General features: G+C 46.7%; 1 protein-coding gene across 1 annotated transcript; it reads left to right on the forward strand.

The window, feature by feature from the left end:
* Positions 1 to 11,496: 11,496 nt before the first annotated feature.
* On the forward strand, positions 11,497 to 52,770 carry LOC119462532 (thiol S-methyltransferase METTL7B-like). Its single transcript, XM_037723874.1, has 3 exons — positions 11,497 to 11,712; positions 43,008 to 43,157; positions 52,537 to 52,770. The coding sequence occupies exons 1-3, from the start codon at positions 11,497 to 11,499 to the stop codon at positions 52,768 to 52,770; spliced, it is 600 nt and encodes a 199-aa protein (XP_037579802.1).
* The last annotated feature ends 19,319 nt before the right edge of the window (positions 52,771 to 72,089 follow it).

Genomic DNA, 72,089 nt, shown 5'->3' on the forward strand with positions numbered 1-72,089 from the left:
AATGACAGCGAGCTCGTTGCACAATTGCATAAGGGGTAAGTGCCACAAGTGCTGGAAAACAAGGAATAAAAAGTTGCAGAGAAAGCAGCCAACCTAAGCCATTATTGACATAGGTGGCCTCGCTATTCAGAGTGATTGTACTGCGCAATCTGCCATGACAAGAAGGAAGGAATACCACGAAGGTCTGAAACACATTACAATGGAAGAGGGGTGTTTAGAGACGGCAGCTCATATGGTGTTTCGTATCAAGATGTCATGCTTTAGACATGAGAGCTTCTCGGATGATTGCATGGAGCTGGAGACGCAAACTTAAGGTGACGTTTATTCGCAGAATCATTCTGTAAAGTAATTGCGCGGCGCAGTTTTATCTACCTGACATATTGCATATATCTCATTTTACATATTTCTCGTTATAAGAAAAACCAACAGTTATTGAACGCCCAGCAAGGTGAATATTTCTGGTTAAACTTCTTCGGTGTAAAATGTAAGTGAAGTTCTAACGATATGCTTGAGGACAACGTCGTAGACATTTGCACTTTGTTATAATGCATGACAGTTACAGCTGCGCTCGGTCGTACCGGGTCCGAAGTCGAAGTTGGGCTTGTAGCTCGTCAGGTTCCGACCACCGGGGCTGAGGCCTAGGTAAGCGTACACCACGGATGTGCACTGGGCAGTGGGGATGTCTCGAGGAAGGAACCGCCATGGCCGTTCGTCAACCCTGTTGTCGTACACGCACCACAGTGGCTTGACCCGCTCTTAGTGGATGAAAGAAACGCGAAAAACGCATGTACAGCATAACAAAATGCATGACAAACGTCTGAGGCAGTGTTCTACCGTAGATAACTGCCTGCTGCTCAAGGCAATGAAAAAAGCTTATTCTGGTGCCGTATTGTGTCCTCCGATAGCGATTGAACAATAACTTGTTATTAAGTATGCTCTGACAGGATCAACTTCTCAGGTTCCAGCAATTTTTTTTAATCGGTCACAACATGAAACCCAGTTGGCCGTCTTCATTTACGATCTATATGTGAACAACGACCGTAGTAGTCAGACTGACGCAATGTTAGACTATGATAAAACACTATATAAAATATCTGACCGACGTTTTTTTTTTCGGAAACTTTAAGTTCAATTTTGACCCTATTATTTTTCGATTGATTAGAACAATTTCTTACTCATGGCTTCTAGTCCTTGCTAATTAACGAGTCTTTCCCTACTAGTGCAAACAACAGGGGTCCTACATGGATCACTAGTCGGCCCTCTCTTCTTTCTAGGATATATATTAGACTTACCTTTGATCGTTGCTTCCTCAGTCCGTATGTTTGCTGATCTTTGCGTACTTTATCCATCTACCAATAGCTAGCACATCCCATCAAATAACTCTTCAAGAGTAGTGTGATGACTGGTTGATAACTATTAGCCTTAATAAATGCAAACTTGTGCTAGACGCAGTGTTTACCTCCTCAGTTTTTTTTAACAATACACAACATGCACGTGAATACCGTACAGTTATTTAGGTATCTTTGCATCACTATAACAGACAACCTCGCTCGGAACTCCCAAATACCCGCCGTGGTAGGGTAGTGCCTTTGGCGTTGCGTTGCTAAACCCGAAAGCGCGGGATCGAATCCTGGCCGCGGCGGCCGCATTTCGATTTGGGCGAAATACAAAACGGCTCGTGTGTTGGGTGCATGCTGCAGAACCCTTGGTGGTCAAAATTATTCCGGTTCCCGTCACTATCAAATCAAATCAGTTTATTTTCATCTCAAGGATGACGGCAGGCTCGAGATAAATGTGACATTAGTCACTTGAGGGGAACCCGAGCCTCCCTGATACATGGAAAGCATTGAGGACAGACGAACAAAATTCATTCATAGTAAGAAAGGGTTAATATTTTACAAGTTGTAATACACATACATTCATCACGAACTGAAAATACAGATACACAGATTACGGTTAAATTACACAATACAATACATGAAGACAAATTACAATATACACTGAAAGTTTAGTTAGTGATAAATAATATTGCGTTGATTTCATGATAAAAGTGCTTCCCTAATAACACGTGTGCCACATTCTTCAATTTTTATCCTTTTTTGAATTAATTTGTTTAAGAAAACAGGAACAGTGAAGCGAAGCATTGGTCGGCCAAAGTGTGTTCTGCAGAATGGAATGATCCAGTGTTGGTGACGTGTTGGGTATGGGATAATGTATGGTTCTAGTTGAAAAATATCCAAAAAAGTGCGATTGCTATTGAGCAGGGATTTTTTATATCTTATTGCTAGGTAATACTCGTAAAGCTGATGAATTGGAATAATGTTAAACCATTTAAATAATTCACCCGTGTGCGCATAATAGTCAACATTAGCAATGTGCCTAATCGCTTTTTTCTGTAGTTTGTATAGTCTATTAATGTTCGTTGCTGTTGTACTTCCCCATACCAAAAAACAATAACTGACATGCGATAAAAACAAGCTGGTATAAAGTGTTATCTTAACGCACGCGGCGTGCCTCATAATCATATTGTGGCTCCACGCTGTTTAAGCGCGCAGCAGCACTGGCCTCGCGTGCTTATTGTTATACACAAGGCTCGGTGACACCAGACAACGAATACAGGCAGCGATAACGTTCGAGAAACTTCCGATACAGAAAGGCGCACGTTGCGCTGAGCGATGACTTTAGACAGTAGAGTGTTTTAGCTGAGCGCTTGCTGTCCGCTCCGCTGAGACCAGCATATGCTAGCAAATGCCACACAACCGCTTAACGGGAACGCTATTGCACTTGCGCACAACGCTCATACCGGCAGCGGCACGAAGAGCGCATCCCTCGCTCCGCTACAATGCCGACTGAGCGGAGCGTGACAGCGTGTCTACTTGGCCTCGTCATCGTTTTGCAGCTGAGTTGATAGCGCGTCGCTCGCGTCTCGGAAAGACGCGCTTATCACATGCGAAATCTACACAGTTCCCTGCAGTGTCTCGGAGCGTGAAATCTGAGAGGAGCGGAGCGTAAGCGGCGCTCTGCTAAAGCTGTCTAGTTTTAGCAGATCGCTGCTTACGCTCCGCTCCGCTCAGATTTCACGCTGAGAGATACTGCAGGGAACTGCGTAGATTTCGCATTTGATAAGCGCGTCTTGCCGAGACGCGAGCGACGCGCTATCATCTCGGCTGCAAAACGACGAAGAGGCCAAGTAGACACGCTGTCACGCTCCGCTCAGTCGGCTTGATATGAGCGTTGGGCGCAAGTGCAATAGCGTTCCCGCTAAGCGGTTGTTTGAAAAAAAAATTATGGGGTTTTACGTGCCAAAAGCAGTTCTGATTATGATGCACGCCGTAGTAGGGGACTCCTGAAATTTGGACCACATGGGGTTCTTTAACTTGCACCCAAATCTAAATACACGGGTGTTTTCGCATTTCGCCCCCATCGGAAAGCGGCCGCCGTGGAAGCGGTTGTTTGGCATTTGCTAGCATATGCCGGTCTGAGCGGAGCGGACAGCAAGCGCTCAGCTAAAACACTCCACTGCAGGGAACTGCATAGATTTCGCATCAGATAAGCGCGTCTTGCCGAGACGCGAGCGACGCGCTATCAACTGGGCTGCAAAAAGACAAAGAGGTCAAGTAGACACGCTGTCACGCTCCGCTCAGTCGACTTTGTAAGCGGAGCGAGAGATGCATTCTTAGTTCCGCTGCCGGCATGATCGTTGTGCGCATGCGCGCTAGCGTTCCCTATCAGCGGTTGTGTGGCATTTGCTAGCATATGCCGGTCTGAGCCGCGCGGACAGTAAATGCTCAGCTAAAACACTCCATTGTAACAGAAATTGGCTCTTCAAGTACGTTCACGGAAAACAAACAGTTTACAGTTGTGTAAATATTTGTTCCACCTATCCAAAACGAATTTTTAACGGCGGCTACCCCTAAATAATTAAAAATTAAAGTCAGCACGTCATGAGCGTAAACCGTCTGCAGGATTTTTTTTTTTTTGCTTGGTTGCCACGCGGCATAACGTGCGTATGAAACTAAATATAAGCATGCAGGCCCGTTTCATAGAGATACTGCAATAGTGACTTGTAAAATGTGTTGGGTCTAATCTATCTTTCGTAGCATTCAGCTTGAACACTCTTCAATTGCACACCTTTAAAGGGACACTAAAGGCAAATATTAAGTCAGCCTGTAATTCTAAAATACGATCACAGAAACCTCCAAACGGTTGTTTCGTGTAAACAAAAGACTTATTTTATGAGAACATTGCGTCTGAAGCGTCCATGTAGCTCTAACGCCATTCGAATCGCCCGCCCTCCCGAGCGAGGAGTGGTGACGTCATGGTCTCATAGTGACGTTGTGTCGGCGGACAGCATAGAGTTTCTAAATAATATATATAGTAATATGAAACTCTATGGCGGACAGTAAAACGCCGCCCGCAGACGGCGCTACGGCTTTTCTGCGGAAAACGCAGATGTGCGGCCAAAAACAGAGCCAAGACAGAGCCGACGGCAGTGCGAAAGCGGAAGGAAAAGCGTGCGCCGAATTGTAACTACGATGATTCTCGACGCTCGTCGCAATGGACTTTGTTGACGACGCTAACAACGGCACATTGGCTCGCGATGCTGGGCTCGATTTCAGCGACTTAAGGTCCGATAAGCGTGACACACTGCTGAGGACTCGCGCTCCCGGTGTCGTTGCGTACAACGATGGCGGCCTCGACCCCGGCTTTTCCGAGTGCGAAAGCTGCGAGGACTTAAGCAATGCGACGTCGGGCGACGAAGCTGGTCACCGTCTGGACGTGCCGTCACGTGGACCGTTCGGGCATCCTGCGACATCACATGGAAGTGGCAGTCTCTGCTGCTTGCAACTTCAAGTAAGAGTTTAGCGAGCCAGTAACACCAGCGCAGCACTACGCGATAACGGAACTACTGAAACTCGAAAGCGCGCGGCTCAGAGTCGATAGAAAACGAAACCCATACACCACCCATGTCGTTATCAAGGGTAACGCCAAAAAGTTATTTTTTCCTCAAATCTAATACAAGTAGAGAAGTATAATTTTCCTCCGTCTTACAATCCAACAAAATGATCTTTTTAATCCAAGTGGTTGAGTACTACTGACCTAATCTTTTGAGGAGTGCCTTCGTCATCGGGTAAGTATCTGAATGTCCCTGGGGAGTCTCATCGTTTGCTGCACTTACCTCAATTTCTCGATTACTGAAGCTCTTTTCGCAATTATATTGATGCTTTAGACGTTCTAGAGCATTATTCTGTCACTTTAGCTTGACTTTTTATTTCCTTTTAGTGTTCCTCTAAGCAGACTTTCAGATGAGCAGTGCATACCACGATCCCCTTTGTTGTGTGCGAAACGAGGAAAAAATGCTGTCTTTCAGAAAGCACACTTACTAATGTAATAACCAGCAGACCGCCTAGATTTAGAACGAGGGTGCCTCCCGCAGCTTTTTCTTTCTTTTTTGTATTGAGGAAACAAGGTAATTTCTACTAGGTAAATGCCACTGACCTTCCAAGATGCCTGGCCACACACCGAACTTGGACGACGTAGCGGCGGACAAGTGCGAAGACACCCAAACCACAAAAGCTACAAATGCAGTACATGTCCCTTGGTAAGCCGATCTGGTCATCCACATTGTCGAACAGCGTCTCCGGGAGTGCACAACCGGAGAACGCGCAGCGCAAATGGTGATGATGACCGTCAAATCTTTGGCACACACCCACTAGTGGGGATTTGCCAAGAGTCGGGCAGACTTCACAAATGTGTTAAGTGGGGAAATTTATGAATCCATAATTTTGATAAATAAATAAAAATGACTAAAATCCAAGACGATTCAGTAAACAGTCATTATAGTGGAACACAGAAAAAGAAAGAAATTGTGTATATATAAATATATATGTTTAAAAGTGAGGAATAAGGCAAGAATAAAATGACTAATACGAATAACAATGAAAAGCACGGCACCCGCACCGGCACCCGTTACGTTCTTCGTCGCAAAACATGGGTCTTCACATCTCGGACTTAACGTCATCTGTGGTATTGGGCCAACCACACCGGTATCACAACAGGTGCGTGATGTGAAGCAGAACCACCGAACATAGAAAATAGAGATATAGTATGCTGGATGGACGCAATCGAAAGGAAGTGAGGCCACAAAACTTACTTTGTGAACCAGACGAAGACCAAAGGTTTTGCTGCACGCTGACAAACATGATAATAAACTACGTTTAATAGGTGTCACAATCACTGCAGGGTAATAATAAATGCAATAAACCAAGCGGCGTCGCACTGTTGGAGTTCAGGATACCATCGAGGCAGCTGAATGTTATGTTTTATGCCAAACACGTGTTTTAGAAGTTTTTTTTTCGTATTGGTTGAATCGTCTCCAACGCTGACGACCATATGCTCAGCTATACATCCGGTGGAACTTAAACAACATCATCATTATCCTCAGCCTATAGTTATGTCCACTGCAGGACGAAGGCCTCTCCCTGCGATCTCCAATTACCCCTATCTTGCGCTAGCTGATTGCAACTTGCGCCTGCAAATTTCCTAACTTCATCACCCCACCTATTTTTCTGCCGTCCTCGACTGCGCTTTCCTTCTATTAGCATCCATTCTGTAACTCTAATGGTCCACCGGTTATCCATCCTATGCATTAAATGGCCTGCCCAGCTCCATTTCATTCTCCTAATGTCAATTAGAATATCGGCTATCCCGATTTGCTCTCTAATCCACACCGCTTTCTTCCTGTCTCTTAGCGTTAGGCCTAGCATTTCTCGTTCCATCGCTCTTTTTGCGTCCCTTAACTTGTTCGCGAGCTTCTTTGTTAGCCTCCAAGTTCCTACCCTATATGTTAGCACCTGTAGAATGCATTGAGTGTACACTTTTCTTTTCCTCGACACTGGTAAGCTCCCAGTCACGATTGGGCAATGCATGCCGTATGCACTCAAACCCAATTTTATTCTTCTGTAAATTTCCTTCTCATGATCAGGGTCCCCTGTCAGTAATTGACCGATATAAAAGTACTCCTTTACAGACTCTGGAGGCTGACTGGCGATCCTAAATTCTTGTTTCTATGCCAGGGTATTGCTCATTATCTTTGTCTTCCGTATATTAATCTTCAACCCCACTTTTACAATTTCTCGCTTAAGATCCTTAATCATTTGTTGTAATTATTCCCCATTGTTGCTGAATAGGAGAATGCCATGTGGAAACCGAAGGCTGCTGTGATATTCGCCGTTGATCCTGACTCCTAAGCGTTACCAGTCGAAGAGCTTGAGTGCTTCTAAGCATACAATGATAGCATTGGAGAGATTGGGTCTCCTTGCCTGAACCCTTTCTTGATAGGTAACATTCTACTTTTCTTGTGGAGAACCAAGGTAGCAGTGGAATCTTTGTAGATATTTGCCAAGATATTTACGTATGCCTCCTGAACTCCTTGATTACGCTATGCCTCTATGACTTGGGTATCTCCGCTGAATCAAATTCTTTTTCGTAATCTATGAAAGTCATACAGAGAGGTTATTTGTACTCCGCAGATTTCTCTAGAACCCGATTCATGAAATGGATGTGATCCATTCTAGAATATCCTTCCTGAAGCCAGTCTGTTCTCTTGGCTAACTGAAGTCAAGTGTTGCCCTGATTGTGTTGGAAATTATCTTGGTGAATATTTTATGCAGTGCTGAAAGCAAGCGAATGGTTCTATAATACTTCAATTATTTAACCTTCTGATGGATTAGTATAATGTTGGTATTCTTCCAGCTTTTTGGTACACTTGAAGTCGTGAGGCATTCCGTATAAAGGGCCGCAAGCATTTCTATCGTGATATACCCTCCATCTTTGATTAGATCTACAATTATGCTATCGTCTCCAGCAGCTTTTCCCCTAGGCATGTCCTGCAAGGCCCATCTAACTTCATCGCTAGTTATAGAAGGAGCCTTTGTATCCAGTTCATCACTTCTTCGAATGAAAGTAGCTTGGCTGCTCCGGGTACTGTAGAGGTCAGTATAGAATTATTGCGCTGCTATGTCATCGAAATTGCTGATGATATTACCCTGCTTATCCTTCAGTGCGTGCATCTTGCCTTGACTTATGCCATGGTTCCTTCTCACTGATTTCATGCTGCCTCCATATTTTACTGTTTCCTCAATCTTTTCCACGTTATAATTTCGTATATCCATTACTTTCTTCTTGTTGATCAGTTTAGACAGTTCAGCGAATTATTTCTGATCCCTTGAGTTTGATACTTTCGATCATGCTTTGTCGTTTCTTGATTAGGTCCTTTGTTATTTGGAGGAGCTTCCCTGCTGGTTGCCTGGGTGCCTTACCTACCACTTCAATTGCTGCTGCTGAGATTAGCCTAGTTATGTTGTCATTCATTACCTCTATGTTGTCTTCATCTTCCTTTTCTAAAGCTGCATATTTGTTTGCGAGCACCAGTCTGAATCGGTCTGATTTTACGCTTACTGCGTGTAGGTAGGCCTGTTTCTTCTTGACTAGTTTTATTCTTTCTCTCTTCAAAGTGAGAGCAATCCTAGACCTCACTTACATATAGTCACTGCACTAAATTTACCCCTATATATATATATATATATATATATATATATATATATATATATTGTAAGGAAGATGACGAACGATGACGCAGAGTCAGCAGCATCGGCAGCATTGCGAATTCAAGAATATGACATCCGCGTGGTTTACCGTTCCGGGCGAAAGCACTCCGACGCTGACGCGCTATCCCGATCACCGCTTCCCCCGCAGGCCAGTCACGACTCCTCCTGCGAGTGCACATTGTCATCTCTGGACTTTGACACTATCGCCTCTGCACAGCGTGATGATCCCTGGACTGCATCTCTGTTCGACCTTCTCTCGGCTACGTCGAAAGTTCCAGCGTCACGAACGCTTCGGCGCCAAGTTCCTCATTTTGCGATTCGAGACCAGCTACTGTATCGCCGCAACTATGCCCCAGAGGGTCGCACATGGTTACTCGTCATTCCGCGAACCTTGCGATCAGAGATTTGCTCCTCGTTCCACGTCGACCCTCAGTGTGGCCACGCGGGAGTCTTCAAGACCTACGAAAGACTTCGACACCGCTATTACTGGCGGGGAATGTACAATTTTGTTCGCAACTTCGTCCGCTCGTGTCATGAGTGCCAACGTCGCAAAGCGCCACCGCACAACTCCGCCGGTGAACTCCAGCCTTTACAATGCCCATCCCGACCCTTTGATCGCGTGGGCATTGATCTCTACGGGCCACTTCCGTTGACTCCTACCGGCAACAGGTGGATCATCGTTGCGGTAGACCACTTAACACGTTATGCGGAGACTGCTGCTCTACCAAATGCTACAGCGCAGGAGGTCGCCAATTTCATACTACACCGTTTTCTCCTTCGTCATGGAGGTCCACGTGAACTTTTGAGCGACAGAGGCCGCACCTTCTTATCTGAAGTCATCGAACAACTGCTTGCTGCATGCGCTATTGTTCATCGTAAATGCACTGCCTATCACCCACAGACTAATGGTACCACGGAACGCTTCAACCGAACTCTTGGTGACATGCTCCCCATGTACGTCTCACCTGATCACTCTAATTGGGACCTAGTTCTTCCGTTTGTCACCTACGCCTACAACACCGCGACTCAGGCCACTACCGGATTCTCACCCTTTTACCTTCTTTACGGCCGTCATCCTTCGCACACAATAGACACCATTCTGCCCTACCGGCCGGACCCATCCGAATGCCTGCCGATCTCGGAAGCAGCCAGGCACGCCGAAGAATGTCGCCAGCTGGCCCGCCAATTCACCTCAGACGACCAGAACCGTCAAAAAGCCGTTCACGACGCTCGGAACTCGACTCCCAATTTTCTCCCGGGCGCCCTCGTCTGGTTGTTAGTGCCACACCACACGCCTGGGCTCGCTTCAAAACTCCTTCCGAAGTACGACGGGCCATACCGCGTTCTCGAGAGAACATCACCCGTTAATTACCTGGTTGAGCCGCTCACGCCGCCGTCCGACATGCGACGTCGGAACCGTGAAGTCGTTCACGTTCAGCGCCTCAAGCCGTATCACCTTTCTATCGTCCTTCCGGACAACTAAGTCGCCAGGATGGCTCCTTTATTTCCGCGGGGCCCTTGTAAGGAAGATGACGAACGATGACGCAGAGTCAGCAGCATCGGCAGCATCAAGCGCGCAGCAGAAGCTCGAGCGAGAGGACTGTGCTCGGTGCATCCTACGACCCGCTGTCGCTACGAACCCCAATAAATCCCCTTTATAATATATATATATATATATATATATATATATATATATATATATATACCTAACATTTCTATATCGTGCACTATGCTGGGATCGGCAGAGAGTGTGAAATGTAATTCATTTCTTGTTTCTCCATTAGGACTTTTACAGGTCCACTTCCTGTTGCTGCGCTTCCTGAAGGTATTCATTATTCGGAGCCTATTCCTCGCCGCGAATTCTACCAACATCTTTCTTGTAGTGTTCCTAGAATCGATGCCGTAGTTCCAATTGCTTGCTCGGAAGACTGATTTTCCCCAACTTTTCCATTGAAGTCGCCCATGACTACCTTTCTGTTTGCACCTTTCTCAGTGCTCATTCAACATCTTCATAAAACTGGTTTATTTCTTCATCATCTTGACTGGAGGCTGGGGCGTAGGCTTGTACTACCTTCATTCTATAACTCCTATTCAGCTTTATTACTACGACTGCTACCCGCTCATTAATGCTGTAGAATTCATCAATGTTGCCCGCTATGTCCTTATGAAATAGAAATTCTAGCCCGAATTCTCTCTTATCAGGAACACCTCTGTAGCAGAGGACGTGGCCGTTAGTCAGCATTGTATAAGCCTCACCAGTTCTTCTAACCTCAGCACGGCCAATAATAATCCAGGCAATACCTGATAATTCCTCAAATAGCCCTGCTAAGCTAACCTCACTCGAGAGGGTGTGCGTGTTGAACGTTTCCAGGTTCAGTTTCCAGTGGCGGCCTGTCCGGACCCAGAGATGCTTAGCACCCTCTGCCGCATCGCAGGTTTGACCGCCGCCTTGGTCAGGTGCTCCGTAACCGCTGGGGACTGTGGCCCATGGATTAATTGCAGGAGTCACGAGGGAGGTAGTGGCCGAATACTGCGTCAGGGAGGCCAATTCCTATTCTGGCGAGGGAGGGACTCATAATGTTTTCGCATTAATTCAACCAATCATTGCCCGGCACCTCCAACCAATATGTTTCCACTTCCGCAGTAATGTGACAGGTGGTAGGGATAGTTGCTGTACAACGTTGAGGCAAATAAATGTAGGCGTGCAGTGTGTGTGGAGATAGCAGACAGGATGCGGTTGCTCTGGCAGTTGTTGGGGGCGATGTGGGTCGCAGTAGTGGTCTCCTTCGGGGCCGCACTCCTCCCAGCGTTTCTAGTGTCTAAAAAGTTGCGCCAGCTGTACTTTGTCGCTACTTTTCGTGTCGCTATATTCATCTATAAAGATGGCATGGCTTCGGCACGGCGCGCTGCACTCAAGCCTCTGGAGTCCTTGAAGTCACGTGATCCTGCGCTCCGTGAAGAAGACGCTCTCCGCGTGCTAGAAATTGGAGCGGGTTCAGGGGCCAACTTTGAGCACGTCACAAGAAAGATCAAGTACACCAATGTGGACCCCAATCCAGAGTTCGGCGAAGTTTTCCTCAAAGAGCTCAACAACCACCCACAGGTATAAGCATTGCATTTTTAGATAGAGATCAGTTCAGGAAGACGAACAAAGGTCGTGAAATTGCTGCAGTGTGTTTGGTTCATACCAAGAAAATCACAAAACAAGAGGCAAAAATCATAGATAAAGGCATCAATTATCGGTCAATGGCAGTTTGTTTTCTGATGCCTGAAAAATGAGGTAGTTCTAAATGAACAAGTTGCGTTCTCCAATTCTGCCGTTTTTTCGTTTGTCGTTTTTAAGAGATCGCGTTGTACATTACTCTTGGTAATATGGCGGCGCTTGACTAACCTATAAATTTACGCCTGAAAATATTGCCGACGAATATTTTTGACAAAATATTATGGTCTTGTACCTATCGTCTTGTAAACCTATCGTCTTGTAAACCTATCAATGTTTCAAGAAACAGGTAAGACTTCTGAAGTTGCAGCGTACTCTACAGGATTGTCTGCAATACCGAAACAAAGAAAAAAGAAAGATAATGAATGAGTGCTTTGTTTCAAGCCCATTCATGGCTTTCTTTCATTTGTATCTCTTTCCTAACAGCAGGATCTACTTTGCAATAGAGCTTTACATCTGGAAAGGAGGCAAGGGCGCGGGGCGACCGTTTCGTCCTCTATCACTTGTGCGAGCCGGCGTGGCGCTGCTTGAATGTGTTGTCGTCGCGTGCTATGAAATTCTCGGGAGATCTTTTAGCTCGTTCTTCGTGAAATTCACGCGGTGCCACTTCATAGAAGGTCGTCGAAGAGCCGCTGTGCAGCCTTTCGGTGTAGCGGTAGCTACACTATATGAAAATGTTTCTTGGCTGCGAAAACATGCGACGTGTATCAACCACGGTGTGCTTATGCGTCGTGAACTATTTGGCTGTGTTTGTTTTTAGTCTACCCAAAGAACCGGCGTTCGTGAATTTTCCGCGTGCACTGGAAATTTTTCTCATTTTCTGATTGCTTGGCGTCGGAACTAAACTTAGGAGCGCTCGTCTACGACCAGCCCAATGCAACCCCACAGCATCTAAGCGCACATCGTTATAAAACCTTTAAATCTACAAGGCTTGAAATCGCTATGCTATGTCTACGTTAGCCTCCTCTATGAGGCCGACGGCGTTGCTCAGCAGTATTGTGGTTGATAGACCACCATGATAGAAATCAGCTTCGTCCTTCGGCATTGCCTTTTGCTCTGTAAAGCAGCACTAACCAAGTGGGATTGCATAAAAAGACTCCGACAGATCTTTCTGAGGGCACAATTTATGTAAGACTGGTGAGTGCGTCGCACAGGACGGGACGAACAAGACCCCCCCCACCCCCCAAAAAAACTGTTTTCATTCTCTTCTTTCGCGAAAAACAAAATCAAACAACAAACAAAAAGACATGGGGTAAGCCGCAATAACACCTCGCATATCTGTGCCACATGATTCGATCATGCGCTATGTAGAACAAACCGATCTATTACCTAGCACATGCAATAGCTTCGGATGCTCGCCCAGTCCGTAGCTGGTCGCTCACCACTTGGCAAGGGTGATTGACATTGTACGGTACGCTGTTATTACTAGCCAAACTATTTCATTCCTGGTCAGAAACCTCTTCCAACAAACGAGGTAGTCACGCAACACATCTAGAGATAACAAATTGCGCGCTTGTCGAAGTCAACAGCTCAACTTATTCCGTATCAGAACGGTGCCCACGCTTATAAGATCGTCATATCTTTCGTAACTACTCATACTGCAAAACCATACCTCAAAACCAGAGTGAGAAAGCAGCTTAAGGGCACATTAGAGAAACGAATTTTCATCAACCAACAATTGATCTTCGAGGCCGATTGTAAAGCTCAGCAGGCGCGCACACATGGCGCTGGTTGCTCCGTCCAGCTCAATGCCGCAGAAACTCCGACCATACTGACTTTAGTACGTCTGACAGCACCGTTTCCTAAGTACAAGATGCCGCATTGTACTAATTCGACCAAGGCCAATATGGCTGGCGCCATATTGCGTAGGCAATACAGTTTGTAAAGAAGGTCTATAAGCACATGCGAATGACCTCAGGAAGAATTTCGGTTGAGAGGAACTCCCATTACGTTTCAAATCGACAACGTATATTTCTATTGCAAGAAACATAGAAACGTTCTGCCTAAACTCAGTTTTAAGAGGAGATTTATTTGGCAGGAGAGAGAGGGAACGCACACACGCAAAAGTGACCAGTCTGACGAGGCTTGCATCTGATATGGTTGACCACAATTTCAACTGGACCTTAAGCTCACGAAGTGAAGTGACGTTGAGGTGAGCTTGTCGGCTGGTAAAAGTTCTGTCAGTGAGGCTAATACTAATTCGTGAGATAGAGGCTCAGTGCTGCTGCGTGCTCGGTGAGGTCATGTTTTGAAGTCAATCTGCTCCGCACCTGCATACGTGCATGTCTGCTTCTCGTGAACGAATGAGTCCATGATATTCACTCGACTTCCTCCTCATACAAGTTTTTACATTCTTGGACGTATGGGTATAGGCAGATATTATCGCCGATAAGCTTCAGTGCAGTTGCGAACCGACTACTGCTCGAGGGGCGGGGGCAAACCACAACCGATCTGACCCTCTCTTTTTTCTCTCTCTCTCTATATATATATATGTGTATATATATTGTAATGAAGAAGAACGCCTGGACTAAGGCAGCAGGATTGCAAACAGCATCGCGTGCCGCAGAAGCTCGAGCTTAGAGATTGTGCTCGGTGGAACGCTCGACCCGTCCTCGGCCTTTCGTTAAATAAACCTCCTTTACAATATATATATGTTATATCATATTGTATAAGATATTCACTGAGATAAATTGCAATAGAATCAGCTCTACACTTAACTTCAAGCAGCCAAAAGGACAGGCTGGCTTCAGGAAAGGATATTCTACGATGGATCATATCCAGGTCATTCACCAGGTAATCGAAAAATTTCCGGAGTACAATTAACCTCTCTATATGACTTTAATATATTATGAAAAGGCATTTGATTCAGTAGAGATACCAGCAGTCATAGAGGCATTGCGTAATCAAGGAGTGCAGGAGGTATACGTGAATACCTTGCGAAATATCTACAAGGATTATACAGCTACATTGGTTCTCCACAAGAAAAGTAGAAAGTTACCTCTCAAGTAACGGGTCAGGCAAGGAGACACAATCTATCCAATTATATTCACTGCAAGGTTAGAAGAACTATTCAAGCTTTTTAGAGTGCGAAGGTTTAGGAGTGACGATCAACGGTTGAATATCTCAGCAACCATCGGTTTGCAGATGATACTTTGCTATTCAGCAACAATTGTCCCGAATTACAACAAATAATTCAGGACCTTAACCGAGAAAATGTAAGAGTGGGGTTGAAGATTAATATGCAAAAGACAAAGATAATGTTCAAGAGCCTGGCTAGGGAAAAGGAATTCAGAATCGCCAGTCAGCCTGTAGAGTCTGCAAAGAAGTAGGTTTATCTAGGTCAATTACTCACAGGGGACCCTGATCTTGAGAAGGAAATTTACAGAAGAATAAAATTGAGTTGGAGTGCATACGTCCGGCATTACCAAATCCTGACTGGGAGCTTACCAATGTCGTTGAAAAGAAAAGGGTACAATCATTGCATTTTACCAGTGCTAACATATGGGGCAGAAACTTGGAGGTTAACAAAGAAGCTCGAGAACAAGTTGAGGACCGCACAAAGAGTGATGGAACGAAAAATATTAGGCGTAACGTTAAGAGACAGGAAGAGAGCGATGTGGATCAGAGAGCAAACGGGGATAACCGATATTCTAGTTGACATTAAGCGGAAAAAGTGGAGCTGGGCAGGTCATGTAATGCGTAGGATGGATAACCGGTGGACCATTCGAGTTACCGAATGGATACCAAGTGAAGGGAAGCGCAGCCGAGGACGGCAGAAAACTAGGTGGGGTTATGAAGCTAGGAAATTTGCAGGCGCAAGCTGGAATCAGCAAGCACAAGGCAGGGGTAATTGGATATCGCAGGGAGAGGCCGTCGTCCTGCAGTGGACGTAAATATCGTCATCATCAGCCTATCTATGTCCAATATGACGTAAATATAGGCTGATGATTATGAAGACATATTAAATACTCATATCACATGAAGCCATCAAACGAAGACAACAAGGACAGCGTAGGGGAAATTGCTTGTACCTAATAATTGAATTCAGAAAAAGATAAATTAATGCAAATGAAAATGAATGAAAAAACAACTGCCCGCCGGTGGGGCACGAAGCCACGTCTTCGCAGTACGCGTGCGATGCTCTTACCAAGTGAGCTACCGCGGCGCCGCTTTCCCATCCACTTACTGGGGTACTTAAGGTTATTTACTTTAAAACAGCGCCGCCGTAGCTCAATTGGAATTTATTGTGGAGAATGTTAAAAAAGCCAGGCATTCACGAACAAAAATGTTACTGCGCCGTGACATTACCATAGTGATTTCCGTCCTACCACGCGGATCGAGTTCTAGTTTATCATGATCTTTATAGAGCATTCTTTTCTTACAACACGACAGAAGAAAATAATGCTAGGAGAGGAACAAAAAGCTACGCACACAGTTGCTTGACGACGTGCCTTTCCCTGTTTGGCATGGGCAACAGACGGTCATGCTAGAAGTGTTTAGAAAAAAGAATGCACAAGACATGCAGGTGTTTTAGCTGAACATAAATTTACATGCTCTGAATACATTCACGGAGACACTCTTATACGCTCATATATATATATATATATATATATATATCCAACTCAATTATATAAAATATCACTTAAAGTACATAGGTATAAAAAAACACAGCTACAGCACCCCGCTATGAAAAAGAAATCCCAAAAAAAGCTACAGCATAGAAGACAATTACAAACTGTAAACGCTGTAAACAACAAACCAATAACTACAGGAACACTGCGAACAGGGCAAGTACCACAAACCACAACAAAAATAATAAAAATACTATAGTTCAATAATCATACAAAATAATTCGGGGCGGATGGCAAACTATGATCGAAACTATGTTTTCTTGGATAAGGTATTTCTTCCAGTTTAGTTTGGCAATCTTGTTTACATCAATGTGTGGTCTTCGTAGGGGATTTAAGTTATCCGGCATACGATGGCGCAGAATGCGTAGGCCACGGTTAGAACGGAAGAAAGGTATTAACGAGTAATCTCTGTTTCGTATTGAGTAGGTGGTTTTTAATGGTCTTCTCAAATTGTATAAGCTAAGAAAATTGGTGTTGTTACTTCGTAGGCTATGTTTATATTTCATAACAAGTTTAAATTTGTGAGACGGTCGTACGGGGAATACATTAATCGAAGCTAAAATGTCTGTTTTATGAGCGTCATGTGGGACATTTGCTACATGACGAATGGCTTTTTTATTGCGATAGCAATTATATGGACACTTCCACCGGATTTCTGCCGTCGGCGTCGCCGTCGCCGTGAGGTTCCGTATAGATACAATCTTCGCCGCGCGCCGTATGCCCGAGCGGAAGCGTGCGGGGACGCGCACGCTGTCACGGAGAGCGAACGCACTCAATCTTCCACGCGCACGCAAGGAAGCGGGAAGCGAGCGCCGGAGGTAGCGGGAGGGGGGGGGGGGGGGCGCACTTCTACTCTGCCAACAACCGCGCTCGTCGCTCGCTCGCACCGTCTCTTATCTCCACACGGCTCTGACCTTTATGCGCTGTGCATTCGCCGCTCAGTTTCCGTTGAAGCGATAGACCGCACGTACCTTCGCCCGCTGCGGCGTATATGCGCTTGCTGCCAGCGTTTTGCAGTCGTTGTCTGCAGTCATTCAGTGTGATCTATACATGTTTGTTTGTGCGCGCTCACACCACAGTTAGTAATAGTCGGGCCACATTTTCCAACGCACGCTACACATGCAATGCTGCCCGGATCGGCAGTACAGTGCTACAGGTGTGTCCCTTCTCACGCGCTGCCCACGGGCAGCGCTTCTCATCAACACCACCATTTCACACGCGCCTTCTCGTGGTCATCGAGTCTCTCTTCATGTCGGTCTACTTACGCCGCAGCACACCTGCTTACTTAATCAGCTCATGTTTACTACAATTCATATTGCAACCAAAGCCGCTCATCTTACTTCGTATGACATTGCTGTGTTGCTATCGCATTCATTGCTTCGCCCTTAGGGCGAAACTGTGACATTTTTTTCTGCAATATGAGCAATTTGTTAATGTTAGTCTGGGATGTGTCCATCCATACTAGGCTGCAGTAATTAATATCCGGAGCAAAGGTTGCGTTATAAAGCTTAAATTTAATTTTAGTCCAAAGCATCTGTCTGAATCTGCATTGAATGCCACAAGCTCTTGCCTAGTTTCCTGCCACGCGTTGGACGTGCGCATTCCAGTCTAGGTGGTGACTAAAGGTCACTTTCGACGTTTTTCCATTTTTACAACTTTTGTTTGTTCGGAAGTGATTTTTGCTGTGATATCTCGTCTAATAACCGTCTGTACCGGCGTAAATATTAGGGCTTTTGTTTTGGCAACGTTAATTTTTAAGCCGTTTATTCGTGTCCACTGAGACAATCTTGCTAGTGTAACATTTGTGGAGTGTATGAGCTCATTGATACTAGTCTACTGGAAAAAAAAGGCTTGTGTTATCTGCGTAAATGACGGAACAAGCAAGTTTGGTCATGTTTATTATATAATTTATGTAGATATTAAATAGAACCGGTCCCACTATACTGCCCTATGGAACACTTGAAGTAATATTTAATACAGAAGAATAAGATTCATTAATTACAACGCATTGTTTACTGTGTAATAAATATGACTTAAGGTGGCAGTCCCACTCCGGCGGCACAAGCCGCCCGTTTTCAGTACTTTTGGAGAAACCGTGGCGGCTCTTCTACCTAGGATATAAAATTGTCGTATATACCATAAAAAGCTTAATTCTTGTAGATTCCAACTATATATATATTATAAAGAAATCGATTAGAAATAAATGTTCAAGAACAAGCTTTAGATACATGGTTCTTGCGAACGGTGTCTCAGTTATGAGCATATTTAGAAGGAACTACCGCATTTACTGCATTGCGGCTTGCTCTGAAGCTTTAGGACATATTTATCTATTTCGTAGACGCAGCAAAATAATTTTGAGTTTTTACTTTTTGGATAATTTGCTTTTGAAAATTGCCAAATATCGCAAACTTCTGTTGTAAAGAGCCCGGCAACTACACGCTCAAGGAAGCTAAATTTTGGACAAATTAGAGGTCAATGAATTTTCATTTAGAACGCAAAATTTCATTCATGTACCTGTATTCGTTTTAAACCGCAGCTTCGTAGCTTTAGTACCTTCCCGCAAAAATGGGCAAAAGTAAAATCAGAATTCTAAACATTGCTTAATTTCGGCCAGAATAATAGGAAAACTAATAAAGGTACATGAATGAAATTTTTCGTCCTAGACGGAAATTTCTTGAACTATAATTTTTTCAACGTTTAGCTTCTTTGAGCGTGTAGTTGCCGGGCTGTTTACAACAGCCGTTTGCAATATTTGGCAATTTACAAAAGCAACTTATCTAAAAAGTAAAAATCTAAAATTATTGTGCCGCGTCTAGGAAATAGATAAACATGTGCTAAAGGCTAAAGCGCAAGCCGCAATGCAGTAAATGCGGCAGTTTCTTCTAAATATGGTCACAACAGAGACACAGTTCGCAAAAACCATGTATCTCATGCTTATTCTTCAACATTTATTTCTAAATCACATTATTCGATTTCTTTATAATATATATAGTTTGAATGTACAAGAATTAGGCTTTTCGTGGTGTATACGACAACTTATATGCTAAGTAGAAGAGCCGCGACGCTTGCTCCGAAACTACTGAAAACGAGGGGCTCGTGCCGCCGGAGTGGGACCGCCACCTTAAGAAGTTCACCAGGAACTCCATGAAACCCAGGGTGTTTCAGTTATGTAGATAAAATGATATGGTCGCTCCTGTCGAATGCTTTCGAGAAATCAATTACGGTACCTATAGTGTTAGTTTATTATCCTCAAACTCTCGAAATATTAATTCTTTTGTGTTAACAAGGCTAACTCAGTAGACATGCCTCGACGAAACCCCAACTGCTGCTGAGATAATATGATGTGCTTATCGCACAAAAAAGTGATTCGCTTGCATATAATCTTCTCCAATCCCTTAGAAAGAACAGGTAATACAGAGATGGGTAGATAATTTGAAAAATTATTTGTATCGACTGATTTATTTATAATTCCTACTCTAGCAAAGTGCGTGGCCTCTGAGAAGGTACCAGTGAGTAAGAAAGTGTTGAAAATGTTGACAAAGAGCTGGTGTCACTAATTCTACAACGAACTGAATGGGTTTAATTTCAAAATCACCGATGCCCCGGGGCTTTACTGTTTTTTAATGAGATAAAAGTAGAGCAAATTTAATCATAAGTTTTCGGTTCAAAAAACACATTGCAAGAGTTAGGTGCACCTATTTTTTTTTTAAATTTCAGCACTGTCGAATATAGCAACTCCTGAGGCAAGAGTGGTGAAGTATTTGTTAAAACCATCTGCAATGTCCAGGCCTTGTAGAGTTTTATCATTTACTGCTGAAGCGCTTGAGTGTTCCGTGTACCAGAGTTTAATAATTTGTAAAGTTCGCGCCATAAAATATCAGTCTGGCGAGTTGAGCGAATAAATAAGTCCTCAAAATATGTGTTTGTTTTACGCAAACAGGCTGCGACAAAGTTTCTGTATTTTTTGAAAGCAGAGAGGTTGCCCAAGTTCACTGTTTTGACAAACTTTGCGTATGCGTATTCCTTTCTTTTACTCATTTTGAAGCATTCTTCGGTCACCCAAGGCTTGCGCAATTTCTTAGATATATTTTAGTGTATTTAACCTAAAACAGGTGTGATAACCTGACTTAAAAGGTGCCAAAGAGGTTTTATACGCCAGTTGAGCAGTAACACACTCAAAGACTGGGCTCCAGTTTAGTTTGCTTATTTCGGTTTTAAATGCTTCTAGGGTCCTAGAATTTATTTCTCTCAGTGTATAGGACTCGGGCTGCTGTGCCTTTCGTCTAATAAATACATTACTTTTGCGTATCATGTAAATAGGAAAGTGATCACTTAAACCAGTAATTATTCTGCCCGAATTAACGCCGTCACTCACATTATTGTTACAAATAAGTCTAAAAGGCTTTCTGAGTGATAGGTGATTCGTGTAGCCTCAGTTATGAAGTTTCCGCAAGAAAGTGAATCAAGCAAGATTTGAAGTTCTCGCGAGGCTGCTGTGTTGTCCATTAGATTAATATTGTAGTCGCCACCTACAATGACAGGCAGCTTATTCGAAACTGTAAAATTCACCAGCTTCTCTAAAAAGCTAAAAAATAGTTTAAGTTTCTGTTTGGTGAGCGGTAAACGACTGACAACAAATTTTCACTTGGGGTCGTCCTAACCTCGTAATCGGTGTTAATTTCGGGAAATCCAGGTTGCACAGCACATGCAAATTGTTTTGATATTAACTGTAGTACACCGCCACCGCGGCGTTCGGTCCTATTAATAAGAAACTGTCGTATGCTAGAAGATTGAGAACATCAGCTACAGACGAAAACCATGTTTCAGTAATCATAATGACTTGAAAATTGAAACGTAATTCAGCAACAAACATCATCAGATCATCGTTTTTCTTTCGCGCACTTTGGGCATTGCAGTGCAGAGCGCCAAGATAACTATTGCAAAGAGTGCAGATTATATCCCTAAGTGAAAACATAAAAAATTATCTGACAAGATCAAACGCGTTGGTCTAGTTGGTGCATAGCTGTCGATGTTTGTTGCGCAAAGGCTAAAAAAAGGAAAAGAAGAAACCGCTAGAAAGGGCACCGGCTAACAACAAATTTTATTTCGTGAAAACGCGCAGATATAATGAATGCTTGAATGCGCCGACCCAAAGGGAACTGTAAAATATTGTACGCCACAGATAATGCTGTCCCACAGTCTTTTCAAACAATCGGAAACTCGCTCATTTAAAAAGAAGATGAAGATACGTCGATAGATGAGTTACACTTTTTTAATAATATAATAAATTTCCATCAGCTCTCCTGCCACCGTGTCACGGCCTCTCTTTGGGTTTGCGCATCTAATAATTCAATAGATGCGCGCGCTATCACGAAATAAAATTAATTCAGAGTTGCCACTCGTTCTGTCGTTTCCTCTTTCCTTTCTTAACTGTTGCGGCACAACGATACCTTGAAATGATGTCCCCGTTGAGGAGCCTCAGTAGATAGATTGAGGTTAATGTCGGCAGCAAAAAGTTGTGGTGGGGTCACTTCAGTGAACATTTGCCGCATTGAATGAGGTGGAGGTTGAGCGAGGTCGTAAAATATCAGTTCAGGTTGAGATGGAGTCAAGCACACTGGAGTTGTTTGCCCACCTTTGCAAACATATCGGAGTGACAGGGAGCTAGAGGTGGGATTCTTTTAGAAGTGGACGGAGATCAGCTTGCGTTCGCACACAGGCATCTTGTAAGCAATGCTGCAAAGCATCATTTTATTGCGATAGCAATTATATGGACACTTGCACCGGATTTCTGCCGTCGGCGTCGCCGTCGTCGTCGCCGTCGCCGTGAGGTTCCGTTTAGATAAAATCTTCGCCGCGCGCCGTATGCCCGAGCGGAAGCGTGCGGGGACGCACGCTGTCACGGAGAGCGCACGCACTCAATCTTCCACGCGCAAGCAAGGAAGCGGGAAGCGAGCGCCGGAGGGAGCGGGGGGGGGGGGGCGCACTTCTACTCTGCCAACAACCGCGCTCGTCACTCGCTCGCACCGTCTCTTATCTCCACACGGCTCTGACCTTTATGCGCTGTGCATTCGCCGCTCAGTTTCCTTTGAAGCGATAGACCGCACGTACCTTCGCCCGCTGCGGCGTATATGCGCTTGCTGCCAGCATTTTGACAGTCGTTGTCTGCAGTCATTCAGTGTGATCTATACATGTTTGTTTGTGCGCGCTCACACCACAGTTAGTAATAGTCGGGCCACATTTTCCAACGCACGCTACACATGAAATGCTGCCCGGATTGGCAGTGCAGCGCTGCAGGTGTGTCCCTTCGCACGCGCTGCCCACGGGAAGCGCTTCTCATCAACACCACCGTTTCACACGCGCCTTCTCGTGGTCATCGAGTCTCTCTTCATGTCGGTCTACTTACGCCGCAGCACACCTGCTTACTTAATCAGCTCATGTTTACTACAATTCATATTGCTACCAAAGCCGCTCACCTTACTTCGTATGACATTGCTGTGTTGCTATCGCATTCATTGCTTCGCCCTTAGGGCGAAACTGTGACATTTTTTTCCATGATACGAAAATGGACCACCCTTATCAGCCAATAACAGCTCTGATGGAAATATTTGTCGCGGCAAAACTAAGATGTTGCTAAAAACGTAGCGGGAAAACTACCAGTAGTCAAACTCTTTTTTATTTCGTCCCGTCACAACCCTTTTTTTCTACCTTTACAATACCGAATTTGGGACACAGACCCGAGGCTATAGGTCGGGCTCCAGCGTCAAACAGATGAAAAAGTCATCGCGATAAAGCCATCTAACCGGGGACGAAACACAGCATAACGTTCTCGCAACACGCTATATAGTCTGTAGCATGCGTTATAAAAAGGGGCCTTGTCTGGAATGTTCTTCAACAAAAGTACTTTTAAAGGTACCCGACATGGGTAGAGCTTTGTGTTGTCAAATGTTGTCTCTGCTAGGCCGCCGTTCAAAATGCCTCCTCAAATGAAAACGCTTCCTAACATCGACATGAGGCAATGCCCGCATTGCTTATCTGTCTCTACAGTTCACCTAGAGCCTTTCATTTCATTTCATTTCACTTATTTCTGAAAGTGCGCAACAACTGCCCTACGCCGTACTATTGGTGCAGAATTGTCTTACACAAAGAACAGAAAAACAAAAACAACAAACATAGCAGAAAACCTGAAAAAAAAACAGTGGTAAAATGCAACAAAAAATTGAATTAAGTTAATCACAGAAGTCAGATAATGAGCAAATACACGAGCTGAAAATATCAACATCATAACGTAAGGTATTTTTTATTGTGTCACAAGAGGTGTTATAGCGTTAGAGGTGCAAGAGGTGTTTACGTAGAAATGCAGAGATTACGCAAGTTTGGGCGAGGCACGCAGAACGTTACTGCCGACAGTAACTGCCGACAGGAAAAGTGGTTATGAATTAGTTTATACAATAATAAGTAATGGCGATATTTTCGCCCTAATTCTAGGGGTGTAATATTAAACATGCGCATTACACGATGATAGGCATAAAATACAGGGAATTTCAGAAATAGATCGTACAGGTTACGAATGAAGCGTCGCTGAACAGACAGACAGACAGACAATGAACTTTTATTGAGGTCCTGAGGGACTAGCCGGCGGAGACCCGCTGGGGCCCCCGGCTCGCCGCTGGCTGCTCCCATGTCGTAATCGGGAGGCCAAGCCTCTCCGCTCTTTCACGGGCCCTCTGGACGGCCATGGACTGGAGCTTGAGTTCCGTACTTGAGATGGCCTTGTCCCAGTCCTGTTCGCTGGTGAGTGACGTATCCCGTAACGCAGGACACTGTCAGAGCATATGTGCTAGAGTGCTAAACACCTCCCCACAATCCGGGCACTGTGGGTCAATTTCTGTATTAATCCTGCTTAGGAAACCTCGCGAGGGATATGACCTCGTCTGAAGCATCCTAAGCGTGATCGATTGAGCTCTACATAGATTTGGGTGTGGAGGCGGGAAGCGCCTGCATTCCTCTTTATAGTGGGAGACGATGTCATGAAATGTTAATAACGGGTCGCTGTGGCCGAGCTCCTCCGGATCCAATGAAGCCTCACCGCCGTCGCGGCGCGTGAATTCTCGCGCACGGCGGTGAGCAATCTCATTGGGGTTCGGACGGCCCGGCAGCACGTTGTCACCCATGTGAGCGGGGAACCACGTAATGTAATGCACCGGGTCAGAATAAGTTCTTGACTTGCTCTTCAGAAGCGCCTCCGCCTGTCTCGCAACCATTCCCGAAGCGAAAGCCCTGACGGCCGCGCGTGAGTCAGTGTAGATATACGGCCTTTTAAAATCCTGCATCGCCAGCGCTACCGCCACCTGCTCTGCCACGTCGGCCGTGACAGCGCCTACCGAGGCCGCAGATAGGAGCTCGCCCTTCGCGCTGACCGCCGTGACCGCGAATTTACCGGAGCGCCCATATTCAGCTGCGTCCACGAAGGCTTCCAGGCCGACCGTTGTCTTTAAAATCATCCTGGCACGAGATGCTCGCCTGCCCGCATTATGCTGTGGATGAACGTTTCTAGGGAAGGGACCGACGACGTAGGTCCCTCTGGAGCTCTCGTCCAGCTGAACCGCCTCACTGTGACTGTAACGCGGCCGCAAGCCCGCCGCATCCAAGAGGCGCCTACCCGCGCTGGAGCCCGAAAGCCTCGTGATCTGCGCCGCTTGTTGCGCCTCTATTAGTTCGAGGGTGGTGTTATGAACGCCGAGCTGCATTAGCCTGTCCGTGCTCGCCGTGACCGGAATACCCAGTGCCTTCTTGACACTTTTCCGCATCAACGTATCAAGCTTGTCCCTTTCAGTCTTAGTCCACTGCAGGGCCGAAACCACATAGTTGATGTGGCTCATAAGAAAAGCGTGATGCGCCCTAAGTAGGTTGTCCTCGCCTAGGCCCCCCTTCTTATTGGAGACTCTCATGATTAATCTGAGGATATTCTCGGTTCTGGCGGTCAGATGCGCAATGGTTTTGGCGTTACAGCCCCTGGCATCGAGCAACAATCCTAGAATTCTGATCGAATTCACCCTGGGGATCTTCTGGCCGTCCCGCGTGTACACATCTATGGGGATCCGCTCGAGCGGCACGAGCCCCCGAACCCCCTGCCTTGCCGGTCTGTATAACATGAGCTCTGACTTGGTCGCGGAGAGTCGGAGACCCGTGCCCTCCAGAAAGGACTCGGTCACATCCAAGGCCTCCTGGAGCGCCTGTTCCACAGCCGCCTCCGAGCCTCCAGGGCACCAGATCGTAATGTCATCGGCGTACAGCGCGTGTCCCACATTTGACACGGCGGCCAGCCGCTTCGAGAGCCCGTGCATTGCAATGTTAAATAGGAGGGGCGAGATCACCGCCCCTTGTGGTGTGCCTCTGTTGCCTAGCGCGAATGGTTCTGATTTGGTCTGCCCCACTTTGACGACCGCCGTCCTGCCCCTCAGGAAGGACTCCACAAACGCGAAAAATCTACCGCCCAAGTTCAATGCCGAAATCTCATTTAAGATGAAGTCGTGCGACACGGCGTCGAAGGCTTTGGTCAAATTTAGTGCGAGAATTCCCCTGACGTCTCTAGTCCTGTTGTCAATAACCTGTCTTTTAAGCAGTAGCATGACGTCTTGCGTAGAAAGTGATGGTCTAAACCCTACTATATTGTACGGGAACAAACCCTCGCGCTCTATGTGTTTTGAGATCCTGTTGTGTATAACGTGCTCGGTAACTTTACCTAAACATGACGTGAGTGAAATAGGCCGGAGGTTGTCCAGGCTTGGGGGCTTTCCAGGCTTAGGAATCAGTACCACCGTCGCCTGCTTCCACGAGTCCGGAACATTACCTTCCTCCCATACCTTGTTGATTTCCTTCGTAATGGTGCTAATGGACCTGGTCGTCTAGGTTCCTCAAGACCCGGTTGGTTATGCCATCCGGCCCAGGGGCCGACCTGCCATTGAGATTGTGGAGGACCTCCCTGATATCTGCCTCCGAAAACGGATCATCGAGCTTTGGTGCGTCCTTCCCCACGTATTGAGGGCATTCCTGTAATTCCTCCTTCCCTATCGGAAGATACTTCCGTGCCAGATCTCGGAGAAGGGACGTATCAGAATGACCCCCCTCTTTTTGCTTATGCACTAGCCTATCTACGGCGAGCCTCTGGTTACCCTTGGTCTGTTTATCATCGAGCAGGTGCTTAAGTAGGTTCCATTTTCCCCCCGTGCGCATTCGCCCGTCTGCTGCGGAGCAGGCTTTGTTCCATTGTTGTCTGTTGAGCTCCAGACAGTGTGCCTCTATGCTGCGATTAAGCTCCGCGATCTTCTTTCTCAGCCTGCGGTTTAGCCTTTGCGTTTTCCACCTCTCCAGCACAGACCTCTTGGCCTCCAGGAGATGCGCCAAGCGCGCATCCATCCTGGGGGTCTCGAGGTCCGTGGATATTTCTTTGGTGGCCCTTTCAACGTCTCTCTTGACCTACGCGAGTAGATCTTCCAGTGCACTGTACTCCGACTCATCCTCGTCCCGTATCTTTCTGAAGAGATCCCAATCAACGTACTTTGATATCCTAAGTGGGGCCGCTCTGATCCTGATTGATAATGCTACAATGTGATGGTCGCTCCCTAGATTTTCCTGCAAGTTAGTCCAGGCTGCGTCAATGTTTCTAACAAAGGCCAAACCTGGCATCGTGTCTCTCGAGACCGAGGTGCCTATCCTCGTCGGAAAGCGGGGGTCCGCCACTAGGGTCAACGCGCAGTCTTCTGCTGTGCTGACTAAGTTCACTCCCTTCGCCGTTTGTCTATCATACCTCCAGGCCATGTGGGCGGCATTGAAGTCTCCTGCCACTATCAGAGGGCTGTCACCCGCTATGGCGACTGCTCTGCCTAGGAGTCCGCGAAAACTTTGCCTCTGATCTGTAGGAGGGCTGTACACATTGAGGACGAATACGCTCTGTTTGATCCTGCCACTAGGGATTATCTCAACCAGCTGCGCTTCCAATCTAGTGCTGGCATCAGCTCTGCCTATTGTGATCTCGTGCTCCTGGAAGGAAATTGCCTTCTTAACCATCGTAATTACCCCTCTCCTATGGTCTCCTCTCGTCGAGACAACGCGGTAACCCGAGAAGGTCGCCTCCTCACAAAGGGTCTCCTGTAGGAGCAGGACGTGCGGTTTGTCCGCTTGTGTTTTCACAAACTGCTGTAGCGCGGCCTTTCGCCTCTGGAAGCTGGCGCAGTTCCATTGCCACACAAATAATCTGTCTGTGTTGTCCGCCATTTTGACTTTATTAATTTAGAATCCCCTTGAGCGCGGTGCACTTGCCCAACGCTTCGGAATTCTGCTGTGTTTTCTTAACCTTACCGACCACCTTCAGTCTGGTTACGTCAGCTACTTTAGCCTCCATTATCCCCATTCTGCGGTTGAGGGTAGCAATGGCCTCAGACTGTCCTTGGTGGTCTCGCATTGTTGCTCGATAGCTCCGGACTGTGTCCTAATCGCCTCCGCTAATCGATCGAGGACTTCCGCAAGCGATTCTTTCGCGGTGGTCGCGGCGGGGGTGGAAGCGGACCGCGGGCGCCTCCTCCATCAGCTCCGCCGCAGCTTCAGTCGACTCGGGAGGGGGCGCTTTACGCTTTGCCTGACCTAGCACTGGTTTTAGTGCGGGTGCGGGCGACGTGCTGCCATGACCGTTCTGTGCTCTCCGAATCAATTCGAGGTCTTCCCTCAACTTACGCATTTCCGCCTTGAGCTGCGCGTTTTCCTGCTTTAAAGCCTCAAGACGCGGATCCTCCGTCTGCTCTGGCAGTGTACCATGCGTTACCTTCTTTCCAGTAGTCGTCGCCGTGACCTTGTCCCCCCAGGTAGGCCCCTTCTGGATGCGAACACTGGAGCGCGAGCGCCCCCTGGAACTGGAGCGCTCTCTGCTGACGGGGTGCCCCCTGGATCGGGAGCGCACTCTGCTGCAGGAGCGCTCCCTGGAACGGGAGCGCCCTCTCGTTGCCGACCGGCCCCGGGAATGGGACACGCTTGCCACGCTGGCATCACGTGATGCTGCAGCTACTTGCGCTTCCCGGGCGCGCCGCCGGCGCCGCCGCCTCCGACGCACGATGTACGGCACCTGGAAGCGCTGGCTGCATCTGCGGTCCGCCGTCGGGTGTGCGCCTCCGCAGATGGCTCACTTTGGGTCACACTGATGATCTTCTGGTGGGGAAACCATGTCGCAACCGCGGCATTTCCTTTTGTCCTCGCCGTTAGGGCAGACGTCTGCTCTATGGCCGAGCTCTCCACACGTGTAGCAAACGTCTACTTGCCTGCGATACAGGGCGCAAGGCAACATGACTGTCCCGCAGACCACGTGATTCGGCACCCTTTGTCCTTCAAAGAGCACAACGATCGTGGGGGTCTTCTTCATTCTGCGTACTTCCAATGCCTCGGGGTTTCGGTGGTTGACGATGAGTGCCTTTAGATCGGCGTCGCTTATCCCGGGGTCCACCCCCCGCACCACTCCCTTGCAGGTGTCATCCGATGCCGCAATGTATGCTGCCACGTCGAAGGGGCCCTCCTTCTTGGGGATCCTCTGGATCCTGGCGTAGGCGCGCGCATTCGCCTCCTGCGGCGTGGAAAGAACTAGAATGTTCTGGATGCCATTGGGGCACACCGTGTCATCCCGCACTTGTTCCGGCGCCAGGGCCGCCGCCATGGCCAGCGCCCGTGCGAGTTGTATCAAATCCGACTTTTTCAAGTCCAGCCCCCCTCGAGGTCGGACGATGATCTTGAACTGATCCCTCGGTAGTCTGGGGAGCCTCGAGGCGTCCACGATACGCTTCAACGCGCTCCGTGGTGCGGCCGTGCGGCGGCCGCGTTTCTCGCCTTTTTGCTTCGCTTCGGGCCCCGGCATCCTTGGCTCGGCCGGCCCGCTCTTCTTCTTCTTCCTTTTGCCCAGCGCTGTTACCCAGCCTGAGCACTCCGCGTCCTCTGGGGTAATATCCATGCCTTCAACAATCACCACGCTTGGATTGGAGGCCATAGCACCGCTTCTCGCCGCGACTCGCCGAGCGTCTCAAGCGAGCGTCTCGCCGAGCGGCCACCGCTCCGCCGTTAGGCTGAGCGCGTTAGGTTTAGCGGCGCGCCAGCGTGGTCCACCAGAAAACAGCTCGGAGAAAAGTCACAAAAGCACCCACCGGTGAAAGTTCGGTGTCCTCCGATTCCTTGCGACAAACCGGGTCGAATGATGGAAATGTCTAACGTGGCAGCCAAAAGAACCTGCCGAAAACATTTAACAAAGCGGGAGCCGATATACAGCCGTCCGCACTGGTCGGCTTCTTCTTCTTCCCCCTCGCTGAACACATTCAATTTTAGCCACATTGGTCAAATTAATACAGTTCCATACAACCGAACTAAGCTCTAGCTTGGTACGGACAAAAGAAGAATACAAGAGAACAACGTGGTTGACATTCGTAAGCTTTTTTGTCATTCTTGATATGAAACCTAACTTTGTATAGGATGCATTAACAATGCTTGAAACATGTTCGAAGGTTAGTCTGGAGTCAACCAATATTTCTAAGTCGCGCGTACAACTCGCTCCCTTCAAAGGAATGTTATCAAGTAAGCATTCGCATGATAAAGTGATAATTTTTTGACTAAAGAAAACAACAAGTGTTTTAGTTAGGTTAATACGCTAAACGTGAGAAGCATACCACTCCTCGACAGAATTCACACCTTCCTGTAATAATACACACTCCTGCGCTCATTCTATTTCACGGTAAAGCTTAATATCATCAGCGTACAAAAGGATACGTGAATGACGCAAACATTCTTCAAGAATAATAACAAAGATATTGAAAAATAATGGGCCGAAGATAGACCCTTGCGGAAGACCGGTAGTTGATTCAGAAGGCAAAGAGTACTTAGCAGCAACGCGAACCTAATTTAACCGAGTGGACAGGTAGTCTTTAATCAGCGTGCACAGGATGGTACTAACACCATAACTCAAGAGTTTATGGATAGAAAGGTCATGAGAAACTTCAGATGCTTTTGACAGGTCGAAGTATACTGTGTCCAACTGTCTCCGATTAGCAACAGCGGGTCCCGTAACATCAAGAAAAGAAACACGGTTAGTTTCCCCAGACCTGCTTTGAACAAAGTCATGTTGGCATATACTAATGTTATGCCTAAAGAAAAATGTCACAGTTTCGCCCTAAGGGCGAAGCAATGAATGCGATAGCAACACAACAATGTCATACGAAGTAAGGTGAGCGGCTTTGGTAGCAATATGAATTGTAGTAAACATGAGCTGATTAAGTAAGCAGGTGTGCTGCGGCGTAAGTAGACCAACATGAAGAGAGACTCGATGACCACGAGAAGGCTCGTGTGAAATGGTGGTGTTCATGAGAAGCGCTGCCCGTGGGCAGCGCGTGCGAAGGGACACACCTGTAGCGCTGCACTGCCGATCCGGGCAGCATTGCATGTGTAGCGTGCGTTGGAAAATGTGGCCCGACTATTACTAACTGTGGTGTGAGCGCGCACAAACAAACATGTATAGATCACACTGAATGACTGCAGACAACGACTGTCAAAACGCTGGCAGCAAGCGCATATACGCCGCAGCGGGCGAAGGTACGTGCGGTCTATCGCTTCAACGGAAACTGAGCGGCGAATGCACAGCGCATAAAGGTCAGAGCCGTGTGGAGATAAGAGACGGTGCGAGCGAGCGACGAACGCGGTTGTTGGCAGAGTAGAAGTTCGCCCCCCCCCCCCGCTCCCTCCGGCGCTCGCTTCCCGCTTCCTTGCTTGCGCGTGGAAGATTGAGTGCGTTCGCTCTCCGTGACAGCGTGCGTCCCCGCACGCTTCCGCTCGGGCATACGGCGCACAGCGAAGATTTTATCTATACGGAACCTCACGGCGACGGCGACGACGATGGCAGAAATCCGGTGGAAGTGTCCATATAATTGCTATCGCAATAAAACGACAGATTTGTAAACATAGCTATTTCAATCATTTTTGCAAACGGAGACAAGAGGCACACGGGGTGATAATTTTTGATGTCGTTAATGCTGCCACTTCTATGAATTGGCACAACTATTGCATTCTTCAAACACGAAGTAAATGCAGTCGTACACAAAGCAGAATTAAAAATGTGCGTAAGGAGAGGAACAAAACTAAAAGAACAGCCTTTGATAACAAAACTAGGTATTCGGTCGTCAGCATGAGAATGCTTTGGTTTCAACTTACTTACGGCTGCCGCGATATCGTGTTCTGAAAAAAAAATGAAATGTTGCTCTCCGCCTTTACACAGGCGGAGCACTATTCGCCCCAAACGTATGGTAACGTCGTGCCTGTTCATCACTTTAATAATAACGTAATGATCGCTTCATTTGCGTAGAACCAACGATGAGAAGAGAGAGAGAGAAATGATGCATAGAAAGGCCGGGAGGTTAACCAGAGGTAGTTCCGGTTGAAAAAGATGGAAATTACTATGGGATAGCAGTCTAACATTACGATATATTCCCTTTTTCTTTTTCCTATCGCATTGTCAAGAGATCCCTCGTCACCCCTTCTACTCCCTGTAATACGAAGTTAGTGCAGTGGCTGCTTGATTAATCAGCTCTTTACTGAGTTATAGTATTTTTTCTTCAGGCTTACGCAGTGCCGTCCCAATTATGACAATTTTAATCAAATTGCCTACTATGAAACTAGTCATTCTTCATGGCCTTTAACTAAGGTTACGGATACTGGTAAAAAGCGTTTAGATGCTGTGCATAAGTAGCGGGTTCGACTTCTAGCCATGGTGGTCACGTGCTCATTACTCATACAGTATGGACGTGTATTCAGCCTAACTAGCAGGAACATTGCAGTAGGTATACTACAAGGGCCAGTCAAGCCAACACCGCAGATGTGTAACAAAAAAGCGAGAGATGGCGCCAGTATTCCGTATATTGGCAGACATGTTCCTAACAATGCGCCGGATGTTCACTAGGTGAACATCCGGCGCATCGCGAAGATGCAGAGTATACTGATATACAGACGGATGTACTGATTAAAACGGCTCTCTAGTGCTTCATCTGTGTGATGAACAGAACCTTATAGTAGTTAACAGGCAGAATAAGTGTCAGGGATAGGTAACGTGGCAATGCCGAAATAGGCAGTCATGTATCGACTATGCCTTCGTCTCAGAATTGCTCTACGAACAACTACACCAAATGATAACAGATGAACATGGAAAACATTGCCTGGGTAGCGATCATAGACGCTTAACACTAAAGTTTGAGAGAGATGCTAACTCAAAACACCAACTAATAGCATCAGAATGTCTAAAAATGAATGAAGAGCAAATAACAGAGATCGCAAGATGAAGTAGTTTAATGATTGGAAAATGTAGAGACGTCGGAGAAAACACAGAGAAGAAAGTGGAGGCTTTTCTTACGACAGTCTGGGATAGAGCACCCCACGGGCTCGGGCTTACCCGAAAGCCCGGGCCCGGCCTAGCCCGTGGGCCGGGTCGGGCCGGGTAGGGCAGCTTTCTCACGGGCTTGGGCCGGGCTCGGGCACGGCATGGGCTTTTTGACCCGGGCCCGCGCTGGGCTCGGGTATTTCGACGCGGTCCCGAACCGGGCTGGGACTTTCTGGTGGTGTGCATGTAACGTGCAGCGAGTTATCCTCACGCGTCTCGACTCTTAAATACTTCTTGCCCCAGCGCAGCTGGAAGCTAGCAGTGCTGCTCCTGTGTACTTCACTTTTCTTCCCGTCGTATTTTGCGCTGTTTCAACAGAATGTAAAAGTCCAGAAAGACCGAAGTCGCCTCAAACCAAAGGATGGCATGGTAGTCCTTACCTATATCAATGTAATTAATGCTTTCAGCACGGTGCAAGCGCGTTCGCGACTTGCTGATTCTTCAAAGGCGAATTGGTAAAACGATGACTGGTAAGATAATTCGTCACGCGGCTGAAATATGGCACTGCGTCCATCCATGATTGCACGCATGTTCACAACCGGCCGCCTAGCAGCAGCGCATTACGCTGCATCATGGAGGAACGAGAAATTTTCTTTCTCCATTTACTCCATCCATGCGCTGCGGTCACGACCGGTCGTGGCGGCCCTTCGGCTATAGTGTACAGGAATACGGTTGAGTGGGACAAGCGGCTGGGGCGGCGCATGCTTTGCAGTGGGGCGCCTGACGTTGAAAAATACTGTGGCGGCGTGGCGATAGAAGTCATCTTCATCTTTCTGGGATTTTACATGCCAAAACCAGTTCTGATTATGAGGCACACCGTAGTGGAGGGCTCCGGAATAATTTTGACCACCTGACGTTCTTTAACGTGCACTACAACGCAAGCACACGGGTGTCTTTGCATTTCGCCTCCATCGAAATGCGGCCGCCGCGGCCCGGTTCGATCCCGCGATTTCGTGTTCAGCAGCGCAACGCCTTAGCTGACTGAGCCACCGCGGCGGGTGGCGATAGCAGTCGATTGGGCCGCATCAAAGTCACGCCAATGGAAACTGCGGGCGATACTGCTCGGCATGGTCAATCATACTACTTTGCGCGCTGGTATTTGCGTTCAGTCCGATAAAACGGTGTTCATAATTGCATATGACATGTATTTATGCCTTAAGAATAAATTCCTTTCATTCTCTTCTTTATTTTATTTTTTAATGCCACTCGGTGGTATTTTTCGGTCTCGGGCCGGGTTCGGGCTGGTTTCGAGTCGGACTCGGGCCGGTCTCGGGCCTAAGATAAAAGGGTGGCGGGCCAGGCCGGGCGGGTAACGTAGAATATTTCCGAGCCCGGGTCGGGCCCGGGTCTCGCCATAAAACTCTTGGTTGAGCTCGGGCGGGCAGCCCGATGTAAAATCGGGCCTGGGCCGGGCCCGGGCTGAAAAAATCGGCCCGTGCAGTGCTCTAGTCTGGGAATATGAGGAACTGGTAGACGTTATGCAGCAGGAAATAAGACTGACACGAAAATTGGACTGGAAAGAGGAAACCATGTAAGTGGTTTCCTATTTCCAACAACAACAAGGAAATAAAGCAAGCTATAAAAGAGCGCAATCAGGGGTCTAGAATCATCGAGAAACCAAAAAGTTGGGATTACACGAAGAAGAGGTATTCCTTACATAGAACAAAACCGAGAAAAGGGTGGCGGGTGAGCTCGTGCACGAGAAAATTAAATGCACATGGGAACGTTGGGTGCTTAACATCCCCAAAAGAGACATAGGTGCCCAAAAATATTCTGGAACCATGTAACGGCACTCGTAGCTCCAACTACAAATTCGCAAACGGTTATAAGGGATGAAGACGGTAAGATGTTTGAAGGAGACGACACGCTGGGGTACGTCATATCCGTGATTAGGGATAACTTAGACAGGAAAGAAAGCGCACTTCTGACTCAAACATATCCAGCAACAACAGAGGAGCCTGAGAGATCAAGGTTTACCATAGAGAGCGTTTACTAGAAAAATGCTGAAGAAAATGTCCCTAACAACACGGCAACATGGCCTGACGAAATTCTACCACAGCTAATCAAAAACCTCGGCCCAAAGAGCAAGGCACTGCTGACTAATGCCACAGAACAAGTGATTAGAACGAAGATTCCGGTTGGATGGCGTGAAAGCAAGATCTCTACAAAGCCAAAGGTAATAAGGATAAGACGAGCGCGTACAGGCCAGTCGCAGTAACATCGGTAATATATATATATATATATATATATATATATATATATATAGAGAGAGAGAGAGAATGGCAATGCAAGCCATAAAATTAGAACTGTCGAAGTGGGTGAAGACAAATGATGTACTGGGGGAACTACAGAATGCGTTCAGGCCAGGCAGACGCCTAGAGGACAATATAGCTACAAAGCAATGCTCAAGACAACGCTGAGCACAATGCAGCAGACGACGCTCTCTAATGTCATGCGGACTGGTTTTGCATCTTGTATGCCTTGTATACCAGTGGGCGCTTTGTAAATATTATGTAAATATAATTTAAACCTCTCTTTCCCCGTATTATTTTGGTGGCGTTTGTACTAACTCAGTGCATAGAGATTTCAGTAGCTCACAAGCACGAAGGCATACATGACGATGCTTTGAAGCTGCTGGGGGAGATATATAGACACAACCGAGTACAAGTTGTATGGGATGGTCAAATGGTAATGAACAGGTGGGAATTCACCAAGACCTGAAGCAAGGATGTCCTCTGTCTCCATTGTCATTCACGCTTTACGTTAACGTCATAGAAAGACGACTAGAAAGTAGCGAATTAGGGTACGATTTATCCTACAAGCGAAATGGAGAAATGTCATATCCATAGTCAAGCAATATTACTACTTCGCCGTAAACATAAGCGAAGGAAAGACTCACGAGGAAGGAAAGTGTCCGTGTGACATCGGTATTATAAAAGCATACAAGTGTCGCCTCATGTTGGACTTTGCACAACAGGGGCCATTATAGTGACATCCAGAGAGCTTTCGTTGTAAAGGTATAAAACCGTAGGACAGTTCACCTAGAGCAATGTTGCAATTCATTTCAAAATATAAGATTCAAAAGCAGAAATTCTTTCCTGTTTGATAAACCATAAATCCTATTTTCATTTCTTTAACCCTGCGATAGTGTGACTTTTCTGGGACAACACAAATGGTACCTGCGATCTGGCGTGTCACGCCAATCAGAACACACAGCAGCTCGAGTCAGTGTTACGTGTACCATACGTAAGTTGCGCTACCGAAAAATTGCGCTTGTGGGTAGATGTGGTCGGATGTGGTCGGAGCAAGAGGCCGTTCCTCCGGTCCAATAAACTGATCAATAATTTGCTTTCAGCATTCCTGCTGGCGCTACGATATCGCCGCATCCGATTGCACCAGAAAGGGAGCTAAGAACTATACAGGTTCAGTTCCTGTTGCAGGGCCGCTGACATCCAAAGCATAAGTCAAGCATCTGACATTGTGACAGGAGCCAAGCACTTGGGGCACTTTCCTTGGTTGCCTTTTGTCGATGCGCAAGGGCAAGTGACCGATGGCGTAATGGCCGCTCGAGCCCGAAGCCTCCTAAGAGATGCTTCCTCAGCCCGCATAAGGTTACGGGGAAGAAAGCAGGCCCACAGGGGGAATCGAGGCGCGTGGGCCAAGTGGAGGCTTAGTTTCAGTGCTTGGTGGAGAGCACGGGGATACGACGGAAGGTACACAGGTGTGTCTGATGAGGGAGCTGATCAGACTAGTTGGTCCGACCCCCATGTTGTATGAATTGCCGATGATCGTGCAAATAAGGACGTGAGGGCATCAATGAGGTATTTTCGCGAATCTCTGAGTAGAATGGTTTAAGTGCATGAACTCCAAGAACCGGAATGGCACTGGCTTCCTATGTTAATAAGCTACTCTACAGGTTAGAGTTTTCATTTCTTCACTGCCTATCTTACAGAAATGTTGGGTGAGTATGTCTATATATTTTCTGTACGAATTGAATTCACGTGACAAAGAAAAAAAGTATTTTGTGTAGGGTGGTACCGTCCCTGCCTCCCACATGAAGTGCATTGGTTTAATGTCCACATACTTCTTTTCTGATTTTTTCCCTGTAAATATATAATAGATAAACCGTTATATATAGCCCATTTCAGAACATGCACAAGTTGGCGGCAGCGCTATCCTAGCTGTGGCGGCGCTTGCATTTTCCGCTGTCGGCCGCAAAGAAATCTTACGAGCGTAATAAGGAGAGAATGGTAAACGTGCGTATTACATTTGCACATGTTGTCAGACTATTATAAAACCGCAATTATACTTGAAACAACCGTTTTGCTGTCCTCACATTGCATATACGGAGGTAGCAACGCGACGAATACCCCGCGGTCGGTATCCGCCTCCGTATCGCTATACATGTCGCGCAAGCCAGCGAACAGAGGGCATCGTGTGACCGCGTGTTCATCTGCCGTGCAAACGTACAGCTCAAATAGGTGAAGATGTACCGCAGCCCGGCGACAATTCACAACAGGTGCGTGTCCTTGCCAAGCGTTGGGTTCCCCGCGACATGGCTGAACACAAGAGCGGGGCCACGCGCTTGTACCTACTATACCGGCACGTACCCGGGGACGCTTGTATACAAAACGTCTGCCATGACTGTAGCGGAGGCTCTACCCAAGGATGTACGTGGGTGTACCAATAAACAGGTGTCTTTCTCAAGCGTGGCGCTCCCGGTGTATTCGCTGAGCACCGGGCGTGAGCTTGCTAGCAGCCGTGGATGCTCGACTGCATAATCATTGCTGTAATACGACAACGGGCACCCAGAGGCATCTAAAATCTCAAAAGCGTCCCCTTTGTTGAAAGAACCCCTTATAAAGGTGTCTAGCGCCGGGATTGGACACATCTCTACCGATTATGAAAAAAATCGGGGTAGCTTGCACTAGCGGCGCAAGCCTAAAGACACAGCGGAGCTGATCGGTTCCTACCTGGTCCTGGCTATATGAAGTGATGCTCAGTTATACGAAGTAATGCCAAGTGATGCCAAGTTATACGAAGTGTATAAGCATTTCCCCGTGGTACATGGCATCGGGGAACGCCTCGCGAAGCACTTGCAGTCCGAGCACACGTAGGGGACGTGGGGCGAAAGCTATTAGCGGCGAGAAGTTGGAGTGGCGCCCTCTACTCGAGTGACGTCACGGCCAGGACGCCGCTCGCTCCGGCTCACTCGCCTGCCGCGCGCGCTCGCTCGCTTCGGGCATGCTCGGTGTATGGGGCGTGCCAGCCGTACTTCCTGAATCATGTTTTGGCTGCTTTCTGCTGTCACGCCTAAAGTGCCGTCTCTTTTTCTAAACTGCGTGAATCGTGAAAACTTACTGGTTGGATATCTAAGCTATATAGAGTTGCAGGGGTTACTACTTTTGCAACGCATAGGTGTGCCGTGTCTGTTCATAAATATTGCGTAAAAACAATGTCTGCAAATTCAGTATGGAAAATTTTAAGTGTACGACGCTTCGCTTCACACTTAACATCCCTTTAGTACTTATTTATGGCAGATATTTCGTTTTACACGGAACAGCAATATTGGTATTTGGTGCCAACATTATATATAAATCAGTATGTTAGAATAGGATACTGCCTGCGAAGCTTTCCTCAAGCTTTTTATTGCTTTGTAGAGTTGTTCTACTGAAAGTGGGTGCTGCAGTAATGCGTAAAAACACGTGTTAGGTGCGCATGTTCCACGAAACAAATTTGCTACTTTCACCTTTCTCCGAAACAGCCACCCAGAAAAAGCAATCTAATGGGTGTTAACACGAGTGCGCTTTATTTATGTATAGCAATCACCTGAAAGAAAAGGTTCGTGGTAAAGATCAAGAGCCAAGCAATTACATGACATGCAATGTTTCATAGTGGCCTGAAGTGGACAATAGGTAGACACCTCCCGCTACGGAAGCAACTGACAATCATTATGAAGTTATGACGAGGCGCAGATTGTTCGCGAAACCCTTCCGTTCACTAGAACGTCAAATTGAAAACATGGAGTCCTTTACAGCGCCATTTGGAATGGCTATAACATACTCGAGGCACTAGAGTGCAGCTTCGGCTGCCTGGAATTAAGAGGCAGCCAAAGCTGCCTCTTCCAGGCAGCTTTGTCATGCAACATCGTCAAGCAACTACCGTCTGCATGACGATGTCTCGAACCACAATGGTGCTTAATTATACGAACTGCGAACTATTCGCTGCGTCAGCCCATGAAAGACCCCCTCGTATACCAGCCTCATAAACAAAACACTATACCTATATGCGAGCCTCATATGAATTCACTAGATTTTTGAGCTCCTTCTGTGAATGCTGATATTTTCTATGTGTCCCATATCACTAAAGAATGAAGTTTCGGCTTCTTGCTGGCTGCAGCCATATATTCTAAAAGACATATTTCGCCCAAAAAGTTGCGGTGAGCAGCTGTGTCAGTTTCGCCAAGTAGACCGAAAAGAATGGTTCCCCAAGCAACAAGCGACGCTACGTTGTTGAACTGACTAGAGCGTGTAGCACTGAAAAGAGAATAAATATTGGTCCATGCCTTTTTGTGAGCGGCATGCTTGAAGCCTCAATTAGCTTTACTTGAAATTACAGACGCTTAAAATTAACTGGTTAAGAACGGCTTAATTTTGAGAAGCAGTTCAAAAAGCAAACGGTACTCGTAAAATCTATACTGCTGTGTTGTTTAGTCCTCGTGCAACTGCTGAACGTTTCTGTGAATAAATGCGAAAATTAAATATTTGGTCAATGAACAGCTCGTTGTGAGCAAAAAATATTTAGTGAGTTAAAATCAAGATAAATGTTGTAGAAGTCCTATATAGCCAGCGTTTGTTACATGACTGTTGCACCACGGCAAGTATGGTCGCTTAACTAGATTGTTCTATCCTATGTTTTTGCTGTAATGCTTTTATTATCCACGTCAGCTACCGCTGCAGAGTGTACAACTGCGCATGACAAACTCAAATCCGCTCCCGACTGACCTCCATTGGCCGGCACGGTAACGTTGCCTTTGAGAAACATATTGTTGTCTGTAAAATAAGCTCTTTCAATAAATTTTGAGGAACCCAGACATCACCAAGATATCTTTGAGAGGACTGTCATAAGTACAGCAGTGCGTAGGGAACGAGAACGAACAAACGGAAACGTTGCAGAAGGCGCCCGGACGCAGCCCGAACTGTAGCAGACGACAAGCGCTAATCCTTGCCATGACCTCATGCGAGCGGCGCTCGCAGCGCCGCTTTTGTTCGTTCTCGGGGCTAATAGGCACAGTGTACGGGCGCTCGCAGCAGACGACACGCCGGGATGACGTCACGGCGCATGCGCAGTAGGGCGCAGCTGGTGGGAGCTCGGCCGAGCAGCCGCCTCAGGTGCCTGCCGCAGTTACGGACACTGCGAGCGTTCGGCGCTAATGCGGGGAAACGGGGAAGCGCGGATGATATCGGCAGCACCTCTGCGCGTTGCCTCGTTGGTGCGCCTACAATTTGCTTCTCTCTCTCGCTCTCATTTTCTCTTTCTCTCGAGCAAAACGCGCGACGCGCGCAATCTTTCTCGCTCTCATTTTCTCTTTCTCTCACCCGAGCATAGCGCGCGACGCTCCGCGCTGTGGTTGCTAGGCAACACAGTGGCAGGTGGCACACATTACGGCCGGCTTAAACAGCTCTGCTGTTAAAAACCGGTGGGTTTCCGGAGGCACTGGGTTTAGATCCCAGTACCGCCCGCATAGGAGGCGAACGTTCAGCCATTCGCCACCGCGGCGGTTAAAATTTTTAAAAGTATATTCCATGTAGCTCAGGCTTAACGAGAACTGCACGAGAAAGCCGCGCGGGAGCACGATCGCTCAAATCAAGTAGAAATAAACAACGCTTGCGCCACCACTTGATGGTAAGTATAAGAAGCCGGGACATAGTGGCGGCCACCCGGTGTAAAGGTTGAGGAGGGATGCCGTGTCTTAAGAAGAGGCTTATGTTTAGTCGCTTGTGCCCGCTTTAATATAGCGCACTGACCCAAAATTCTTCATAGGAAGCATTCCTTGATGGACACTATCTCTTAGTAATATGAGATACAACAAAGCGGTTATATTTGCGGTTATATTTTAGATAGGGTTACATTTTGGAAACTCACTATGCTCTCGCATTTCATGCACCTAACCGGCGTGGTGGTGCAATGGCTTTTTCATGGCGCTGGTAAGCCAAAGGTGGCGGGATCGAATTCCGCCCCCGCAGCCACATTTGGATTGGCGCGAACGCCCGTGCACCGTGCATCAACTGGGTGCATGTTAGAGAACCCCAGGTGGGCGAAAATTTCCTCGACTCTGCCACTACAGCGTGCCTCCGAATTACATCCTCGTTTTGCCACGTAAAACATTCAAAATTTATTTCAAGGTAATTCCTTGCGCTTGCCTCTTCAGCAATTGCCACACTATTCGTTTGTTATTAGGAAAACCTGCGAAGACCACAGTGCCACTCAAAATACGAAACATTAATATCGGTAACAAAGTATTAAACAATAGCACGAAGTAAGGTACGTCATTTTATCGGCATATAAATTGCAGTAAGCATTCGCTTACTGAATAAACGCAAGCATGGTTTTAGGTGCCGCAGAGACAAACATGAACAGATCTCACTCGATGACCGCGAGCACCCGCCGCTTGCGTGAGCAAGAGCGCAGGCAGAGGCTAGTCAATGCTTCATGCTGCCTCTCGGTTTAACGCGTCCCAAAACTTGAGATTATGTGACTCCCTACACTAGCCGCTTGGCAGGACAACGCACTGGAAGCCACCAGTCATATCGGCTCGCCTAAGCTTTGCATCAGCGACAGATTGCTTTCCAGATAGCGCGCGCGGGCCTGCTATGTGCTCAGTCACACGAACAGCCAGCGCAGCTACGAACGGCCTACAGGAGAAGATGCCCACTCACCAGGTTTAGCCCCCATCCTCCTTTGAGCGGGCTTGACCGCGTGCATGCGTTCCAATATAGGGTACGCGGGAAGATGCATCAAGGCACTATCCTTTTCTGTATACGCTCGCCCCCACGGCATACGGTATACTTTGACTTTATACGGAACACCACGGCGACGGTCACGGAAACGACGACGGCAGTAATTCCCGTGGAGTGTCTCTCTAATTGATATATAATAAAATACTTACAGTCTAAAACGCCATAGTGCTCTCAAGTGGCTGAATGTACTACAATAAACAGTCCTAATTGCGTATATGGCAGCCCACGTGCATGGGGTGCCGTAATTTAGGCGTAAATTACATAAAATGGACAGGAGCACATGCACGCACTTGCCTTTTCTGCCTCGTCCACACCGAAATTCTTGTTCTTCGTGCGGTGCTGTGCAAGCGCAAACGGCTCGCTCGACTGCATGACCGGACTTTCTAGAACATTAGGATAAACGCAGGATCTCTGATCATAAATACAACAGGTATAGCCGAAATGGATGCACCATAGACGCTCTATCATCTGCTGAAGGTAATGGTGCTTATTCTCACAAGATAAGTAGTGTTAACATGACATTCGCATGCATGGTTCACAATAACACAGAAAAAGACTGCACTTTCTTGAAAATAAGTTATCGCTCAATTTTATGTTGATCAGTGGTGTAGTGTAACTTTGGGACGGTTGAGTACAAAAAATCTACATGACGTGCGTTGAAAGATAAATACACTTCTTGTTCAGCAACGCTTTGTTCTGGTGGTGCACGTCGAAAACATTTGGAGCAGGGATCGCCGACCCAGTGTACGTACCGAGAAGAAGACGCAAGCACAAGGATATTATGACAGCTATGGGAAATAACGCAAGGAAAGCGTCGCGGGCATTTTGGATGTAGCGTGGCCATGGCCACACGCAGGAAGTAAACAGAACTGAGCGAAAGCCACTTGATAGGACGCATTCAAGGTTACGATATAACGTATTGATATAAGTACTCATGACGTCGCGAATAAATGAAGGGTTACATATTTTGTATATTTCTTGAAATATCTTGTATATATTTTGTGGTTTACATTTATATTACTCCAATCACGTCTATTGATTTCACGTTTTTAAGGCGCACTATATTCGTATATGCAGGTTGAATTGGAACGCTGGGTGCAGTGCCCCGGCGAAAACATGGATGACCTCAAGAATGAACAATTCGATGTTGTATTGTTCACCTATATACTGTGCTCAGTTCAAGATGGAAGAAAAGTTCTTGAGGAAGCCAAACGAGTACTCGTGAAGGTATGTTTTAGTTTGTTTCCTCTAACTTACATAAAGAAAATACACTGAAAAGAAGCATTCGCAGAAACATGCGGAAGTTTCTGCACATACATATGCAAAGAATACAGCTGTTTCCCCCGACCTGCGTGAGATACCAATCGTGATTTAACTACTAATTCCTGTAGTGAAATTGACAGGCATACTTTATCTTTCTTCAGTTCCCGGATTTCGCCAACATGCAAATGGTAAACGTTATCTCTCGGTGTAGGACGCGCCGGTATGTTCTACCCGCTGGCTGTTTTTGCTACCAAAGCTTTTGTAATGTGATTGTATTCGCGGTGCAAAATGTGTAGTATTATACGGAAACCACGAGGGCAACAACGATTGCACTGAAACCTTCGACATAAAATCCGGCGCACCTAACCCGCGGAGCAGATTTTGGATAATTGCTGACTTTTCTTACCGCTACCATTGTGCTTGAATGTTACTTGTTTTGCTGGGCACAAGTTCGCCCAATAAAGAGGTAAACTTGTAGCAAGCATTCTGACAATGCGTCGTTCGTCAACGTCACTACAACATGACAATACGTCCAGCGTTATGGAAGTGTGATGAAGTAACTAGACATTATTTTGCGAAAATTCATGGTCACAGGAGAGGAGATTATTTTGCCCTGTGCTGTGTCTATCGATACGTATCCTAAAAATTCTGCGGTGATAGTCATCGAATGTCTTTTCTTTCTAAGCCGCGGCGATGACGCACAATACTTTGTCATCTTCCTCTTTGTCATCTTGCGGCTTGACACCTTCGACATCTCAGAAATGCAAAATTTTCTACATAGTGTGGGCCACCAAGGAGACGGTGTGTTTTTGCAAGTTAGAAACTCTTTAGAATGTAGTCTCATGAGAGCATTTTCCTGTGTGACTGCTCATTATGAAGTGTAAAGTACGTGATGCTATGATTGTCGGTTTTGATTACCCTGGAGATGGTTCCATACTTGCTTTTGTTACCTTTGTTTAAGGTCTTCTTGAATTTATGAATCAGAATCACTATTATCTGCCACTTGGAGGTGACTTCAATATTGATATGAGCAGTGACAGTGTGAGAAAGTTTTATCTTGAAACTGGTTTAAGTGAAGAAGCTTGGTTCGACACAGTTGCACTGCTGTCTCGCTCCCTAGTGTTATTGCATTTTTTCGACGTTTCGTCCACCAGAATTGTCGAAGACGTCGGACAACTCGACAAGATACCTTCCCTACCGGAGGCCGGGGGGGGGGGGGGGGGGGGGGGGGCCTTCGCCTCGCGCCGCTTCGATAGGAGCCTGCAGAAGAGCCCGATCTGGTAGCAACGGGAGTAGGGATGGTAATATCGATGAACGATTAATCGATTAATCGACTAAAAGTACGCCGCAAAACGATTAATTGTCATCGACGTGTACCTTTAATTTAATCGGTTAAAGCAGTTCGATTAATCGTTTTCCAGACGGTGACTAAAGTGGCGTGAAAATTTTGAAATCGTACTATAGAATGCGGAGTACGAGCAACGGCAGCGCGGCTGCGAAGACTGAGAGCGACTGTTGACTGTTTTCCCGAGTCCTGCCGAGCTGGCCAAGCGCTTCCCCGCTTTACGCACGCGTCACACAAGGTGCCTGGGGCCGGAGTGACGCCGCCCCAGTGGAGGAAGAAATGAACTAGGAGAGAGCATTACGTGAGGCTGCAAGTCTTGGCAAGCGAACTCACCGTCAAGCCATTTCTTTCGCTTTTTACCTCGCAGTATATAGTCAGCACGTGAGCCTGAGAGACAACGTATTGGTTCGCAGTAGTTTCAAGTGGGTGCGCTCCCGTTCAGCTGCGCTGCTGCCCTGCACCCGGCAGCATTAAACCTACCACGCGCTCTGATGTGGCGATCACGTGTTGCGCCGTTACTTCATGTCAGTCGTGCTGCGATGATATCTTTTAATTTCTCCTTCCTCCATGCCCACCCTCCTGAGTAAGTGCCACTTTTAACATGCAGGGTGTTCATTTTTAAGTCTTACGGAATTTTTAGAAATCGCCTGTGGCAGGTAGCGTAATTTTTATCATTGAGCTGGGTTATTCGATGAGGCGGACATTAGCACGAGAAATCGAAACACATATTCAACTAATTAACAAAAATCACTAATTAACTTTAATTTTTACTTTACGACACATATTGCAATTTACGAATTGTAGCCGGTGAGCTTGTCAGGCGTATCCACTTGGAATGAATTTACAGAATGACACCAGCTTGGTGATATGCACCATCGTATACTCGCCGTAAAAACGCACTGTTGGTCCACTTACTTTTTTACCAAAATGCATTGAAGCACAAAAGTAACTGGAACGCCCATGTAATTCGTCCCACCCTTTGAGACATAATATCTCGAAACTGGTGTCATCCTGGAAATTCATTTCAAGTAGGTGCGTCTTGGAAACTGACCGCTACAATTCGTAAATTGCAATATGTGTCGTAAAGTAATTAACTAAGAAGTTCATTAGTAAATTTTTGTTAATTGGTTGAATATGTCTTTCGATTTCTCTGGCTACTGATGTCCGCCTCTTCGAATAACCCAACTCATTAATAAGAATTATGCTACCTGCAACAGGCGATTTTTAAAAATTCCGTAAAAGTTAAATATTGTCACGTAGTAGTGACGGTGAAGGAAACAGTCGCAAAGCTGTGAATGACGAAACAGATGTTTTATTGGGCGAACCTGTGCCCACAAAAGCAAGTTGCACTCGAAGCACAATGATAGCGGCGAACACAGTCGGCGATCGTCGAAATCTGATCAGCGGCGAAACGCGTCGGCTTTTATACATAAGTCATCGAAGGTTCCAGGGCGACCCCATCGAAGCACTGGGGTCGCCCTGGTGCCCGCGTGTCTTCCAGAAAGTACTGGACAATTTGCGTCGCTCATACACTCAGATTACATAAGCGTCAGTGACAGTAGACAACGGATAGAAGCTTCGATAACGTTCGAGAAACTTCCGTCCTGCGCCCTGCGCCGAGCGATAACGTTTAACATTTGTTAGCCGGTGAAAAGCGGTCACCGGGGAAAGATAAACAAGTAGTACACGTGTTAATATGAACACCCTGCCACTAGTCCCTAGTGGAAATTATAGTTGACCTCTAACAAATTAAACATTATTTTTTATCAAAGTTTATACGCTTGTATTTCTTATCCTGGTTCCACCTTTCAAACGTTAAATAGGTAAAATAGGTGAGTAGGTAACTGTGTTTCAGCCTTTTTAAAGCGCCCGAAAAAAAGTCGATTAATCGATTAATCGACAAAAATCCCCGCATCGAAAGCGATTAATCGATTATACGCTAAACCGACGAACGATTAATCGTTAATCGATTAAAAAATTTCATCGACCATCCCTAAACGGGAGCTCCGTCATGACTACACCTGACCTGACACTGGGGCAGAGGCAACCGACTGACCCTGAGAGCAACCGCGAATGTAAGAGATAGAAGGCTACAGAAACAGACGACGAGTCTACGCTTATTGATGACTGGGACATAGCTGACATCACAGATCCGGACGATGAAGGCTTCAGGCTTGTGCGTCACCGCAAGGAGAGGACCGTCGGAATCCCAGTGATTATTACACATGTCACAGAAGGAGCTGACCTGAAAAAAGTGAATACCATTGCTCTGTCTACGGAACTTGAACAAATTCTTGGCACATCGCCAGTTAGGAGCCGATTTACTGCTCAAGGGGCGCTACTTCTAGATGTACAGACAGAAGAACATGTGAACGCCCTTCTAAGTTGCAAGTCTCAGGGACTGCAATCTCAGCACGAGTGCCCAATTAGTACATACAAAACACTTGTATTATTAGAGGAGTGCCGAAGTGGTATACTGACGAGGAACTGTTGAACTACCTAAAACCACAAGGTGTTTATCATGCAAGGAGAGTCACGCGACGCGTCCGTACTTCCGAATCCGAATGGGAGTCCAGGCGAACCTGCACCGTGGTACTAACGTTCGCTCCAAACACAGACCGCCCAGTGAAAATCAACTTGGGCTTCACAAGACACGATACCATTGACTACGTTGAGACACCACCGCGGTGCTTCAAGTGTCAGCGCTATGGACATGTGGCCAAGTACTGCCGTGGTGAGCAGCGGTGTAAGAGATGTGGAGAACCCCATGATTTCAAAACATGCACGTGCAGGGATAACTTTCTTTGTGCAAGCTGTAGTGGTGGTCATCCAGCTAGTTATAGCAAGTGTCCTACGCGGGCAGCGGCAATAAAGCTAAAGAAAACGTTTATCTTGGGGCCAACAGCAAAGGCTGAGAAGAATAAGGCGAAGAAAAAGACGGAGACGCAGAGAGTGAGATTACATCAAATGGAGGGAAACTGATTTCCCGAAGCCTGAAGCCTCCTTCAGGTACCCAGAACACAGTGGTGCCATCGCGCAGCGGACCGGCTAAAACAGTCAAATCAATGAACAGAGACCCCATAGAAGAAAAGACTGCTGAACAACCGGAACAGCGAAGCTATGTGTCTGCACTGCAGCGACCCCAATGGCGTTGCGATTATATAACACCACAGGAGGACGGCCAACAGGTGCTACGTGCTCTCTTCAAGGCCCTGCGATCACATATAGAGAAGATGCCAGCGAGCTCGAAGAAGGACATGCAAGAAGTAGTCCTGGCTCTCGAGTCGGTTATTCTAAGCTCTGCCTCTTCTTAAAGCACCTAACAATACGGATGTGGTCGGGACACAGTGTTCACCGTCTCGCCCAAAGGTGCCACTTATTATGCTATGGAACTGTGCGGGTCTTGCGTGCCATTTACCTGAACTGTCGCTTTTCTTACGCAACATGCCTGTGCCAATATTGGCCCTGTCCGAGGCTGGTCTTTCAAGTTCCAGATCAATTGGTGGTTATGTCGCACATGGAAACCAAAGTATTCTGACATTTCCGAATGGAAGCGCCACGCTATATGTCAGACGTGAAATACCACATTACGTTCTATCAGTTCAAGACCTTTGCAGCAGTGCTTTGGAGGTCACTGCTGTACAAGTGCGGCTGGGAAACCGAAGCCTCAGCGTGGCGTCCGTTTATGTGAGCTCTCGCCAAAAGGTCTCGATGGGATAAATCATAAGAGACCTCTGCAGCCGCTGCCCGGCTCCGAGGATATATGTGGGGACTTCAACGCACACCATACTCGTTGGGGCGACAAGGTGACTGATGCACGTGGGAAGCACGTTGTTAGTGCTTTAGACACTGAGGGACTCTGCGTGGCGAATGACAAACAACCAACGTTCTTTCGACCACCGGCCTCTTACAGTGTCATTGACTTGACATTACACTCAGCAAACATTCTTGCATCGTCAACGACGAGTAAAGATAGAATGGGTAGTGACCATTTTCCTGTCTTCGTCAACATTGCTGGATATAGAACCAACGGCCGAAAATCCTGTCCTGTGACGCATTGGGATACATACAGGGACGGCCTAAGTGAATCATCTGGAGACCTGTTCGCGGACAAGCTACGTAGCAAGAGATTAGCTACCGCTGAGCTGAAGCTGCCCGACCACTTTCCCGCTCCGGATCTAAAGCTAAAAAATCTATGCGCTGCTCGTAGAAGAGCGGAACGGAGGCTGATGAGGACGAAGGGCGACCAACCAATGAAGACAGTATATACCAGAATTAACCCGGTGATTCGACGTTACAAGAGGAAACTAAGAAGAGGTCAATGGGCAGTATTTTGTGCAAGCCTATCGGTCTTCACGCCAGTTTCAAGAATATGGTGGGTCGTTAATAACCTTGCTGGAAACTTCCGACCAAACAAGCCATTTGAAGCCCTAGCATTGAAGTTAGGCAAGACGCTCGCTTGCCTTGCGAATGCCTTTGCCCAAGTATACTCTTCTGGAAGGTCAGCCGGCACAACCAACCCGCCTCCGCCGCTATCATCGTCTCCGATAGATGCTCCTTTTATACTGAGAGAATTGGAACTAGCTATGAGCAGCCTCCGACGTCGCTGTCCGGTGGGACCTGATCGCATCAGTAATCAGATTCTGACGAACCTACGTTTGAGCAACGACGTGACTTGCTGGCATTTTTTAACAAAGTGTGGGCTAGAGGGGATATCCCACATTTATGGAAGGTAGCATGGGTGGTACTGATTCTGAAGCCTGGAAAGAATCCTGCAGCTCTGGACTCGTACAGACCGGTATCGGTGACCTCCTGTGCAGCGAAGCTAATGGAGAAGATGGCGTGCACAAGACTCACTGGGTATGTCGAGCAGGGTCGAAAACTACCGCCGTGCATGACTGGGTTTCACCAGCGTCTAAGTGCTCAAGAAAATGTGCTAGACCTGCTAAGCCACATAGAACATTACAGTGCGGATGGCTTTTCGACACATGCTGTTTTTATGGATGTTTGGAAGGCTTACGACAACGTGTCTCCAACAGCCATCATCAGCCGGTTACAAGTTATAGGCGTCACAGGTCATCTCTTGCACTTCATACATACGTTTCTCAATGATGGCCGCAACAGAGTCTGTCTTGGTGACACTTTGAGTGATGAAATATGACACTTTGAGTGATGAAAAAGGAAACCACATTCTGCCTTCGCAGAATGTGGTTATCCTTACGGACTCAAAAACCGCGTTCCAACAACTATACCACGGTCTGCCATCCATCAAGTTCCCACGCAAATCACTAGCCCTTGTGAAAGAACTCAAGAACAAATGGAATTCTTAAGAGACTGGTTTGATGGACATATGGTGAAACCATTCAGCGATATTGTAAGAGACGCTCAGGCGGAGCAATTGCCGGCCTTGATCGCCAGGCTAAACCCGCCTGTTGCTACAATTCACCACCACCACCACCACCACCACCTTAAGTACCAGTCGCTGCACAAATTCTATTATTACTTCATCCACAGAGACAACTCTTGACTTGCTTGTAACTAATTATGACGTCGCGTTCAAAGAGTTGTGTTATTACTTACCTGATAAATGATCACATGGCCGTTTTCTGTTCAATCGAAATGCATTCACCTGTTCTAAACAAAGCATTCACGTGAATGCTGTGTTTTTAATCACCCAGCGGTGACACAGAAGCCTTTAGACTCCTTTCGTTCAGATGTAAGCCAACTTCACTGGGATAGCATTACCATTGAAATTAGGGAACCGTAGCGATGAGGCGTCTTTAGAGGTGTTCTTTTCTGTCTACAAAAAACCAAACTTTTCGTCTATCAAATTTCTAAAGTGTCTAGCGCTTCCCGAAAGCTGTGGGTTAGACGTGACCGACTGCGAAAAAAATTATAAAGAAAGACTGAATGTTTTAACATTTATTTGGGCGCCTTATAGCAGAAGACCTTATTGTATTTAGGGAACTTAGAAGCACATTGTTTGAAGCACGTAGTTTCTGCCCTAACATAAAGAAGCTCTAGAACAAGTTAAGAACCGCACAAAGAGTGACGAAACGAAAAACGTTAGGCCTAACGTTAAGAGACCGGAAGAGAGCGGTGTGGATCAGAGAGAAAACAGGGGGCTAACCGATATTCTAGTTGACATTAAGAGGAAAAGATAGAGCTGGGCAGGCCATGTAATGCGTAGGATGGATAACCGGTGGACCAGTAGAGTTACAGAACAGATACCAAGAGAAGAGAAGCGCAATCGGGATGGCAGGAAACTAGGGGGGGGGGGGGGTGATGAAGTTACGAAATTCGCAGGCGCAAGTTGGAATCAGCTAGTGCAAGACAAGGCTAATTCGAGGTCACAGGGAGAGGCCTACGTCCTGCAGGGGACATAAATATGGGCTGATGGTGATGATGATGATTTGAATCACCATTTTGCTAATACGAACGCTGGGCCTTGCTCTAGCACTGTTGGATTGTTGTCATTGTCCTTACTTCGCTGCCGACGTTATTTCGCTAACCTTCTGTTTATTTTCTAACTCCTTCCTGGTATCATCACCAGAGAACATATACCTTTCCATGTTCCTGCCAACCAGCGCTCAACCGTCCACAGAATAGTCTTTATAACACCCACTTTCATGACCTTGATATTTTTCACAACTCTCTGTCTTTGTTCTTTTTCGAGCTTTCTGTTGTTATGTGATAGTTTCATAGTTTCACATATGGTTCAACTGCGATTCTCCTCCTTTCTTTTATGTATTCATTTGGCGCCTTGCGTGTAGACTCTTATTTTCAAGATTGTTATTTTTATTCATTGTTTTATTTTACTGATATTACCCTGCCGTTTTTTAAATACGTTTATGTATACGTGCGCCAGCACTCAGACCGCATGGTTGTTCCTAGGCACGATAAATAAATGATTGATTGATTGAATATTATTGTTATTGTTATTATTATTATTATTATTATTATTATTATTATTATTATTATTTTATTTTCTGTGTACGTTTCCTGCACTGTCCCGCTGTCAAATGTTTTAAGAGGGCTGAGGGAGCCTCTTTGTGTCCTCACCCACCTTCATTGTTCAGTGGGACAAATCGTTATTTATTCATGGCTGGACCATCAATTGTGCAAACAGTGAAGCCACACTTCCTGCATTTGTTGCGTTGCGTTACGTTCTGCGTCTCATACCTTATTTATCGTTAAGAGATTCCTTTGTGCGTTTTCCGGGTAAATCTAGTAGCATAACCAATCAATGTTACTCAGCTCTTAGAGATATTGCTGTTTCAATAAAGTTGAATTCCAGACGCTTCTTAGAGAGTTGTGAGCACATCTGCAAGATATTCTTCATGTTAGGTTCAGTCGAGGACGGCAGGAAACTAGGTGGAGCGATGAAGTTAGTAAATATGCAGGCGCAAGTCGGAATCAGCTAGTGCAAGACAGGGCTAATTGGAGATCGTAGGGAAAGGCCTTCGTCCTGCAGTGAACATCAATATAGGCTGATGATGATGACGATGACGATGATACAGAACAAAACGATATCACACTAGTAACGTAACATGCAACACAATGTTCGCGCAACTGTACCTCTAAATTGCAAGTATTTAGCGCCCTAAACAAGGTGGTAACAACTTCAATGAGTCGCAATAATTAGATTTAGGAAGAAAACTCGCCGTGACCTGTCATGGGGAAACTTATGCGCAAATATGAGTGTAATATTTTCCTTAGCGTGTTAGTGTTTGTGTTCGCTGCCGTCATTGCCTAATTATCTGTGACTATTTTCACGTGCCTTCTATAGGGTACGTACTAACGACGTTCCTCCCGCTCATATGCTTTTGTTTCTTGCGTCGTGCTTGAGTTCAGTTTTGTGTTGCAATGCACATTTGTGTGGTTCCCATTGCCATTACTTTAGTGCATAGCTGCCGTGTTTTCTTTTCGTATCAAAAATATTGATTTCAGCTACAATATTGAGGCTGCTTTTCTCACAATTACTTATTTTTCCCCCAGGGAGGACACCTCATTTTTTTGGAGCATGTAGGTTTCCCAACAGGAACGTGGCCAAGGCTCGTTCAAGGCCTTTTAACACCGCTATGGAAAATTCTTTTTGCCAACTGCCATCTCAACAGGGACTCTGCTAAGCTAATAGAAGATGCTGGATTTTCTCACGTGTCAACCAATTACATTTATGCTGACATGTGCAGTCTCTTGAGTCGTCAGGTTTATGGTGTTGCTATTCCTTAGGAACATCAGGCCAACTAAAATTGTCTCGAAGAAGCTTCGCCTGAAGTTTTGTGGTACACCACGAAACTCACTGTAGCTTCTGCTTCTACATCAAGTACTCCATTTAATTTGCTTCATATCAAAAAGACGTAATTTTAATGTAGGCGCGCAACGTACAATTACATGAGGTGTATTTATTTCATGTTTTATGACGGCCTGTAAAATGTGTCTAAATTTATAAGTTCATGTAGTCAGAGTGAAATGTTCATTGATAACAAAATGCTTCAAAAGAGATCTCTTTTAAATAAAGACCCGACAAAAAGCTTCATTGTAGTGATCAAGTTTCTTTCTTGCCTACAGGCTATATGGACAGGAATAAGCGCATAAAATCTGATCTTTCTTTATCTTAGCGGAAATGTGCGAAAACTACACATTATAAGCTTATACACACATGCGTGATGCCGTATAGAAATAAGGAGATTAATTTTATCCACTATACAGCTTTTTCTCCTTACTTTCTAGGAAATAAAGCCAATTGAATTGAATTGAAAAATTAATTCGAGAAATATTCCATCCGAAACATCATAGTACGATTTGAGTGAATGTCCCTAAAAGTGCTACGGTCCAATGCGCTCTTTTGTTGTCGGAACCAGAAGTATATTTATTTAGGAAGGCATCAAGAGTATTCAAGGAACCCTTTGAACCTCAACATTGTTCGTAGCTTATTGTCCATTTATCAAGATGTTTTTCACCGTACAAAGCTTTCATGTTTTGTCAAGCAAAACGCTCGGTAATACTTGTATTATAAAATTTGGGGGAAAATGTGTGTCGAAAATTTACTGCGACAGCAGTTAAATGCTCATAATTAGGTTTGCCTTGTCCGTCCATCTGTACCGTCCATCACATCCGTCGGTCCATTCCTTAAGCGGACGATGACCTTTGTCGTCATCGACGACACACAGTGATGATTTTCGTCTTCGTCAAGACACCTCGTTATCCCCAGCATCACAATTGCCACAGCGTGAAGAACACGAAAACTTATCGACAACCGCTACCACTGGGATTTGATCCCATGCCAGCGAAGCCATGTACATTTCAAATCCGAGCGCCCTGACAATTGCGCTTCCGCGCAACAATAGCGTTGGGGAATTAGTGCAAGCCTCTGAGAGAAGTGGCGGCTTGCATGTATTTCGGAGGCAAGACTGACCATAGTGGTAGTGGACCAGGTTTATAGTTTGGGGTATGGCATAGGACTTGTTCTTGAAAGGAAGGTAGTGTGTCTGCGTGAATTTCTCCGTTGCATTCTCGTGAAAACAGTGACGGAGGCACAAAGATGGCGTACGTGATAATGATGATAGTATTACTTAAATATTGCACATACGCCACGTTTAGGAGCAGCCTAGAATAAGGTGGTTGTTTTAAAACAACGCCGAAAGTATTTACAACCTTAATGCCAACAGAAATGAGGCAGCATAACATCTCATTATTTACACCGTAGCACGCACGATTCAGAGCCGCCAAGTGCCCAGTATATGAGCGCTTCAAATCTACAAAGAAATCTCGTAGGTGGCACTGCGTGATTTCACTCGAGGCATCAGTTGCAGTATATGTTCTGGCCTCAGAGTTGAATAATCCCCAGGCAGGAACATTAAAATGAGTATCGAACCTAAAATAGCATGTAGCCTTTAACACAGAACCTGCCAGTTCACCTGCGGCCTAAATATTCGTTTACGAAAAAGAACTGCATTTACAAATTGTTTAAGCAGACCAAGTTTGAAGGTCATATCTCGAATGACATGATGTAGTGACATTGTCTCTTAGGTGCTCGGACATTGTCTTACTAAACACTTAAAACAAAAAAATGTCATTGTTTTACACCAAACAAGCAAAAATGTACTCTTGAACCAACATAATCTGAATCAAATATAGTTGAACAGTGAAACGTAGTACCACCTGACAAAAACTAGCATAAGTGTTTTGCAAAAGAGCTGAGAACAAAAGTTTCCATACACCTATGCGTTTTAACTAAATAAATACAGCTCCCTTAGAAAAAGGAAGTCTTAGAATGGTAAGGTCTGTCCATGGTCTAATTCAAATTACACAACATGCATTATTCAGTCGTACCAAACGGAAAGTTACGTACTACTCAAAGGACAAGTGTGAACTTCTTTATCTAATCCACACTTCCTTTCTGTTATATCAAGTATTTACATTACTCTTTGAAAATATTTATGCATATTTCTTTTCAGTTTCTTACTTTAAAGAAAGAAGTTATTATAAGACCGCATCCCTGAATGCTGGTGTCGCAAGAAATGAGTTTGGAGCTGAAGGAATCGGTCAAGTCTGCTGTCTTTTTTGATAGCTGACTAGAGAAACGCATCAATGAAAGGGTGTCACATTGAAACACAGGAGTTCAACCCGGGGAATTATACCCTTCCCCGTGTTCCATGAAAAGAAAGCTTTATTTTGGAGTATTTATGACGAGTGGCACCATGTTTTCTGTAACGTGTACTTGGCTGTTTCTGTGGGCTTTTCCGAAGATTGCGCCGTGTAAACATTTGTGCCGAAACCGAAGATAGTGCGAGTAAAATGTGGGACCGCTCCATAGGTAAGCGCGACTGGGTACAAGTGCCTGTGGCGATGGCGTAAGTGCCTCAGGGGTCTCTGGGTGTGGCCACTTCGTATGGGCAGCTCTTCAATGAACTTGGTTGAAACCCACTTTGGCCGCTGAGTATCACGACACACAGCACGATGAGCTGCACTGCGCATCAGTTCACAACACACCGCAAGAGCATTAACCACACGCTGCAGAACAGTTATATAAATAATAAGAACCGTCCTCGACGAAACGGTGAACCGAAACCGCTTTACGTAGATCGGAACGGGACCTGAGTGCGCTTAAATTTATCTGTCTCTGTCTTTCTCTCTATGTGCGTGTTTTAAGTGAGCGTGCTCACTGCATTAGTATTTTCATCAAACAGTGCAATCTTAAACCCGTTATATAGAGCTCTTGTCAAAATGTGAGCTATATTGTTATATGCTTACTTTACTTACAAGTAACTCTTACTTACTTTTTCTCTGACGTAAGAAAGACTCGAATAAATATACTCCATTGTCTCCATGCCTAATTTTTAGCTCAATTCCGAGAAGGAATTCGTCTATATAATAGCCATCGATGCATCGGGTGCTACAGGTCTTTCGCACGTAGACACCGACACATTCGCTCCTACATATAAAATATTGCAAAAAATTATTATTTTTGTTTACAGGGTCTGAACGTCCTACAAAAAGGAGTGGGGAAAACAAAAACAAACAAACCAACAAAAATACATAAAGCAATCATTTGCAAAAAAAATTTACAACGCATTTTGCAAGAACGTCTTCAGTAGTTCAGCATCTGTTACAGTAGCAATGGTGGTTGGAAGATGATCCCACGCGACGCTTATTCTAGAGACAAGACAATCATTGTACAAGTTTATGTGACAAGATCGTAAAGCTACTTTGTAAGAGTGACCGGTACCAGCTGAAGTGTAGCAAGAGCGTTGAAAATGAACGTCTTTCAAAGCACGGTTGCATTGTTTGATTTTATGAAAAAGATTTAGGCGAAGCATCACACCGCATGCGATCGTGGTGGTCGCGTGTTGTAGCTGCAGGCTGATTTATCCTGCAGATCAATCAAAGCTCAAGCAATCTTAATGTTTTCTTCATTGACGTACCACAAGAATGAAGTAAATAATTTTATGTTATCAAACGTACGCTACGAACCTGAAAGGCTTCAAGGGGAGGTATTCAGTAAGAGTCGACATAGTGGACATGTTCATTTCGTCTGCTGCTAAAGTGTTGATTGGCATTGGCGCGTGGCTCCTGCTGGAGCGCACCCTGGCCCAGCCAATAAGGAGATGAAATGGACATGTCCACTATGTGGACTCTTACTGAATAGCTCCCCAGAGTTACAATGACGGTGGTCTGGCTGGGTTCGCATATGGAGCACTTGTACTTCAATTTAGAGCACACTAGGAATTTTAGTGATACCTTCAGGGAGGCTGACACAGTTAAAAAAGGCGGCAGACCTCAGATATTCCTTCGGCTCTGAGCTCATTTACTACGATGGGAGCATTCGTCCACTGTAAAGGCCACCATTGTGGTCTTCAATGCCTTCTTCCTCCGGAAATATAAGTTTCCGCACCACAGTAAACGGGACAAGAGCACAGCGGTTATTAGGCGCTTTATATAGGCGAGGGGTGTGTCTGTAGAAACATTTGTTAGGTTAAAGTAAGAATTTGGATATATATATATATATTGTGAGACGTTGACCGATGCGATGCCTTTATTTCCGAGCAGCTGCCCGAGACAGAGCCGAAGCACCCCACGAGCCAAAAGAGGATCATGAGTCGTATGTACAAATCATGATGACAATATGCACAAATAGCGCTCAGACAGGATGATGAGTCGTATATACAGATGACGCCCACATAGCGCTCACACTAACTCCCCCCCCCCCCCCCCATTTCATGAAAGCGGACAGCAATACCGCACGCTAGAAAGGGTACTTCTAGCGTGCGGTATTCGCGAAACCCTGCATTGGCTGTAGGGTTTCGCCTGAAACCCTACAGCCCTGAAACCCTGAATGTAGGGTTCCAGGCGAAAGACGTGAACGATTTCCGTAGTGCGGCGGTGGCGGTCAGCTGAGCAGACAGCAGTGACGCGGTAGTTAACGGCCGAAGTGTTTTGCAAAACGGTGTAGGGGTCGAGATATCGGGTGGAGAATTTTTTCACCGAGCCCCGGTGCGCGAACAGTTGTCCACATAAGAGCTTCGTCGCCTGGGCGGACGAAGCAACGCGACGCGTCGTATCAGAACGAATTTTCCTTTTGTCCTGAATGGTAGTGGTGTTTGCGCTAGAAATTTCATGGCAGCGGGCGATGCGAGCAGAAAATGCTTCAGGAAGAGACGCGGATGGAGCAGCATGCGCTGAAAGTAGTGTATTGTCCAAGACGAAAGACGGTGCGTGAGGGAAGAAGGGACTGTAATTGGTTGTGCGTTGGACGGCAGTATTGTAAGCTAAGTCACGAAACGTACAATGGTGTCCCAGTTGGTGTGATCAGTCCGAACATGGATAGACATCATGTCGGACAAAGTTCGATGAAACGCTCTGTAAGACCATTTGTTTGCGGATGGTACGCTGATGTGGTCTCATTGGTGGTGTCAGAGGCGTGGAGGACTTCACGAAGGACATGCGATAGGAACGTCTTGCCACGGTCACTCAGGAGTAGAGATGGGTCGCTCAGGAGCGAGCCGGATGTTGTGAGCGGCTCTTTTTAAAGAGGGAGTGAGCCGTGATTCAGTAAAAGTGAACGGTGGTTCTTTAGGAGAAAGGGAAGCGGTTCTCTCTCGTTCAGTGAGCCGTGCTGAACCGTTCTGTCAGAGCCGGGTCTTCTGCTGGGTGTGACTTCCGCGCCATCTATTAGCAGTTCGAGAAAGCAACTGCCCTCCCGCCCTTCCTCGCAAGAGTCACCTCCACCCCCTCGCCTTCGGCTGGCTTTTGAGCCGATCTTTTTCAAGAGTGAGTGAGCCGTGGTTCAGTAAGTGAGCGCCGGTTCCTTCGGAGAGGAGAAGCCCGTTCGCTCTCGTTCAGTGAGCCGTGACGAACCGTTCCCTGGTAGAGATGGGTCGCTCAGGAGCGAACCAGATCTTTTGAGCCGCTCTTTTAAAGAGCGAGTGAGCCGTGGTTCAGTAAGTGAGCGGCGGTTCTTTCGGAGAGAGGAAGCCGGTTCTCTCTCGTTGAGTAAGCCGTGCCGAACCGTTCCGTCAGAGCCGGGTCTTCTGCTGGGTTTCGAGGTTTCGATGTCTGACCGACGAATGGCGGCCGGCGTGGCCAGACTCGCGCTACTCGTACTCGCTCGCAGTGTGTGCAGCAGTCCCTTTTGTTTTTTTTTGTGCGTCCTATGCTGTGGCAACCACACGATGCCACTGAAGGGCGAAGTAAAGAAGCCTAATTGGCAAAGGATGGTACCGTTCGTTGCCTCGAACGATGTGTTAGGACTCTCACCGATCGCACAGCGTGCGCTGATGCAACAACACTTCAAACATGGTCTTCCGTGTCTTGAAAGACAACAGGTAAACCTACAGTTTACGTCCTGATTTTCATATGTGCTAATTAGTGTAATCATGAAAATGTCGCCCATGGCATCCGTTCCTGTGCATTTGCTGAGCGTGTATCATTAACACGTCAATAAAACCAGGCCAATTAGCTGTTGTGTTGTAATAGAACTTCATTTTTTTCTTTTTTGTCCTGGCGCATGATGGTTTGATCGCCAGTATCATGCGTGCGCTCAAGAGAAAAAAAAAACGAAAAATACAAAAATAAACGTACGTGCGGCAGTTTTGTGGATCTTTCATATGATTTTTAAATTGTACTTCAGGAAATGATTTCGACATTTGTTTTGCATGGCGTTACAGATCAGTCATATTATAGTGAGCATGCATATGTGAATAAATTAATAAAGTTAAAAGATAATGTACAATAATTTTGTGTTCGTATTTTGACCAAAGCTGATTTTAAATTTGTACCACAAAAACAGAAAAGCTCCTGCAATGACGATGAAGTTACATATTTTTTTCTGAAAAAAGTACGTCGTATACTGCCTGTTACAGTATTATAAGCATTTTATCCCCAATAGAAAAGAAAAGAAAGTTTCATTACAACTAAATCTTCATGCTTTTAAAATATGTAAAAAGGTTCCCTAAACATAGCGAAAATACCAATAACACGGTTATTCAATTATGCATATATAGTTTTTTTCAAAGCCAAATAACTATAGAATATGCATAACACAGGTTACGCATTTAAGTGAACCGGTGAGCCGTTTAAGTGAACCGGTTAATTTAAGTGAGCTGAGCCTTTCCGAGCCGCTCACTGAAGTGAGCCGTTTTGCCCATCTCTACTCAGGAGGACACGAAGTGCGCCCTGGTGCAAAACGATACCGTGCACGAAAAACTCGACGACTTCGGAAGCAGTGCCAGAGCAAAGAGCAGCTCTCTCACCGTAGCGGATTAGATGATCCACTGCGGTAACGATCCAGCGGTGACCAGCAGGCGTGAGTGGGAGGGGTCCGTACAATCTATGCCCACAATTTCGAAGGGGGTGGACAGGAATGGTAGAGGCTGCAGAGGACCGGCTGGAAGGGATTTCGAGCGTTTTCTGTGTTGGCATGAAGCGCAGGAGCCAACTTATTTAGTGACAGAGGGGGAAAGGCCCGGCCACAAACAACGCGTTTTGATGCGGTCATAGGTCTTGTGAAAGCGCAAGTGGCTAACCATCGCGTCGTCGTGAAATGCTTCTAATACTTGGAGTCGAAGTGAGTGAGGTATGACTGGTACCCATCGGTTGCCGGAAGGATGGCAGATTAATCGAAATAACGCTCCACCTTGAAGCTTAAGACGTGAAAGTTGTCGTCTTAAGGGACTGTTGGGCGGTCGTGCCAAGCCAGGGAGTCGGTCGATCAGCGTATGGTAGTATGGATTAGTACGTGAGACGAGATCAGTAGACGGAAGAAAGTGAACTGAGGCAACCGACTGTCCCGGGCTACTGTACGTGCCCTGAGACGTGTGGCTAGATGGTGACGCGCAGATCGAAGGTGAAGCATGGGCGTTTGGAGACAGCGGGCAGCGCGACAAAGCGTCGGCATCTTGATGTTGTTTGCCGGACCTATACGTGACAGTGAAGTCATATTCCTGCAAGCGCAGTACATAACGGCCGAGCAGTGTTGCCAGGTTTGGCTATATATAGCCAAATTGGGCTACGGGAAAATTTTTTGGTGTCGACTTGGACTAGTTGGCTATGTGGCTATATTTGGGCTACTGAAAATCTGCGACTTGGCTGTGTTTGGGCTATAAGTGGCGCCCTAATCCACGCTCCAGAGGTGGCTATGATCGGATAGAAGCAAATCTCGAAGGCTGGGTTTTAGATGGCTGAGCCGGCCGCGTAGCTGTCAGTGTGTGCGTGCGCGAAATGATCCCCTCCCCCACCTTTCCTTCCCTTTCAGCGCTGTTCTCTGAGCCGTTGGCTTTGATCTTTGATGCACTTAAACTTACACCCTGCTTGACCGTTAGGCACCCGATCCCCGCACATCGGGATGAACCTGGGAGTAGTGGGTTTTTCACAGTACACTGTACTAACATGGCTATACTCAGGAAAGGAGAGCAATAGCATAGGGTCGGGGCCGTCGGGCGATCGTGGCGCCGACATGAAAGAAGGGAAGCACGGGTGCATGACACGCTCCAGTGTGTGTCATGCACAGCTTTCGACCTACTCCACGATTCAGGCGCGAAGCTTTACTGCCATTTTCCTTTTCCTGCTAGATGAATTTTTCTTCATGCTTAGATGCGAGATTCATTTCTATAGGTTGGACGTAAGATTGGATCCTCCTCAGAGAGGAGAATCGAAACATGGGGAAGTGGGCCAAGTATGGGAGAACGTATAAAAAAGAATGGGAGCAAGACTCCGAGCCAAAGGAGGGCTCTGGTGCTTTTACTTCTAGATGGTTTGCCCGTAACGTCATGGATGCAGATACTGATTCTGCCAATATCGAAACATGTTTGCCACGATGACATCAGTGCACCATGTCACATGAACTTTACCCACCGTGTTAGCTTAGCTTGTGAGGTGTCGGGCTGCTGGCTCGAAGACGCGGGTTTGATTACCGGCCACGGCGGCTGCATTTCGATCAAGGCGAAATGCAGGAACACCGGTGTGCTTAGATTTAGGTGTACGTTAAATAACCCGAGGGGGCCAAAATTAATCCGGAGTCCCCCACAGCGTCATCATGCCTCCCAATCATATCGTGGTTTTGGCACTTAAAACCCCAGAAATTATTAGCTTTAGAATAGGGGCCTGGAACGTATTGGAGCCCCAAAGAAATAGCGTCGAAGCCACTGCGCATGCGCACTACGGAAACTGTGTTTTAGTTTTGCGTCGGGCACGCTATTTCATCGATTTAGCGGGTGCCCCAAAAGCTACCCCAAAAGCTTTCATCAACAAACAAGGCGGCGCCCATCGATGCGACGGCTCCAACCTAGCACAAAACTGTGCTCGATTCGTGGTAACGCATGAAGTTCGTAAGCTAGAAGTAGTGATTGCGGTTATCGCTTTCTTTTAGCGAACATCTCTAATGAAGACTGATTCATTAAACGTCGATGCTTCCAAATTCAATTGTCGATTTCATGGCTCGTAGGCCTATCAGGGATTGACTTAACTGGGTGAAGGTGCCTAAAGTTGGTTACTCGAAACTAAGCGCGATAAGTTGCATGGTGCTAATAGAATAATTCTAAATTTTAATTAAAGGCGAGAACAGGAAAGTATAAATTACTTTTCTTATCATAAAATGGTATATTTTATTTTAATATTTATAACAGCTTTTCTTTGATGCCGTAGGGACGCTGTAAACGCAACACGCTATCCGCAAACGCAAAACGCCTATACCAAAACTCTTCATTCCTGCATGCTCCAACGCTAACACCTGCAAAGCTCTTTGGGGCCCCAAACTTTAGGGGCCCCTATTCATAAACGTTATTAGCCATCAACATGGTTTGCTTTTTGACAGTAACCGGTTTTCACAGCATTACAACTGTTATTACATCTGTTAGTAGCATTACAACTGTTAGTAGCATTACAACAGCATTACAAATGGTAAAAGCCGTCGCGGATTTTACCATTTCGAGCGAGTTAGTTCGGGACGTGCTCGTTGCCGAATACGACTGCGCGCTTCTTACACTAGTGTGCCGGTTTGCGCAGTAATCTTTTAAAGCTCCGCTTACACTGATTCGGACAGTGAGTGGCATCTGTTGCCTGCCCCTTTTCTTAACGCATGTTCTTGGCATGCTAGAGACCTAAGATGGGGGCGAGGTTGATGTAAATTGACACTATATAGGTAGTGTGTGTCCCAGCTAATCCGGGCCAAGCTAACTTAAAAACAAAAACAAAAAAGCAGAAAACAAGATAGGACGATATCATAGCTAGAAAGACTTGTTTTAGCTCATCAAAAAAGAAGCCGTGAACACGTCGCCGTCGCAGATGGCGGGACAGCTGAACTTCTACGCCGTAGGCAGAGATAACGTGAGAGATCGATGACGCTGAACATTATGTTGTGTTCACGACAGCTAAAAAGCAGAGTTCGTAGTTAATATTACTGTAAATAACTAAAATAATAACTTAGTACAATCTGTCATAAAATAAAAGCACTGATTCGCTCTCTGCAGCGATTCGCTGGAACTTAGGAGCTTCCTGAGCCAACCAAAAAGTGTCCTGTGCTAGTATGATGTCGCTGTTGATGTAAACGGCCGACCGTCACGGCGGCACGGACATTTTGTTACAACGGGTTGTGGAAAAAAGGATTGGCGCAGTCGAATGTGAAAACGTATACAGAACTAAAATTGCAAATAGAAATGGCTATATTTGGCTACGAAATATTTTGCACTTTTTTTTTTCTGTTTGGCTACATTTGGGCTTCAACTTCTCTAGCTTTTGGCTACGCCGCCTCGTCGGACCTGGCAACACTGCGGGCGAGGCGTCCAGACAAGTTTTTCAGGGACGACAACCACCAGAGAGCAGGGTGGTCGGCCACAATTGCGGCACGGCGGCCGTAGAGATAGGGTCGAAATTTTTGTATTGACCACGTGATGGCAAGGTATTTCTGTTCTGTGATTGTGTAGTTGCGCTCAGCAGGAGAAAGAGCACGACTGGAATAAGCCACGACTTGATCTTCAGACTTCTGATTCCGCTGCAGGAGGACAGCGCCAATTCCATGCCCACTGGTATCAGTGTGTAGAATAGTAGGGGCGGTTGCATCAAAATGACGGAGCACGGGCCCTGACTTGAGAAATCGTTTGAGGGTCTGGAAGGCGGCTTCACAGTCGTCCGACCACATAAAGGACGCGCTCAAAGTCAGAAGTTTGTGTAGAGGAGCGGCGATAGAGGCGAAGTCACGGACAAAGCGGCGGAAGTAGCACGTGAGCCCTAGAAAGCTGCGGAGTTCTTTAAGTGTGGTTGGTGGCGGAAATTGCAGCACTGCAGCGATTTTATCGGGATCAGGTTGGATACCATCCTTCCTGACGACGTGGCAAAATATTTAGTGCTACGGCTTGCAAAGTGACACTTTTTAGCATTCAGTTGGAGACCAGCCTTTGCTAGACACGCGAGAACTTTGTCTGGACGTTGTAGGAGCTAGGACAAACTCGACGATAAAATGACAATGTCGTCGAATTAACAAAGGCAGGACTTTCATTTTAAGCCACGGAGTACTGTATCTATCATACGTTCAAACTTAGCTGGTGCATTGCACAGTCCAAAAAGCATCACGTTAAACTCGAAAAGGCCACCAGGTGTAGCAAACGCAGTCTTTTCTTTATCCGGCACATGCAGTGGAATCTGCCAATATGCGGAGCGCAAGTTGAGGCTCGAAAAATACTCGGCCCCTTGTAAGGTATCCAAAGCATCGTCGATACGAGGCATTGGATGAACATCCTTACGCGTCACTTTGTTAGCGCCCTATAATCGATGCAAAAGCGCGCAGAGTCATCCTTTTTTTAACAAGCACAACAGGAGAAGACCAAGGGCTTGCTGAAGGAATGCGCGAAATACGTTGCAGGCGAAACACTGACGACACATACCGGCGCAGCGTCGGTGACCTTAGCGACAGTAGATCCTTTCGGCAGTAGTAATGGCTCAGAAGTCGTATTAAAGGCTGTGAGGCTGGCATAGCCACTCGAGAACCGGACCAAGCAAGAAGCGATGGCGAGTCCTCGAGAAATGCAGCGCGGAGAGGGTACAACCAATGCGTCTCCATCGACAATGTCTCTTGACTCGACGGTAAGAATACGTTCTTTGTCTGGTGGCATAATAAAATCCGTTGCTGCAATGAGATTGGCACACTAGAAATCCAAAACGGGATAAGTTTCGGTGTCGCTGATGTGAATCCCTGGGTCGCCGCACGAAATTAGTGCAGAAGCATTGGGACAGGAAATCCCATCCTAATATCACCTGATGAGCGCACGTCGAAAGCACCGCAAGTTGTACATGATGACGGATACCGTCTATCACAACGCGAGCTGTGCACTGTGCGGTAGGATAGATAGGAACGTCCTTGGCACCACATAGAAGCGGACCAACATACGGCGTTTGCACTTTTCGCAGACGGAAGCACGGTTCGCAATGGATAACAGAAATAGCGGCTCCAGCATCTACAAGGGCGTCGACAGAAACACCTTCCACACAAACCGAGAGCAAATTGGCAGGGCGAGCAGGAGGAATTGGGGAAGTCCGACACGATGCAGTTTCTCTTCCAAAAACTGCCGCCTCTTGTTTTCCGAAAGTGTGTCGATAACAAGGGAAGCAGCACGCAAGGGTGATGAGGAACGGCGCTAAGGTGAAGGAGAGCGAGGCCGGGCGAGCGGGAAGCTCGAGCCATGTCGGGAAAGTGAAGGTGAGCGACCAGAAAAGGTTGTGTACGGTCCGGTTGTGCCTCGCTCAGAGTGACGTAGCTTCGCCTTTCATCTGTGTGACGCCCGGGAACGTAGGAAGGAGTCAAACCTAGGTGCCCTGTCTCGCTCAAAGGTAGCGTAGTCCTGCCTTTCATATTGCTGACGACGACGGTAGTACCGAGAAATGTGGCCGCGAATACCGCAGTGGAAACAATCAGGGCGCGACGACCGCCTATGGAGAGTAGTACGGCTGTGCAGGAGTATTCGCTGCTAGCGAAGCTAGGGGGTCGCCGTAACCTTCTGCAGGTGGAGACTGAACGGTCGAGGGAGTCCGCGAGGCAATTTCGGATTAACTTGACGGACGAAATGATCCAGTAGACTTGTCAATTTCGACGTTTGTCATCGACATCTGTTCGTCCTTGATGATGTCACGCAGTCCAGAAGGAGCGGGGCGAACGTTTGCAAGCCTCGCAGGTCCAGAAAGATGTCCGTGAAGTTCCTCCCTGATGGAAGTACGTATCAGCGCTCGCAACTGAGCATTACCGTTGAGACGAGTGTCGCAAGGGGCGCATGACAGGCGAATGGAGGGGAGCGTGTCTAGACGTTGGCATGCTGTGATAATATCACCAACGCTGTTTGGGCTCTGAATGACGAGAGCATTGAAGGTGACTGTGTTGATGCCCTCCAGTATGTGACGAATCGCGGTCAGCTTCCGCCATGTCACTCTGTGCGCGGCGGCAGAGAGCGAGGACGTCCTCAATTGAGGATGTATATGACTCGTCCTGTTCTTGTATGCGCGTGGCCAGCTTCTGTTTCGTGACTTCGGAGCGTCCAGAGTACATGCTGAATATCTGGCGAAATTTCTGGGTGAATGATGGCCAGTCCGGAAAGTCACTTTCGTGGTTAAAGAACCACGTCTTTGCAACTTCGGTGAGGTAAAAAGCGACATACCGCAGTTTGTGTATGTCGCCCCAATGGTTGACGTCGCTTGCTCTGTTGTAGTGCTCAAGCCAATCTTCCACGTCGTCGCCGCGGAGGCCGGTAAAGACGGGAGGGTTTTCTTGTTTGGCGTTCACGGTCCAGGTAGGCCCAGCTGGCTGAGGAGAGGTGGTAGTAGCACTGGTGGAAGGGTTGGTTTCTGCCATCACCGTGTTAGGCGAGAGCTAACGACGACCGGACCGGAGCTCCAGGGGAATCGGGATAGTAAGAGGACGTGGGAATCGAAGCACACTCCACCACTAGTGAGACGTCGACCGATGCAATGCCTTTATTTCGGAGCAGCCGCCCGAAACAGAGCCGAAGCACCCCACGAGCCAAAAGATGATGATCAGTCGTATGTACAAATGACGACGATGATATGCACAAATAGCGCTGACACGAGATGATGAGTCATATGTACAGATGACGACGACGATATGACCGAATAGCGCTCACAATATATAACAGTAAGAGAATTATGCGATAGTACAGTAAGATTAGTATGGAATAGGCAACTAAGTTCTGCCTTGTCGTTTGTGATGTACGTACGCAACCTCCGTTTTGTTTGACATAGGAATGCATTTTGTGTAATTCAATTTACACACATGTGCAGACCTTATCCCTCTCCGGCCGTTCCTGCCTAAAGGAACTTTATTTATTCCCTACTAGAGCACTGCACGGGCGTGATTTTTCGGCTGGAGCCCGGCCCGGGCCCCCTTAACGAGGCCCGAGCCCATCCCGTGCCCGTAACGCAAAGCCTGAGCCCGGCCCGGGCGCACATGACCGAGACCAGCCCGAGCCCGGCCCGGGCTGGTCTCGGGCGGCGCCCGCGTGTGCATGACCAGGCCCGGCCTGTAAGAAAAAAAATATTTTTTTACTTGCAGATTGTACCGTATCTGTCAGCCTCACCTTCTCGAGGTTTAATCGGCTGCAGTATATAAGCAATAAAAGGCCGAAATCTGTTTCTCCCCCGGGAACATCAGTAATCCGGCCATTTCCTGTGCTGCTTGTTGGAGACGGAGACTGGCGTGTATTCAACCAACTGGTACGATGGCGGCTGGCGCGAGCCCTCCTCCTGCGTTCTAAACCTCTTCTTCTTCTATTGTTTTCAATACACTCCCGCGGCCGCGTGGCGCATGTGCGCTTTCAGAAGGTAGATACGCTGCACAGGACGTCGGCCCTGCTGGTCGATCGACAGTACTATGTACCAGGAACAACCTTTTTACAGCACTTGAAAACATCCGGTCCACAGTGCAGTGAAGAAGGGTGGCACATAGAAACTGGCGTTAGCAGACGACTCTGGATGCTTTGGAAGCATGTCGAACGTGGTGGAGGTTATAGAAGTCGGTCTTATAAGAAAGAAACAATTACACATTTCCAGGAAACGACGGTTGCTGTCGGGGGTTGTGACGCTTCGAGTTGGCAGAGGCACAGTAGTGCGCGTAATGAGATACAACGACGTTCACAGATGCGGGCGTCGGGTTGAAGCATCGTAAGCGAACAACAGGCTGAATTCAGGGGCTTGGGACGGCTTCGGTATAACGGGAGTACGGTCCGAAGTCGTTTGGTAGAAGGGCGGTTCTTGGCAGGAAGACTAGCTTAACGATGAAAGGACAGGTAGGCGAGCAAGGCAGCAACGCGGTTTTCGATGAAGTGCTTGAAGCTTCGACAGGGAAGACTGTGGACCTGCCACTGCCTGCCAGTAGTTACAGCAAGCCCTGAAGGCTGGCTACTCCTGAGGCACGACATTGCGGTCGTCCAACTTGCCGAATGGTTTTCTTGCGACGCAAGTTGTCGATGGGAAAGCGAACGCTGCTCCAGGCCGGCTCGGCGCCTCTGTCGGTCTTGACGCAAGCCTTTAAGTGCCCCCACTTGTGGTCCAGCTTGTAGCCGAAAAAGGTCAGGAAGCACTTGAACGAGCTGACAATGTTGGCCAGGGTAGCTGCGGGCGGACCTTGCGTGGCGAGCCCTACGACGAGCGCTTTGTGGGATCTTTAAACGCGAAGAGCCTCTTCGGATACCGTAGTCTGGAGCTACCGTAGTCTGGGAGCGGCCAGCTTCGTTGTTGAAAGGTTTGACGAGAAAAGTCGTTGGGGCGCGCTTTCTTCGCCCTCGTGACACGTTTTCTTCGGCGCAACAGGTGCATTCTCTTGTCGTTTTCCGAGTGTGCAACAACAACCAGACGAGCTGGCTGCTGCGGCGCCAGCGGTTGCGGTTGCTGCTGCCGTCCGACCAGGATGGAACGGAAGCCCATGAATCAACCGACGGCGTCCGAGCGATGGGCGGAGCCGCAGTGCTGACAATGTCGCACACTTTCACTTGATCGTGGCTGAAGTAGAAGTTCGAGTCGTGGGGCGTCTCCGGCGGTGGTGGACTTGCCATTGTCGGCGCGATGTAGCCCTGGTCGATGATGGTGAGCCTTTTGGGCGATAAAATCAGTGCAATCTCATACGATCGGGTCTGGGTTTTCACGTATGGTCGGATCGCTGACGTTGTGGTCTCGGAGCTACGGTTTCGAGATCTGATTTGCCGGTGATGGTCGGTCTTCATGTTGCGGTGGCGGTCGAGCGATGAGCCAGAGCTATGTCGATTCGGTTCGCTGTGTTGTATTTGATCACGTTGCTCGAGGCTGAACAGCTTGCGCGTTCCGTTTTCGGGTCGCTTTTCAAGCAACGTTTCGTTTTCAGTTGTGGTCGTGATCTGGGGACCCGTATCAGTGATCGCCTTGTCGCTGTAGAGGTAGAGCTGACGAGGTACTACCGCGTCGGTCTGGAGCTTCGGTTGTTGTACGCACGGTGTCGGTGGTCTGACCTTTGCGCTGGCCTGGTTCCGGCGCTTCGGTTGGTGTACGCGAAGTCTCGGTGTCGGTGAGCTGGCATTTGCGCTGACGTTCGCCTGCTTACCAGATGTACGGACTGGGTGTGCAGCCTGCTGTCCTGCCAAAGGGCTGGCGGCAGTCGGTAGTGATCGGGAATGAATGCCAAAACAAACCCGGCTGATGGCGTGGCGGATCAAATCGTGGTATTCAAGGGCCTCGGTGAATTCCGCTTCGTATTCGTCGTCGTCGATCAGGAGCTCTTCGATTCTTGCGTTGATTTCAGCGAGGCAATGGTATTTGTCATCAAGTTCGGTCAGGAGCACTTGCAAGTCGGTAAGCGTCGGTCTGATTTCTTGCGAGACTTCGGTTGCGACGGCGATGACACGGGTAGCGGCACTTCGAATGGCGTCACGCTGACAGTGTAGTCGGTCCAAGGTCTGTAATGCGGACGGCAGTTTCCTTCCCGGGTTTCGGCACTACAAATTATGATGGAGACGGAGACTGGCGTCCGTCGGTTGCGGTTTATTCAACCAACTGGTACGATGGCGGCTGGCGCGAGCCCTACTCCTGCGTTCTAAACCTCTTCTTCTTCTATAGTTTTCAATACTGCTATTTTTACGCTGGTGCGCACGCACTTACCTTGATTTTCGTGATATGGTTCTATGATGTCATTTAGCATGCAAATATGCTGGGTGTTTCATTTTAGCTGAACCAAATTTTTAAAGATTGCCTGTGGCAGATAGCACAATTATAATCCTTGATCTAAACTACTCGATGAGGTGGCCATTAGTTCCACGAGAAATAAAAACGCCTAATTGAAGAATTAACATATGTATTATATTTACCCGTTAAATAATTATTCACAATGTAATTAAACTTAGCTAACTGAGCCACTACAGGTGGCTCAGTTAGCTAAGGCCTTCTGCTGCTGAGCACGAGGTAGCGGGATCGAATCCCGGCCACGGCGGCCGCATTTCGATGGAAACGAAATGAAAAAGCGCTCGTGTGCTTGCGTTGTAGTGTGCGTTAAATAACCCCGGGTGATCAAAAATTAACCCGGAGCCCTGCACTACGGCGTGCCTCATAATCATAACTGGTTTTGGCACGTAAATCCCCAGAAAGAAGAAAAAACATATTTTACGGCACATCTTTTAATCTACGAATTATAGCCGCCGAGTTCGCAAGGCGTATCCACTTGGAACGAATTCTCAGGAATAAACCAGTTTCGAGATAATACTTTTTGAAGTGTCCCATGAAATCAATCAAATCAACTTACTGTCCAGTTTACATGCTGGACGGTCATCTTGGACTAAAAGCTACATATGTAGCTTGACGTGACCCAAAAGACCAGGTAAAGCAATAGTATAGCAAACAGTGTGCGCACATGCACAATAATTCACATATATTTCCAGCTGTCGCTGGAATTCCTCATCGACAAAATAGCTATGAACGGAAAGACAAAGAATATTTTCGTCACGGTGAGTTAACAGAATTGGAAAAAGTTTTAACAGCATGCATTTTAAACAACACTACAATAGCAATAATAGCTATGCAAAACAACGCAACACCAGCTATACAACATATCACGAGACTGAATTTTACAAGATTACCATTTGCTAAGAAAACGAAACAGGATCTAAATTATTTACTCAGAACCATACACAAAGGCAGAATAATAATCACATCAGATGCATTACAAGCGACCAAAGTATGAGCTGAGTTCTTACTGAAATTATCGACATTTTTGTATTTGTTCAAAACGAATAGTAGGTTATGTATTAACGACTGATGCTTATATTGTGTTCTGGCGTATGGAACTGACCATGTCTCAGAATTTCTTGTGTTCACATTAATGCGACGACGCTCTAAGGAGGCTAATTGTTTTATGTAATTCCAAGCTAATTCTGACATAGATGGGCTAATGGATGGTCAGAACGCCTAATTGAATATTTAACATAATTACGCTAATTACTTTTTTAATTTATTATTTTACGGCAAATCTTTCTATCTACGAATTATTGCCGCTGAGTTCGCAAGGCGTATCCACTTGGAACGAATTCTCTGGACTGAACCAGTTTCGAGATATTAATTTTCAAAGTGTCCGACGAAATGCATGGACGTTCCATTTAACTTTTTGAGGAAAACGCTGCTATATCCATTGAAGCACAAAAGTAACTGGCCTTTGCGCTAAAATAATGCAATAGTATCGACACTGGTAATAGTGCAATCGCAAAAGCCATAACATGGAAATGGTTTGAGGAGTGCTTCTTTGTATAATTTATTTTTCCTTACGCGGAAACAATGTTCGTTTTCGCGGAAAAGAAAAACAAAAAAGCATAGCTTTCACTGGCGGCGCAATGCTAAAGAGACAGCGGAGCTGATGGGCACCTAGCTAGTCCTGGCTTTTGGGCTAGGCTAAGGACTACCAAGTCATCCCCAGCATTTCCCGGAATTTATTTATTATTGATTGATTATAGATTAGCTATTGATTGGCTATCAATTGTCTATTGCATGACATTGGCAACGCATTTGTGCTAGGTTAAGCACTACCAAGTTATCCGAATTTATTGATTATTGATTGATTATTGATAAGCTATTGATTGGCTATCGATTGGCTATCGGAAGCTAATGGCCACGTATTTGGGCTCTGCTAAGCACTACCAAGTCATCCCTGGCATTTTAGGAAATTTATTGATTATTGATCGATTATCGACAAGCTATTGATTGGCTATCAATTACCTGTCGATGACTGACTAAGTTTAAGTAGTCCCCACCATTCTTAGCTAGACTTACCCAGGCTCAGCTTCGCTAGTTCATAGGTGAGGTGTAGGTGCCATTGCGCGTGGACCCTTTCTGTACTGCTGCCAGGATCGGCCCACATTTTTAGATTCAGCAGACATTACGCCCGGCTGAAACAGCTCCGCTATTAAATATGAAAACTTCATCTGTTTTACTATTTTCTTTGATAATGTATATAGTCATCTGATGAGATATACAGTAAAGAGAGCGGTGTTGATCAGAGAACAAACGGGGATAACCGTTATTCTAGTTGACATTAAGCGGAAAAA

This window comes from Dermacentor silvarum, chromosome 8, assembly GCF_013339745.2.
Source record: "Dermacentor silvarum isolate Dsil-2018 chromosome 8, BIME_Dsil_1.4, whole genome shotgun sequence".
In the NCBI taxonomy this organism is placed as follows: Eukaryota; Metazoa; Arthropoda; class Arachnida; order Ixodida; family Ixodidae; genus Dermacentor; species Dermacentor silvarum.

What these genes read in the sequence shown, in the direction of transcription:
- LOC119462532 (XM_037723874.1), top strand. Translation starts at nt 11,497, where the DNA reads ATGGCTTCGGCACGGCGCGCTGCACTCAAGCCTCTGGAGTCCTTGAAG. An exon ending in AGCTCAACAACCACCCACAG is followed by an intron (nt 11,713 to 43,007) that starts GTATAAGCATTG and finishes TCGTATATGCAG; the next exon opens with GTTGAATTGGAACGCTGGGT. An exon ending in CCAAACGAGTACTCGTGAAG is followed by an intron (nt 43,158 to 52,536) that starts GTATGTTTTAGT and finishes TTTTTCCCCCAG; the next exon opens with GGAGGACACCTCATTTTTTT.